The sequence below is a fragment of the Phoca vitulina genome, unplaced genomic scaffold (genome assembly GCF_004348235.1).
Source record: "Phoca vitulina isolate PV1807 unplaced genomic scaffold, GSC_HSeal_1.0 scaffold54, whole genome shotgun sequence".
NCBI lineage: Eukaryota > Metazoa > Chordata > Mammalia > Carnivora > Phocidae > Phoca > Phoca vitulina.
This window is the reverse complement of record NW_022589757.1, coordinates 5401074-5473162: the sequence shown is the minus strand read 5'-3', so window position 1 is coordinate 5473162 and position 72089 is coordinate 5401074. Positions and strand designations below refer to the sequence as shown.

The window sequence follows — 72089 nt, the reverse complement described above, 5'->3', positions numbered from 1 at the left end:
ATCCATAAGTGATCCTCAGTAAAGCTGGGTTGTAACAGGGGTGTCTGTCATGCCTAGCCTCTTCTGACAAAATGCTCATTTCTAGTGAACTAGGCTAGGAATGTGAGAAATAGCTCCTGTCCTAGAAAAGGTAAAGGAAAAACATTTTCTAAAACCTTAGGGGAAAATACACACATTGGAACACAGTAGAAATGTAATCATATGGAACAGGAGGGACCTGGGAGTCTCTTAGCAAGAAAAGCTGAGTCCTTCCTTGGTATCCTGAGTACAGGCCCTCCAGACAGCCTCTACAAGAGTGGGTTAGTGAATATGAAAGAGGAAGTTCGGGCTGTGCAGTCAGACCAGGATGCAGAGCCCTCTTCTGCCACATTGGAACCCTCAACTTCTTCATCTGAAATAGGTGGAGATGATAAATCTTACCTCATAAGATTGCTGAAGGATCAATATGGTAACACTGGCTAACTTAGCATGGCACCTGGTACATAGGAGGACCTATATAGAGGTTAATTCCTTTCTTTCCTCAATTTTTTGATAAGATAACCTTAGCCATACCTGAAGAAAATCTTATCTTCTAAAACAACTAAATTGAAAAGGCTTAGAAAACATGGTTAACTAGAAATGGCGAATGTCAGTGCTGTCTGTTAATCCTAGTGCCATGAAAAGTCTTCCAAATTTGGCACCACTTCAAAGCGATGCAAAGATAATTTGCAGCCACACTTATAAAGATCTTTGAGCTCCTTAGGAGAAAGATCAAATACAGGCAAAATTCCATTCCTATCATTCTTCAATGGAAATGCCATGCTTAACCACATTCAAACTCTATAATGCATTCTTATTTTTCTTTCTAGTCATGTCCCCATGAGAGACCTAGGTGGGTATTTAGAAAAGACGTATCTGTCACCACAAATAATGATAAGATCCAAGACAGGACAACTTAGAATAAAGAAGTGAAAGAGATTGGACAGATGGTGAACATTAGCTCCTCCCAGGAGCAGATTTGAGAAGAGACAGGAGTGGGCTCTTAGAGAAAACTTTCATAAAACGCATGGTCATGGGACACCTTGGTGACACAGTCGGTTAAGCGTCTGCCTTCGGCTCAGGTCATGATCCCAGGATCCTGGGATCGAGTCTCACATCAGCCTATTTGCTCATCAGGGAGCCTGCTTCTCCCTCTGCCTGTCACTCCCCTTGCTTGTGCACTCTCTCTCTGATAATAAATAAATAAAATGTTTTAAAAAATGCATGGTCATCTTATCTTGTTCATGAGTTAAATTTAATTATGTTATAATGCCACTGCCTTATTCATTTCTCTAATGCATTATCAAGGACAGTCAGAGCCCTTTAGTGATCTAGAATTGATTAATGCTCATTGGCATTGAGAGCCAGTTTGGAGTGAATGAAAATGCACCCTTTAAGCACTCCAGGGGGATAGAATAAGAGGTCTTTATATTTGAAACAAAAGCTCTCAAATACCTGAATTTATAATCTCATTCATAGCATAGTTGAGAGAACAGAAAAACCGCTGGGAACTGACTATGATCATTATGGGGGGTGATGCTCCCTGTCTCTCCATCATTGTGTGCCTCAGGTTGACCCTCGGTTATCTGGCCTTGACACATCTGGGAGTTATCTGTTTCTCTAACCAAGATGTAGCTATATGTCAAAGGTTTTTTTTCTTCCAAGGAGCATGACTGGACTAAGTTTAAGACCTATAAATTATAGTTAGAAAACTGGAAAATAAAAGAGAAGCATAAATAATTACAAGTGCATAGGTAAGGAAAGAAGAGAAAAATAACAGACAAAAAACTAAGGGGAAATTCCTTCAAAACAGAGAGAGGGCAAGAATTCTATAAATTACTTCCATGAAGAACAGATAAATAAAACATGTGAAGAAAAAAACTGACAGAAAAATATACAATAAAAATAAATTGGCTTGTCCTATGAGATGACTTTCTTCCAAGTATGAGATGTCTGACAATTTTGATGAGAGTTATTTTGGAACATTTTTCAATCTATGGACATTATAATAAATATACTTTGTCTTCTTAGGAAAAGGATAAGAGAACCATTTTTTTTCTTGTTAATTGAAATGTGGGTTTGGTTGTTTTAATCAGAAATATCCTGTACCATAATATCAGTACACCTAATTCCTTTAAGAGGACATAGAGAAGGGCATATATAAGTCAATATTCCAGTGTATCTTGGAAACTGCCCATCCCTCCAGTCTTGTTTTCAAACATAATTTGACTGTTATAAAAACAGATCTAGAACTGATACTCAAAAAGAAATGAGCCAAATATATGAGCTTTCAGTCCAGAAACATAAATAAAAGTAGGCTTAAGAATATGAAAAATATGTCCTAACTAATTTATAACATAAATGTAATTTCAAACTATGCCGACAATGGATTTAATGTAAACCCTATCAAAATCTTATCTACCGTCTTTGGACAAATTTATGAGCTGGTCCTAAAAATTTATATCGAAATTCAGGGGGCCAAGATTATCTAAAACAATCTTTAAAAAAGGAAAGAAAGTTGGACGATCCACACTTCGTTGTTTCAAATCTACTACAAAGCTACAGAAATCAAGATAGTGTGGCAATGGCATAAGAACAAGCACATAGGTCAAAGAAATAGAATTGAATACAAAATAAAATCCATACCTCTATGGCCAATTGATTTTTTTTAAGATTTTATTTTTAAGTAATTTCTACACCAAACATGAGGTTTGAACTCACAACCCTGAGATCAAGAGTTGCATGCTCCATCAACTGAGTCAACCATGCACCCCTGGCCGGTTGTTTTTTTTTTTTTTTTCCCCTCTTATCACAAGAAATTCCAAGGGTTTTGTTTTATTTATTTACTTATCTTAATTGATCCAATTTTTTATTGAAGTATAGTTGATGTATAATATTATATTAGTTTCAGGTGTAAAACATAGTGATTTAGCAATTGTATACATTACAAAATGTTCACTGTGATGGAGGAGTTACCATCTGTCACCATACAAGGTTATTACAGTATTACTGACTATATCCCTTATGCTACAGTTTTCATACCCATGACCTATATTTTACAGCTAGAAGTTTGTACCTCTTAATCCTGTCACCTACTTCACCCATCCCCCACCTTTCTTCCCTTTGGCAACTGTGAGTTTGTTCTCTATATTTATCAATCTGTTCCTATTTTTGTTGTTGTTAATTGTTTCTTTACTTACTTTGTTTCTTAGATTTCACATATAAGTGAAATCATACAGTATTCGTCTTTCTCTGTCTGATTTATTTCACTTAAAATAATACCCTCAAATCCACCCATATTGTTGTGAATGGCAAGATTTCATTCATTTTGTGGCTGAGTAATATTTTTATGGCTGAATATATATATATCTTCTTTATCCATTTATCTATCAATGGACACTTAAGTTGCTTCAATATCTTGACTATTATAAATAATGCTGCAATAAACACTGGGCACATGTCTTTTCGAATTATTGTTTTTGTTTTCTTTGGGTAAATACCCAAAAGGGATTACTGCATCAAATAGTACTTCTATTTTTAGTTTTTTGGGGGACTCTCCATACTGTTTTCCAGAGTACCTGCACCAGTTTACATCCCCACCAACAGTGCATGAGAGTTCTCCTTTCTCCACATCCTTGCCAATACTTGTTTCTCAGTTTTTTAATACTAGCCATTCTGACAGGTGTGAGGTGATATCTCATTGTGGTTTTGATTTGCATTTCCCTGATGATTAGTGATGTTGAGCAGCTTTTCATGTGTCTGTTGTTATGGCCAATTGATTTTTTGATAAGGATGCCAAGAACATTTAAAGAGGAAAGAATAGGGGCACCTGCATGGGTCAGTTGGTTAAGCATCTGCCTCTGGCTCAGGTCATGATCCCAGAGTCCTGGGATTGAGTTCCGCATTGGGCTCCCTGCTGAGCAGGGAATCTGCTTCTCCCTTTCTCTCTATGTTTCCTCCCCCCACCCCCGCTCAAGCTCTCACTCACTCAAATAAATAAATAAAATCTTTTTAAAAAATTATTAAAAAAATTTTTTTAAAGAGGAAAGGATAGCTTCTTCAACAAATGATGCTGGGACAACTAGAATGCACATGCAAAGAATAAGGTTGAATCTCTATATCACACCATTTACAAAAAGTAACTCAATATGGATCATAAACCTCAATGTAAGAACAATTATCCTTTAAGAAAAACCTTAAGAGTAAATCTTCATGGCCTTGGGTTAGGGAATCATTTCCTAGATATGACAGCAAAAGCAGAAGCAACAAAAGAAAAAAATTAATTCCTAAAGTTTCATGAAAATTTATAATCTTTGTGCTTCAAAGGACACCATCAAGAAAATGAAAAGACAACACATAGAATGGGAGAAAATATTTTGATATTATATATCTGATAAGAAGCTGCTATCCCTAATATATAAACAGCACTTCACTTACAATTCAACAATAAAAAAGTAAATAACTCAATTAAAAAGTGGGCAAAAGGGGGCCTGGCTGGTTCAGTTGGTAAAAACATGTGACTCTTGATCTCAGGGTCATGAATTCAAACCCCACATTGTGTGTAGAGCTTACTTAAAAAAAAAAAAAAAAAAGATTTTTGCTAAAGAAGGTATACCGAAGGCCAATAAGTACATGGAAAGATGCTCAGCATCATTAGCATTTAGGAAATGCAAATCAAAACCACAAGAAGCTATAACTCACATCGACTAGAATGCTGAAATTAAAAAGACAGCTAATAATGAGTGCTGGTATAGATGAGGAGAATGGAACCTTCATACATTGCTGAAATGTTGTCAAATTGTGCTTTCATTTGGAAAACAGTTTCGCAGTTCTTCATATTACTAACCACAGAATTAGCACATTGCCCAGCAATTGCACACATAGGTATTTACTCAAGAGAAATGAAAAAATATGTCTATATAAAAACTTGGACATAAATGTCCATATCAGCATTTTTCATAATAGCGAAAAAGTAGAAACAACCCAAATGTCTGTCATCTGATGAATATATGAACAAATGTGGTATACTTGTATAATGGAAAATTATTCAGTAACAAAAAGGAATGAAGTACTGTTACTATGACAAGGCTCAATGGACAAACCTTGAAAATAGTATGCTAAGTATAAAAACCCCACTGCCAGTGATCTGATTCCATTTCTAGGAAATGCCCAGAACAGGCAAATCCATGGAGACAAAATGTAGATTAGTGGTTGCCAATGCCTAGAAATGGGGGAATGAGAAACAACTGATATGTGTACAGGGTTTCTTTTTGAAACAATGAAAATATTCTAAAATTACATGATGCTGATATTGGCACAATTCTGTGAATATGCTAACGCCCACTGAACTGTATACTTTAAAAGGGTGAATCTTATGGTAAATGAATTATATCCCAACAGAGCTGTTGTTAAAACAAAACAAAACAACTACAAAACCACTGAGTTTCCATCAGATTGAAAAACATTCAAAAACTTGGTGACAGTGAGTTGGCAGACATGTTGAAACAGGTCCTTTCACATATTGCTGGTGGAGATGCATGTAAACACAGTGTCTACAGAAGGGAAATTTTCAGTGCTTACCAAAATTAAATATCTGTCTTTGGGCCCAACAATCCAACTCCAAGGAATTTATTTTGCATATAGAACTTGCACATACACAAAATGATGTCTGTATGAGATTACCCATTGCAGTAATGTTGGTAATAACAAAATGTTGTAAATAATCAAAATGTCCATCAATAGAGAACTGAATAATTAAATTATGGATGTCCATAAAATGGAATACTATGTAGATATAAAAAATGAAAAAAAGAAGCTGTTGATGGACTGATACCCAAATCTGTCCAAGATATATCAAGTAAAAATACAGGGTATATTTCATAAGCTTGTATTAGGTTAATAATCAGCATCATTAATCATTAAATATTCACTCCAACCACTCTGTGGGAGGAACCTGCTTCCCCACCCCATTGACTCTGGGCTGGATCATGTGACTTCCATTAACCAATGGCATATGGATGGAAACAGGAGTGACATTTGTAAGCACATTTGTAAGCAAAGGATTTAGAATCATTGTATGTTTTTGCTAGGCTCCCTGGAGCTCCTGCCATCTGCCATGAGAAGAAGTGCAAATAGCTACTGTAGCCTCAGTGTGGGGCCCAGAATGAGAGACGTGTGGAGCAGACCTGGTTCCAACCCAGCCAAGCCCAGCTAGTACCAGCAGAGCTACATTCAAGCCACAGTTGACCCATACACCAATAAGCAAAATTTCCTTGGTATAAGCCATTGACTTTTGGAGTTGTTTATTGTCACAGTAAAAGCTGCTCTCTAAAAGGGAGTAAAAAGAATGTATGAAGTGTATTTCCTTGCATATACATAAAGTATATTTGCAAGGCTACACAGAATCTAATAACACAGGTTGACCATGGGGAACTGAATCAGGTGGCTGAGTTACAAGGTGGCCTGGAAGATTTCCACAGTATAGCAGTTCAGACATTTTTAATTTTGACTAAGGAAGTGAATAATACATTCAGAACATTACATTAAAAATCAGTCATTTTCAGGAATTCTCCTGAATAAAATAGATTTTATCAAATTGAGTCACCCACAGCATAAGGCCAAATTATTCTAGAAGCTAACATTAGGTAAAGAAAAAACAAGTGGCCAGTGTAAGAGGTAGAGATTTATGGAGCTGCCAGAGGCCTGGTGGCACAGTCCATGGGAGGAGGTGGAAAGCTCCGGAGAGAGCTTTCTCTTTCATTTCCAACCTCTCCACCAAAGACAAAGCAGATGCGTATCTTTTGGTAAGCCATTTAACTGCTTTGGGCTTAGTATCTGCATTTGTTAAATGAGTAGGAGTTTTCTAAGACCTCTGACAGTAATCAGCCAGTTTCTTTTTTTAATCCTCTAGATGACTTAATGATTGAGAGGAAATCACCACAAAATTCCTGTTAAATAACATACATAGAGCTAAGTCAACCTGCAAAAACTTAAAAATAGTTATCTTGTTATTTAGTTGTAGGAGGATAATTTCACCAACTGACTTTAATGGGATGAGAATATTGAGGTAATTTCCTTAGAGTAGGAATGAGTTTGTGTCACATTTTTTTTCTTCAAATTCATGATTTCAAAAGATTTCAAAAATCTTAACAAATTACCACAAAATTATCACCAAAACCATGGGAGATTATGTATTTGATACACCATGTAACAGCTGATAATGAATTCTACAGATGCAGATTGTTTCTAAGTAACTCAGCTTTAGATATTTAGCACAATAAAAAGGTGAAAATCTACAAACAGCCCTCAGTCATGCTGAGTTTTCTTCACTCTCCCATAGCTCTCTTGTTTATTCATAGACTCCAATAACTCAAAAAATTCTTTTTTTCAAGGCAATAATATCACAATTAGACATTAACCTCAAGCCAAGAACTGTTTCAGTCCCTTAGAACTACACTTTATCCTTATAAAAGAAGCCAGGCAAGAATGTTTTTGTTGGTTAAATAGGTAGCAAGGGAATGGAAGAGAAACAAGGGACAATAAATTGACTTATTTCTCTCTAGGGGAAGTGAGATTGGTTGGCATGCAAGGCAACAAACTAGACCCATACCCCACCCCTGTGTGCAAGCACAAACACAAACCTTCAAGACCAATGAATAGAACTAACCTTACATATACTTAGAGAAATTTGAAGGACTACAGAGTACTAGAAATTCCATCATTTCAGAGTTTTTCCTTTGCATGTTTGCCATAAAATGTCTTTATAAGATAAATAGCCTTAGGAGGAGTTGCTTATGGAGAAACAGGAAGTCTTTGTGAGCTTTGTAACAGAAGCCTTCTCCAGTTTGATTCATGTCACTTCTCCAAAATAATGTTCTACTGCTACCTCCAAAATCCCAAAGAGTTCAATAAGATCAGGTCATTAGGATTTACTACCTAACCCTTTACACATTATCTTATGGTACCTGTCCTAGAACTAGTCTAAAGCAGTTCTATAAATATCAAACAACAGTTATTACTATATTTCAAAAGTATGTCATAACACTAGCAAAAATAATGGGGGTATTATAGGTTCTACAGTCTGTTATTCATTTAGTGTGATAAACTTTTAAATTATTTTAATCCCATACCATATTTTACCTAGTTCATTTTATCTTCACTCATGACAGTTTTCCCTGAACTCAGAATCTGAGATCACTTTCTTTTCTTTTTAAACCAACTATTTCAATATTCATACTCAGCTGATATATCTTCCTACATTCTTAAGATTTTATTTTATTTTATTTTATTATTTGACAAAGAGAGACACAGTGAGAGAGGGAACACAAGCAGGGGGAGTGGGAGAGGGAGAAGCAGGCTTCCCGCTGAGCAGGGAGCCTGATACAGGGCTCGATCCCAGGACCCTGGCATCATGACCTGAGCCAAAGGCAGATGCTTAATGACTGAGCCACCCAGGCGCCCCTCTTCCTACATTCTAAGTAATCTCCACCCCAAATGTGGGGCTTGAACTCATGACGAGGAGACCAAGAGTCGCATGCTCTACTGACTGAGCCATTCAGACACCTGAGATATTTCCTACATTCTAAATTCTTAGGAAAAAGTAGAGGCCTTCTTGGAGAAACCTAAATCATCAACCTTTTCCCCTTTAAGTAAAGGTAACTCAGATTTCTGTTACCAAGTAAGACAGAACAACTTGCAACAGATCTATAGTCCCTATGAGAATGACTAGAAAATAATTTAAAAATTAAATATCTGTTTAACAGCATACTATAGTTGCCAAAGGAGAAAGGATCAAAGCAGTCAAGATTTTGGAGAGCAAAAAGTGCAGAAAGGTAAGCTGGTGTTTCGTAGCCAATCTAACTGAGGGCCCCTGTCAATTCTAGTTGTAAGCCAAGAGGCTGGTAATTTAAGCTTTTCCCTGGCAGATGGCCACAGCTGGAGGACAGTAACCAGAAGACACTATGTAAGTGTCACAAACTGGAGAAATGACATTGGAATTTTGTAGAGGCAGAATTTCAGAGAGTAGGGCAGAGTGGAAACAGTCTGGTGAAGAGCCACTTTCCCTCTAGGAATTGCCTATTTTTGAAGCTGGATGTCTTGGGAGACTGTAAACCTGAGCAGAAATCCCCTGAGATTCAGAGCAATGCTTTTGCAGTCTCAATGGGATTTTGATTCAGGAATTAGAGTTCAGGATTTGCTAGTCGGGAGGCCCCCAATGAACATATCAGAAAGCACTGAAAATCTACATCATAGGATTTAGCATGACCCAGAGGTAGACAGAACATTTTCAAAAATAAAACATAGCCTTGAGTCAGCACAATCCCAAATGGAGTATAGTTGCAAGTCCCTTCTCTATATGCCCAACAGAAAAAAGGAAAAGTCTCTCTGGAAAAATAGAAACTGGGGCCTCTATAATGTTTTATGTACAATGTCTATCTTTTAATTTAAAAAATTTACTAAGCATGCCAAGACACAGGAACAAATATTGTAAGCCAAGAGGGGGAATAAAACAATAAACAGACCTAAAGGCAATCAAGATAGTAAGTTGACAATTAAGAATTTCAAGGTAACAACAATTAGCATGTTCAAGAATATAGAGGCAAAGATGGAGAAAATAGAATAAAAGATGGAAACTTTCATCATAGGGTTGTAATTTATTTAAAATGTTAATTCTATAATAGAAAAACAGAATAGCTAAAATTGAAGATCAAATGTGTATCTTAGCAACATTTTTGACACAGCAGAAGATAGAATTAGTGAACTGGAAGACATGTTAACAGAAAATAATCAAACAGAAGAACTGAGATTAAAAAATGAAGAGGAAATATAGAAAAGAGTGGTGGATATTGTGAGCTACAGTGAAGGGTTGTAATGTTCAGATAAAAGAAGGGGATTATAAAAAAATATTAGGGGGAAAAAAGGCATGAGAATTTTCCAGAATGAAAAGACATTAATCTACAGATCAACCACTAGTCTAGACTTCTCCAGCCATAGAATTAGCCTTCAAAAGTGAAAAGAAATAAGCTTTCTCAGATAAACAATAATTGAGGAAATTTCTCACCAGTAGTCCTGCCTTGCAAGAAATGTTGAAAGTTCTTCAGAGAGAAGGAAAGTGCTATAGAAAAAACACTGTAAACTACAAGCTAAATAACTCAAATAAGATGTAAGCACCTAATACACCTAATAGTAAAGCATTTCCTTACCAAAGATAATGGAAAAGCCTTCATGTCAGCAAAAGGAACACAACACATTACTTTAAAATGACCACTGAGGGGCACCTGGGTGGCTCAGTTAAGTTTCTGACTCGATTTCTGCTCAGGTCGTGATCTCAGTGTTGTGAGATCAAGCCCCACATCAGGCTCTGCACTGGGCATAGAGCCTGATTAAGATTCCCTCTCTCCTTCTCCCTTTGTCCCTTCCCTCCCTCTCTCCCTCTCTAAAAATAGAAATAATAAAATAAAATAAAACTGAATTCTCAGCAGAAACAATGGAACCCAAAAGATAGCAGAATGATAATTTTAAGGTTTTAACAGAAGATAATTGCCAACTTAGAATCCTATAACCAGTGAAAATATCCATTAAATATTTTTAAAAAGACATTTAGAAACACACACACACACATACACACACAAAATAAAACTAGAGACTTTGTTGCCAGGAAAGATGGAAATAAAAAAAGAAATGAAGAGTGCTAGAAAGGGCAAACATACTTGCAAGAAATAAATAAATATTGAATTAAAAAACAATACATATAGAATTAAAATGCATGGCAAAAGTAACAAATGTTGGCAGGGAGTTGAATGCAATTAAAATGTTCTAAAGTTCTAACATTGTTGGGTAAATAGTAAAATTAATCATTTTTATTGGACTGTAATAAGCCAAGGGTGAATATTGCAAAGTAACCACTAAAAGAATAGTGAAAGAATGGATATATGTCATGCTAATAGAGAAGTAAATGGAATAAGAAAAATATTGTATGAAGATATTAGTGTTTTAAATTAACCAATAATTAATAAAGGAGACAAGAAAGGGGAAAAAAAGATGAGGTCAAATAAGAAAAAGTAGTATAAAGGTAAAAATAAGGGTGCCTGGGTGGCGCAGTTGGTTGAGCATTGGACTCTTGGTTTCAGCTTGGGTTGTCATCTCAGGATCCTGAGATTGAGCCCCAACAGGCTCTGTGCTCAGCACAACGTCTGCTTGAGATTCTCTCCCCTCCCCATCCCCTCTCTTCCTTTCTCTCTCTCTCAAATCAATCAATCAATCAATCAATCATTTTTTTTAAAAAGGTAAAAATAAATCTATACCCATCAGTAATAGCAAAAATGTAAACGGACTGCATACTAAGACTATGGTTGTCTAACTGGATTAAAAAGAAAATAGCTTAACTATATGCTACTTACAAGAGACACCTCTTAAGTATAAAAACACAAAAGGATGAAAATAAAGGGGTGAAAAAGTATATACTAGCAACCAGATAAGAGGTGGTAGAACTGTATTAAATCCAAAAATGTACACTTTAAGCAAAAAGCATTACTCAAAGAGAAAGATGGACATTTATAATAAAAAATAAAAATAATATTAAACAAATAAATAAGAATTATTTTGCACATATCATTAGAAACCATGCAATCAAAAAGAGTGAAATGAATATTTAAAGCTTTGAAAGAAAAACCCCACCAATCTGGGATTCTCTATGCAGCAAAATTATTCTTCAAATGTGAAGACAAAATAAAGACTTCCTCATACAAACAATAATTGAGGGAATTTATTACCAATAAATATGACCTGCAAGAAATGCTAAAAGAAGTTCTTTAGAAAAAAGGAAGATTATATAGGCCAGAAACTCAGATTTACCTAAAGAAAGAAGTGTTAGAGAAGGAGTAAATAAAGGCAAAATAAAATCTTTTATTTTCTTATTCTTAACTGATCTAACAGATAACAGTGAATTCAAACAATAATAGTAATGATAATGATTATAGCTTATAAATAAGTGAAATATATGACAGTAGTGTTATAAAGCATGGGGAGGGGAGAAACAGGGAGCACTCTTTTATAAGTTACCTATACTATCCATTAAGCTACATAGTGTTATTTGAAAGTGGACTGAGAAATACAAAACTAACATAACATAATAAAATAAAATAAAAAAAAAAAGAAATACAAAACTGTATATAGCAAACTGGGTCAACCACATGAAAAGGTTTTAAGAGAATTATAATTGATATGCTAAGAGAGGAGAGAAAATGGAATCCTGTAACATGCTCAATTAAAATCAGAGAAGGCAGAAAAAGAGTGGAACACAAATAAAAGGGACAAAGACAAGGACAATGAATAGAAAACAGTTACAAAGGTGGTCATATTAAACTAACTATATAAATAATCACTTTAAATACAAATGGTCTAAATACACCAATTAAAAGACTATCACAGTCTGGATAAAAAGCAAGACTCAAATAAATGTGTCCATAAAAAACCCACTTTAAATATAAAAACACAAGACTAAAAGTAAAGGGGTAGAGAAAGATACCATGCTAACACTAAATAAAAAAAAAAAAAGTAGCTATGTTAATTTCAGACAAAGTAGATTTCAGAGCAAGGAAAATTATCAGGAACTAAGAGGACATTGCATGATGATAAAGGGGTCAATTTTCCAAGAAAATATAACAATTTTTAACATGTATGCACCTAACAAATGAGCACCAAAATACATGAGACAAAAACTGGTAGAATTGCAAGGAGAAATAGAAAAATCCACTCTTATAGTTGAAGACTTCAACACCTCCCTATCAGTAATGAACCAGTACAGCAGGCAAAAAAAATAAAGATATCAGTACCATTAATCAATTGGATCAGATTGACATTATAGAATATTCTACCCAACAATAGTAGAATACACATTCTTCTCAAGCTTACATGAAACATTCACCAAGATAGATATCCTGGACCATAATACACACCTTAAATTCAAAAGAATAGAAACCATAGAAAGTATGCTTTCAGACTACAGTGGAAAAAAATTAAAAATCAATGACTGAAAGAAAGCTAAAAAATATATTTGGAGATTAAACAACACCCCCCCTTTTTTTTTCATAAAGGGAGGGGGAGAAAGTAGGGAGGGTCAGAGAGTATCTTAAGCAAGCTCCATACCCAGTGTGGAGCTGGACTTCACAATCCTGAGATCATGACCTGAGCCAAAATCCAGAGTCAGACACCTAACTGACTGAGCCACTTGGGCACCCCTAAACAACACACTTCTAAATAACCCAGAGTCAAAGAATAAGTTTCAAGAGAAATTAAAAAGTAATCTAAATCAAAATGAATATAACTTATCAAAATTTGTGGAATGTAGCAAAAGCAGTGCTTACAGGGAATTTATAACATTGCATGCATACATTAGAATAGATCTAGTGGTGCCTGGCTGGCTCATTCGGTAGACAGAGTGACCCTTGATCTCAGGGTTGTAAGTTTGAGCCCCACATTGGGTATAGAGGTTACTTAAAAAAAATTTTTTTTAATCTAAAAAAAAAGAATAGATCTAAAATCAGTTATTTAGGGCTTCTATTATAGAAAACAAGAAAAAGAGAGGTAAATTAAACCCAAATTAAAGAGAAAAAAAGATACACTGAAAATCAGAACAGAAATCAATAAAATCAAAACAGGAAATTAATGGAAAAAATCAACAAAACCAAAAACTGGTTCTTTGACATGATCAATAAAATTGATAAACCTCTAGCTAGGATAATCAAGAAAACAAGAGAAATACATTACTAATATCAGAAATGAAAAAGGGGCCATCAGTACTACTGGTATAGATATTAAAAGGAAAAAGTATAATAAATATTATGAACAAGTCCATACCCATAAATTTAATAACTTAAAAAGAAATGGACCAATCCTGTGAAAGACACAGTCTACCCAAACTCACACAAGAACAAATAGATAATCTGAATAGGCTTCTATCTACTAATGAATTTGAATGAACAATAACCCTCCAAAACAAAGCACCAGGCCCAGATGGTTTCACTGGTGAATTCTACCAAATATTCAAAGAAGAAATTATACCAATTCTCTACAATCTCTTTCAAAAATATAGAAAGAGGGAACATTCTTTCACTCATTCTATGTGGCCAGCATTACCCTACAACCAAAAGCAGATAAAAGCATTACAAGAAAGGAAGATTAAAATAAATTTATAAATCTTTAACCAAATTGGGGGATTTTGGTTTTTTATTTTTATTTTTTTAAGATTTTATTTATTTATTTGAGAGAGAGAGAGAAAGAGTGAGCAAGCATGAGTGGGTGGCAGAGGCAGAGGGAGAGGGCGAAGCAGACTCCTTGCTGAGCAGGGGAAGCCTCATGCGGGGTTCAATCCCAGGACGTCGAGATCATGCTAAAGGCAGATGCTTAACAAACTGAGTCACCCAGGTGCCCCCAAATTGAGGGATTTTAACACATCTTCTTCAATAGAAGCTAGTACTAAGAGATAAAATAATAGAAACAATATAGAAAATGTGAACATTATATACTTCACGTACAGATATCAGTATATCCAAGAATTACAGAATGCACATGAACATTTACCAAAGCTTTTCCTATGCTGCATCAGAAAGCAAGTGTCAATACACTTCAAAGAATTGAAATAATTGAGAGTACATTCTTTACTTGTAGTGCAATTATGCTAAAAATCATCAACATAAAGACAACCAGAAAATATCCAAATATTAAGAATATTAATCAACATGCTTCTAAATAACATATAATTTAAAAAGAAATTTAAATAAATATTAGAAAAATTTCAATGAAAATATATCATGCCAAAACATGGAATAAAGCAGAAACAGTACTTAGGAAAAAAGAATGTATAGATTTAAATGCATATATCACTAAAAAGGAGAGGCAAAAAAATCATCTAAGATTTTATCACAATAAATAGAAAAATGAAAAATCAGAGAAAACAAGTAATAAATATAAAAACCAAAATCATTTAAATGAAATCAGATGTACAACAGAAAAAATTAAAAATTTAAAATCAGAGTCTATGAAATGAATAATGAAACTCAAACAATAAACTCAAGAGCCTCTAGCAAAACTGGATAAGATAAGGGGCACCTGGGTGGCTCAGTCGTTAAGCGTCTGCCTTCGGCTCAGGTCCTGATCCCAGGGTCCTGGGATCGAGCCCCGCATCGGGCTCCCTGCTCAGCGGGAAGCCTGCTTCTCCCTCTCCCACTCCCCCTGCTTGTGTTCCCTCTCTCACTGTGTCTCTCTCTGTCAAATAAATAAATAAAATCTTAAAAAAAAAAAAAACTGGATAAGATAAAAATAGAGAAAGCATAAATACCAATATCAAGAATAAAAGAGAAGACATCACTATAGAACCCATGATAACAAAAAATAAGCAATAATAGATTATTAACAACTTAAGGCTAATATATTTGACAATGAATTGGAAATGTCTCTTGGAAAAACAACTTAGCCATAGTCATAAAACTATTACCAAAATTGAACTCATTCTTAAAATTTTTGTCATAAAGGAATATCCAGATCTATGGTCTCATTGATGAATTTTCAAATATTTAAAGAGGAGATAAAGCCAATCTCACACAAACTCTTTCAGACATTAGAAAAAGAGACAATATTTCTTAATTTGTTTTGAGTCCAGCATTAACACAATACCAAAATCTGATGAAGACATTAATAAAAAGTAAAGTTAAGATCAATATTTCTCATAGGTAGATGTCAAATTTTAAACTAAAAAAAGCAAATAAAGCCCAGTGATACAAAACAAAAATATATCACAAAAATATTGAGTTTATTCAGAAATGTAAGGCTGTTTTAACATTTAAAGAACAATCGAGATAATTCACATTAGAAGAAGGAAGAAATCATTTTGATAAATTTTTTAAATGATAAAAATGCAACATCCATTAATAATAATGGCAATGATGATAATAAGGACAACTCCTAGTAAACTGGGAAGAAAAGGGAACTTTCTTAACCTAGACAAAGACATCTACAAAAAATCAACAGCAAGCATATTTAATTATGAAACATTAAAATATTTTCCCCTGAGACCAGAAATGAAAGAAAGATGTTAGGATTGTAAGAAAGGTTCAAAGCAAAGCAATATGGCAATGAAAAGAAATAAAAGATAATATGCCCTAGAAAGGAAGGAACATGACTCTCATTATGCACAGACAACATGATTATATGTGTAAAAAACACAAAAGAATTTGCAAACTGTTAAAATTAATAAATATACTTAGCAAGATGTAACTGACATATGTTTACTTAGCTTCTGAGAGTTTCATACTACACCTGGCCTTTGACTTTCCAGAACCCCATCATACCCATTAATAAAAGGGAGCCCAGTTCCATGGCAGCATCTCCCACTGTCAACCCTGACCTACGAAGAGAACGCCATCAAGCTTCTCAAAGATTTTGTTTCCTCCTTTCCTTTGCAAATGCACTGGCCTTGTTGGAATGAATGACCATCTTCTGACTACATTGCCAAGTGATGGGTTTTGGGTTTTATATATAAATCCACCCTCACACTCTATATCCCTGAGCCTTCTGACCCCTTCCTCAATTTTAGGTCAGGGAGATTTTGGCATTCCTATTTCATTTATTCTAGGTCATTGTCATACCTAAACTTCAAGGGATCATCCCAACAAATATAAGAACCAGCTTCAGGCAGCTATCCTCACCAATATACAAGCACCACGAACTTTCATGGGGTGTATATCCCATATTTGGCACACATGTCCTTCGAGGGTGGCCTATTATATATTTTTTAAAATTTTTTTATTGTTATGTTAATCACCATACATTACATCATTAGTTTTAGATGTAGTGTTCCATGATTCATTGTTTGTGCATAACACCCTGTGCGCCATGCAGAACGTGCCCTCTTTAATACCCATCACCAGGCTAACCCATCCTCCCACCCCCCCCCTCCCCTCTAGAACCCTCAGTTTGTTTTTCAGAGTCCATCGTCTCTCATGGTTTGTCTCCCCCTCCGATTTTCCCGCCTTCATTCTTCCCCTCCTGCTATCTTCTTCTTTTTTTTTTTCTTAACATGTATTGCATTATTTGTTTCAGAGGTACAGATCTGAGATTCAAAAGTCTTGCACAATTCACAGCACTTGCCACAGCACATACTCTCCCCAGGGTCTATCACCCAGTCACCACATCCCTCCCACCCCACCCCCCACTCCAGCAAACCTCAGTTTGTTTCCTGATATTAAGAATTCCTCATATCAGTGAGGTCATATGATACATGTCTTTCTCTGTTTGACTTATTTTGCTCAGCATAATACCCTCCAGTTCCATCCACGTTGTTGCAAATGGCAAGATCTCATTCCTTTTGATGTCTGCATAATATTCAATTGTATATATATACCACATCTTCTTTATCCATTCATCTGTTGATGGACATCTTGGCTCTTTCCACAGTTTGGCTATTGTGGACATTGCTGCTATAAACATCGGGGTGCACATACCCCTTCGGATCCCTACATTTGTATCTTTGGGGTAAATACCCAGTAGTGCAATTGCTGGGTCATATCATAGCTCTATTTTCAACTTTTTGAGGAACCTCCACACTGTTTTCCAGAGTGGCTGCACCAGCTTGCATTCCTACCAGAGGTGTAGGAGGGTTCCCCTTTCTCTGCATTCCCGCCAACATCTGTCGTTTCCTGACTTGTTAATTTTAGCCATTCTGACTGCTATGAGGTGATATCTCACTGAGGTTTTGATTTGGATTTCCCTGATGCCGAGCGATGTTGAGCACTTTTTCATGTGTCTGTTGGCCATTTGGATGTCTTCTTTGGGAAAATGTCTGTTCATGTCTTCTGCCCATTTCTTGATTGGATCATTTGTTCTTTGGGTGTTGAGTTTAAGAAGTTCTTTATAGATTTTGGATACTAGCCCTTTATCTGATATGTCATTTGCAAATATCTTCTCCCATTCTGTCGGTTGTCTTTTGGTTTTGTTGACTATTTCTTTTGCTGTGCAAAAGCTTTTGATCTTGATGAAGTCCCAATAGTTCATTTTTGCCCTTGCTTCCCTTGCCTTTGGCAATGTTTCTAGGAAGAAGTTGCTGTGGCTGAGGTCGAAGAGGTTGCTGCCTGTGTTCTCCTTTAGGATTTTGATGGATTCCTGTCTCACATTGAGGTCTTTCATCCATTTTGAGTCTATTTTTGTGTGTGGTGTAAGGAAATGGTCCAGTGTCATTCTTCTGCATGTGGCTGTCCAATTTTCCCAACACCATTTGTTGAAGAGACTGTCTTTTTGCCATTGGACATTCTTTCCTGCTTGTCAAATTTTTCTTGCTTGTCAAAGATTAGTTGACCATAGAGTTGAGGGTCCAATTCTGGGCTCTCTATTCTGTTCCATTGATCTATGTGTCTGTTTTTGTGCCAGTACCATACTGTCTTGATGATGACAGCTTTGTAATAGAGCTTGAAGTCCGGAATTGTGATGCCGTCAGCTTTGCTTTTCTTTTTCAACATTCCTCTGGCTATTCTGGGTCTTTTCTGGTTCCATACAAATTTTAGGATTATTTGTTCCATTTCTTTGAAAAAAGTGGATGGTATTTTGATGGGGATTGCACTGAATGTGTAGATTGCTCTAGGTAGCATTGACATCTTCACAATATTTGTTCTTCCAATCCATGAGCATGGAACATTTTTCCATTTCTTTGTGTCTTCCTCAATTTCTTTCATGAGTATTTTATAGTTTTCTGGGTACAGATCCTTTGCCTCTTTGGTTAGATTTATTCCTAGGTATCTTATGATTTTGGGTGCAATTGTAAATGGGATCGACTCCTTAATTTCTCTTTCCTCTGTCTTGTTGTTGGTGTATAGGAATGCCACTGGTTTCTGTGCATTGGTTTTATATCCTGCCACTTGACTGAATTCCTGTATGAGTTCTAGCAGTTTGGGGGTGGAGTCTTTGGGGTTTTCCACATAAAGTATCATATTATCTGCAAAGAGTGAGAGTTTGACTTCTTCTTTGCTGATTTGGATGCCTTTGATTTCTTTTTGTTGTCTGATTGCTGTGGCTAGGACTTCTAACACTATGTTAAATAGCAGTGGTGATAGTGGACATCCCTGCCGCAGTCCTGACCTTAGGGGGAAAGCTCTCAGCTTTTCCCCATTGAGAATGATATTCGATGTAGGTTTTTCATAGATGGCTTTTATGATATTGAGGTGTGTACCCTCTATCCCTATACTCTGAAGAGTTTTGATCAAGAAAGGATGCTGTACTTTGTCAAATGCTTTTTCTGCATCTATTGAGAGGATCATATGATTCTTGTTCTTTCTTTTGTTAATGTATTGTATCACGTTGATTGATTTGCGGATGTTGAACCAACCTTGCAGCCCAGGGATAAATCCCACTTGGTTGTGGTGAATAAACCTTTTAATGTACTGTTGGATCCTATTGGCTAGTATTTTGGTGAGAATTTTTGCATCCATGTCCATCAGGGATATTGGTCTGTAATTCTCCTTTTGGATGGGGTCTTTGTCTGGTTTTAGGATCAAGGTAATGGTGGCCTCATAAAATGAGTTTGGAAGTTTTCCTTCCATTTCTATGTTTTGGAACAGTTTCAGAAGAATGGGTATTAATTCTTCTTTAGATGTTTGGTAGAATTCCCCTGGGAAGCCATCTGGCCCTGGGTTTTTGTTTGTTGGGAGATTTTTGATGACTGCTTCAATTTCCTTAGTGGTTATAGGTCTGTTCAGGTTTTCTATTTCTTCCTGGTTCAGTTTTGGTAGTTGATACATCTCTAGGAATGCATCCATTTCTTCCAGATTATCTAATTTGCTGGCATAGAGTTGCTCATAATATGTTCTTATAATTGTTTGTATTTCTTTGGTGTTGGTTGTGATCTCTCCTCTTTCATTCATCATTTTGTTTATTTGGGTCATTTCTCTTTTCTTCTTGATAAGTCTGGCCAGGGGTTTATCAATCTTGTTAATTCTTTCAAAGAACCAGCTCCTAGTTTCGTTGATCTGTTCTACTGTTCTTTTAGTTTCTATTTCATTGATTTCTGCTCTGATCTTTATTATTTCTCTTCTCCTGCTGGGTTTAGGCTTTATTTGCTGTTCTTCCTCCAGCTCCTTTAGGTGTAGGGTTAGGTTGTGTACTTGAGACCTTTCTTGTTTCTTGAGAAAGGCTTGTATTGCAATATTCTTTCCTCTTAGGACTGCCTTTGCTGCATCCCAAAGATTTTGAATAGTTGTGTTTTCATTTTCATTGGTTTCCATGAATTATTTTTAATTCTTCTTTAATTTCTTGGTTGACCCATTCATTCTTTAGTAGGATGCTCTTTAGCCTCCATGTATTTGAGTTCTTTCTGACTTTCCTCTTGTGATTGAGTTCTAGTTTCAAAGCACTATGGTCTAAAAATAGGCAGGGAATGATCCCAATCTTTTGGTACTGGTGGAGACCTGATTTATGACCTAGGATGTGATCGATTCTGAAGAATGTTCCATGGGCACTAGAGAAGAATGTGTATTCCATTGTTTTGGGATGGAATGTTCTGAATATGTCTGTGAAGTCCATTTTGTCCAGTGTGTCATTTAAAGTCTTTATTTCCTTGTTGATCTTTTGCTTAGATGATCTGTCCATTTCAGTGAGGGGGGTGTTAAAGTCCCCCACTATTATTGTATTGTTGTCAATATGTTTCTTTCCTTTTGTTATTAATTGCCTTATATAATTGGCTGCTCCCATGTTAGGGGCATAGATATTTACAGTTGTTAGATCTTCTTGTTGGATAGACCCTTTAAGTAGGCTATAGTGTCCTTCCTCATCTCTTATTACATAATGTCTTTGGTTTAAAATCTAATTTGTGGGCGCCTGGGTGGCTCAGATGGTTAAGCGTCTGCCTTCGGCTCGGGTCATGATCCCAGTGTCCTGGGGTCGAGTCCCGCATCGGGTTCCCTGCTCCTTGGGAGCCTGCTTCTCCCTCTGCCCCCCTCTCTCTCTCTCTCTGTCTCTCATGAATAAATAAATAAAATCTTTAAAAAAAAAAAATCTAATTTGTCTGATAGAAGGATTGCCACCCCAGCTTTCTTTTGGTGTCCATTAGCATGGTAAATGGTTTTCCACCCCCTCACTTTCAATCTGGGGGTGTCTTTGAGTCTAAAATGAGTCTCTTGCAGGCAGCATATCGATGGGTCTTGTTTTTTAATCCAATCTGATAGCCTGTGTCTTTTGACTGGGGCATTTAGCCCATTTCCATTCAGGGTAAATATTGAAAGATAGGAATTTAGTGCCACTGTATTGCCTGTAAGGTGACTGTTACTGTATATTGTCTGTGTTCCTTTCTGGTCTATGTTGCTTTTAGGCTCTCTCTTTGCTTAGAGAACCCCTTTCAATATTTCTTGTAGGGCTGGTTTTGTGTTTGCAAATTCCTTTAGTTTTTGTTTGTCCTGGAAGCTTTTTATCTCTCCTTCTATTTTCAATGACAGCCTAGCTGGATATAGTATTCTTGGCTGCATATTTTTCTCATTTAGTGCTCTGAATATATCCTGCCAGTCCTTTCTGGCCTGCCAGGTCTCTGTGGATAGGTCTGTTGCCAATCTAATGTTTCTACCATTGTAGGTTACATATCTCTTCTCCCAAGCTGCTTTCAGGATTTTCTCTTTGTCTCTGAGACTCGTAAGTTTTACTATTAGATGTTGGGGTGTTGACCTATTTTTATTGATTTTGAGAGGGGTTCTCTGTGCTTCCTGGATTTTGATGCCTGTTTCCTTCCCCAAATTAGGGAAGTTCTCTGCTATAATTTGCTCCAATACACCTTCTGCCCCTCTCTCTCTTTCTTCTTCTTCTGGGATCCCAATTATTCTAATGTTGTTTCATCTTATGGTATCGCTTATCTCTCGAATTCTGCCCTCATGATCCAGTACTTGTTTATCTCTCTTTTTCTCAGCTTCTTTATTTTCCATCATTTGGTCTTCTATCTCACTGATTCTCTCCTCTGCCGCATTTATCCTAGCAGTTAGCGCCCCCATATTTGATTGCACCTCATTGATAGCCTTTTTGATTTCGACTTGGTTAGATTTTAGTTCTTTTATTTCTCCAGAAAGGGTTTCTCTAATTCCTTCCATGTTTTTTTCAAGCCCAGCTAGTATCTTTAAAGTGATGATTCTGAATTCTAGTTCTGACATCGTACTAATGTCCGTATTGAGTAGGTCCCTGGCAGTCGGTACTACCTCTTGTTCTTTTTGTTGAGGTGATTTTTTCCATCTTGTCATTTTGTCCAGAGGAGAATAGATGAATGAGAGGACAAAATGCTAACAGCGTAACAACGTCCCCAGAAATCAGAAAAGACCTGAAGCAGGGGGGAAAGAAAGGGAAGAGAGAAAAGAGAAAAAGAAAAAGTTAAAGATAAAGATAAAAACAAACAAAAACAGAACAAAACAAAAAAAAACAGAATATGATCAAATATGATCAGGCTGGTACATAGATCAGTGCCACACACTAGATTTTGGGTGTATTTTGGTCTGTTAGAAGAAAGTGCCTCCCAAAATTTTAAAGAAAGAAAAACTTATATATGTACAAAAATAAGGGTTGATATGATGAAGGGGTGGAATATGACTGTAAAGATGAAAATTATAAAAAATTTTATAAAAGGAATTGATAAGAAGTTGTTTGAAAAAAGAAAGAAGAGGATTTAAAAAAAAAAAAAAAGAAAAAAAACCAGAGAGAATGTGATCAGGCAGGAGAGTAGAACAAAACCATACACTAGAGATTTAGGGTATATTTTGATCTGTTAGAAGAAACTATCTCAAAATTTTAAAGAGAGAACAACTTATATATATATGCCAAATTTTGGGTGACTACTCTGAAGGGATAGAATATGACTCTAAAAATGAAAAATAAAAATGTTTATTAAAAAAGGGATTGATAAGATGTTGGTTGAAAAAGGGAAAAAGAAAAATTAAAAAAAAAATTAACTTTGAAAGACTAAAGAATCATGGTAAAAAAGCCATGGATTCTATGTGCATTATTCCCCTAGCGCTGGAGTTCTGCCATTCTCATTGATGGGTAAACTTGGTCTTGGCTGGCTGTTCTCGCTGATCTTCTGGGGGAGGGGTCTGTTGCCGTGGTTCCCAAATGTCTTTGCCGGAGGCGGAATTGCCCCCCGCCCTTGCCCGGTCCGGGCTAAGTAATCTGCTTGGGTTTGCTCTCGGGAGCTTTTGTTCCCTGCAAGCTTTCCGTACAGCTTTGGAGGCCGAGACTGGAAATGGCGGCTTCCCAATCTCTGCCCCAGAGGAGCCAAGAACTCGGGGCCTGCTCCTCAGTGAGCCCCCAGAGAAAAGCAGTCAGTCACTCCCGTCTCCCCAGTCTCCGGCCGCACTCCTTGCTCACCCGGCCTGTGACCGAGCATTTCTGTCTCTGGCACCCAACTCGGTGTGGAGTCTCCAAACCCAGCAGAGTCCTGTGGTGCGCTCCTGCGCCGCTCCTCCCGGGGGAGGAAGGGGAGTCTCCCCGGATCTGCCACTTGTTGGGTCCCTGCTGGAGGAGCAGTGGCCCGACTGTGCTGCGGATCACGGTTTATGGCAACCCCGAGCTGAGCCCACTCCTCGGCTCCATCTCTGCAGCCGGCTTCCCCACTCCGATACCTGGGAGCTCTGCCGCACTCAGGGACCCTTGGTCTTTCTGTGACCCCGAGGGTCCTGAGACCACACTGTCCCGCGAGGGTTCCACCCCCTGCTTAGCCACTGGAGCGACGTCCCTCAGCGGAGCAGACTTCTAAAAGTTCCAATTTTGTGCTCCACGGCTCTATCACTTGCCAGAAGCGGCCGACGGAGGCCCCCTCCCCCACCATCTATCCTCCCAAGTATCACCTCGGATTCAATTCTCCACACATCCTACCTTCCAGAAAGTGGTCGCTTTTCTGTTCAGAGGGTTGTTGCTATTCTTTTCTTCGATCTCCTGTTGATTTTGTAGGTGTTTAGAATGGTTTGATCCCTATCCAGCTGAATTCCTGAGACCAGACAAAATCCAGGTCTCCTACTCCTCCGCCATCTTGCTCCGCCCCCCCAGCCTATTAAATTTTAAGTCATGAGTAAGTACCCACCATATCAATAAATTCTTCCCTATTCATAAATATTCTCCAAATTCCTACTAGTACATATTAGTCATGTACTACCTTTCTTTGACATGTTTTCTGTTTTTCCTGAAACAGAGGTTGTGCTTTCCTGCTCAGGCTATGCTGAGGTCTGAACCTGTTTATTGGCCTGAAGCCAGTGAGGAGTCGAGAGAGTAGAACTTGGGACCTCACATCATATTGTAAGTCACCTCATTCAAATGAGACAGTTTCAAGGCAAGGAAAATTTACTCTTCTATGGCAAAGGAAAGAAGTCTGCTTTGCCTGCCAGAAGGGCTTGGGGAATTTACAGGTATAAGATGCTCAGGTTAATCCACCCAAGTGTCTCCATCCTGGGTCTTCAGGGTCTACTGTTCCCTTATGATGGCCCTGACTTTGACATAGGAAACTTGTTGAAGCTATGCAGTCAGCCTCCTTTGCAATTAAGCCACACTTACAATCAGATCCCAGACCTGATATTTCAGCAGAAACTGGCCTGAGGCTGGAGATGATGGTACTCCTTTTGAAAGCTGGGACAAAGGATCCCTAACATTTATAATATTTCTTTAGTTGGCAATTATCCTGGGCTTATTGTTTATGTTTTGTTTTTGTTTTTTTTTGCAAGATCTTCAGTGCTTTCAAAAATACTTACCTCTGACCACAACCCTGATAATTATTCTTGCTCTTATACCATCTGGTACAGCATCTACTGATCTCGTTTCTTCTTCCACCTGCACCTTGTCCCAATTAAATGGACATGAAAGCTTTAGTACTTGTTATGTTCTAATTGCCAGAGGGGTTTTGGCATCATACCTACTCCAACAACAGACCTCAGATAGATGGGAAAACCATCGTCAAAACCCCATGCTGAGTATCTGCTTCCCAGAGCCACTCCTTGTACCAATTGTTATAACCCAAGCTTCCTGGAGAACAGAGCCAAAGGCTAAGCTTATAGGCTAATGCTTTGTAATTGTAAAAAGTACAGTTCAGCAAATTATGAATGAAGGGAAAAGAAAATGAGGGAAAACAATTACAAAGTGGTACATGGCCAAGTTGCTCCAGCCTCCAAGAATGCATTGTTCTTTTGCTCGTTCATGTAGGATGTCTCAGGGATATTGGAACTATTTTTCTGTGAAACAGTTGATCATAGGGAAGAAGAAAGAATATGATATCTGCTGGTTCCCTTCATCTTTTGTCTCTTATTACTCAAATTTTATCATAAGGAACATTTATTCCCCTGTACTTCCAAGTTATGAGAAGCTGTTGGGGAGGCCAGTCTCCCAGGGTAGCATTTCATATTAGTCCAGAAGTGGTGGGAGAAGCCAGCACCTCTGGATCCCATCAGGCCAGGTTTGGAGACCAGATCCATAGTGGCTTCCACCATCCTCGGGACAGAGGAGGCTGCCAGAGGCTGACCACCCTCAGGGGTGACTAAGTCTCCCAGCAGTATTGACAGTCTAAATGGCAGCAGTCTGGGTTTTCTCCATTAAGCAAAGAGGCCAAGTGAATCTGGGAGATGTAAAAATTGATACTAATATATATACCATTTAGACAACTGTCTACTGAGAACAGTCCACAGGAATGGAGATATAAATGGTGTGTCCAAAACTGAACTCAAGTTATCTCTTCTCCTCCTGCGCTCCCAGCCAAGGTGAATACCACCATTTACTCACTTACCAAAACACAAAACTAGGTGTCATCTATCTCAATGCCTTCTCCTGCAAATCAACCCCCGTATCTAACTTCCACCTCCTGAAAATTGCAAGCCACTCTCTCTAAAGTATTACTCCACCTTCATTCAAGTGTGTATTGTTTCTTACCTGGAAAATTACAAGTGTCTTAACTAGTCGCATTGTCTTCATTCTTCCTTCCAGCTATGCCATTCTCCAAATCAGAATATGGGGAAGGGGTGAAAGTAGGGTACAAATTAAGAGCACACACTCTGGAGTCAAACTGAGTTACGTTTGATTCTAAGTCCTTTACTTATTGGCTGAGTGACCTTGGGCAAGTTAACTAACTCTTCTTTCCTTCAGTTCCCTGACGCTTTTGGTGTTCAGCCATGGGCATATAACAGGATGTCTAAAATGAAGGAGTATGATCCATGTCTAGGTATATTTATGGGATCACTGAGGAGCAAAGTGTTTTAAGGGTAGGAATCTACTTTTATGTTGTTTTAATTTTGCTGCCTCCTTGATGGGAAGATGTTGGTCATGGTCTTGTCTTGCAATATTTTAAGGAGACCATGCATGTGGGCATTATCTGTGCCATAAAAAGTCCTGCATTTCATACCCTTCAACCTTTTTCAGGTGACTGATGTGATTGTTTCTGAGCATTAGGCTCTTTCTAGGCCTAGACAGTGCTGACATGGCCCATTGAAGTGAAGAGTCAGTTGAATCCAAGTGCTTTACAATAACTTTTGATCCTCTCATTTGTGCTGTAAGTGCCTGGCTTAGGAGGTGAAGAGATTGCAAGAGCAAACGAAGAGTATTTTCAAAATTGAAGTAATTTTAGATTTCCTTTTATTTAAGAGATTTGTAGGAGAAAAGCCATTTACAAAGGTATATTGAAGGAGCTGGGTAACTGACCTAACAGACGTGAAGATGAAATGGATGGCACAGAGATTATGTGAGGGAAAGGCATGATTTAGGATCAAACACTGACAAACATGAAGAGGATCCTAGGGGCCATTGGAACCAAACTCCTCATTTTGTAGATCACATTAGCCCAGAGAACAAGAAGTTGGGGCCAGTAGTTCCCAGTTTAGCTCAGTTTCTATTACACCATGTTATCAGTTTCCTAGGGCTTCCATAAGACATTACACAAATTTGCTGGTTTAAGACCACAGAAATTTATTCCTGCTCAGTTCTGGAGCAGAGAAGTCTGAAATCAGTGTCAGCAGGGCCACACTTTTTCTCTGAAAACTTTAGAGGACAACCCTCCCTTGACTCTCCCAGCTTCTATTGCTTGTGGCCACGTCAATCTAATTTCTGCCTCTTTCTTCACATGGCCTTTCCTTCGTGTGTCTCCATGTCTTCAGCTCATCTTATGATACCAGTCATTGGATGTGGAGATGATTTCATCTTGAGATCCTTAACTAATTGTGTCTTCAAAGATCCTATTTCCAAGTAAGGTCACATTCTGAGGTTTTGTACTCTTCCTTGACATAAGGATTATTCATAGATCTAAAGGAGCAGGTGCTGGATCCTCCACCTCTCCCCAAACCTTAGGCCATCTCCTCAGTTACAAATGGAGACGGTAACATTCTTCTCCTCACAAGAGCTGAGGGTTGTGGTGGGGATGAAGTGGGATAATCCACAGAATGGACACATGGCGAGGGCTCAATAAATATTAGCTGCCATTAATCAAAACCATCACTGATGCTTTGGAAGGGTTCACATAATATACAAAATAAGACTCAAAGACTATGTGAGGAGTGCCATCCAATAGCTAGTTAGTTATTCCCAACTAGGTCACTCCTTCTCTGACTCTGTTTTGGAAAAAGGCCCAACCTTGGTGCAAATACTTTTAGTAGCACTTTTTTTGTTGACTCCTACCTGATCTCTCTGGCTCTTGGCACTTTTTTGTGCTGCTGACTAGTGCCAGATTGACATTTGGAGATTAAGCTCTAGTATATGGATGACAGCAGAGATGAGGATAAATATGCAAAAACTCTCAGAGTAAACAGATCCAGGATTTGGGCTTGAAAATCTGACTGCTCTTGGGAACCTCTCAAAGCCAATCTCTGAATAAAGTGACCAGGTCTTGCCAGACAAGCATGTTATAACCTCAGGAAATGGCTATCAGGATAGAAACCTGGAATGGGGACCAGGAAGACAGACGAAACCTAGAGTGGAGTCCAATGGTGGCAGCTTGATGTCCAGTTACAGCATCTTAAGAAAAAGCATGGTGAGATGCTGGGAAGGGAAGCTGAGGTGAAGAGGCATCTATTGAATCATAGGATCAGGGTTGTACCTACTCTAGTGAGACTGTGTGGCACTATCCAGATCCCCCTTCACAATGGAAGCACTCATCCCTCCAGCCCTTGAGGATAGCAGCTCTCAGGGAACCTACTTAAACTAAAGAGAGCCAACTACCCAAGGTCACACATCATCCCTGGAAACAACCCACAGCCAATGTCTGGTCCATGAGGAGGCCTTTAAAGCCCTGATGCTTTGCCTTGGGCAGGACAACTCAGAAGGATCATTCCAGCTCCAGCGACCCTACAGGATCAGCTAAGGTTTCTGTTACAACTGCACAGAAGTCCAACTTCCACTTGACCCAATTTTGCTTCTTTCCCTCTCCCATTGGTGTGATCCTGAGAGGAGCCCAATAAAACTCTTGCATGCAAATAACCCTTCACAAAATCCCAGAAAAACAGGCTTTTAACAGTCATTTTATAGATGAGAAAATTGAATCTCCCAGATCAGCAACTTCTCCAAAGACATACAGCTGGTAAGTGGCAAAGTCCTAGTGTTAAACCCAAGTATGTGCAACCCCAAAGTCTTTGGTTCATTCACTCCCATCTCTGCCTTCAGTGAGTCACCAGTAATAAAATGGAGATTAAACATTTTCAAGATGGGTAAATAGGAAGCTAAACATGCTGTTGTATGGGTAAGACTCCCTTTATGCTCTCCTGGCTTGCCCTGTTGTTGTGGCTGCAGTGTTTTTTCTTATCTCATTCAACATTGGTTGCTAAATGTTTGTTTTCTTTTATTAGCCCACTGTATGCTTAAGAACAGGCTCCAGTTTCCTAGTTGTGTTTGTCTAGCTCGATCTACGCTTGAGCCATCTGTTCCCCTTGAGGTGAATGAAATTCTCCCCACCTCCCTGAGATTTCCCTACTTTTTACTTTATAAGGGAAGCCAGACTAGTTGATTCATTGTCACCATCTTCATCTTTATCCACCTCCTCCTTTCCATCATCATCAACATGAAAACACCAAAAGGAAACCTTAAGAAGCAACATGGTGGCCATTTCCATACATGTGAAATTATGTCACATGATAGCAGCAGCAGATTCATCATATTTGGATTTAGAACTATGATCACAGTGAAGCAGGGGAACATTGCAGTTCACAAACAGAAAATTTTCCAGTTTTATTGAGAAATAATTGACATACATCACTGTGTACGTTTAAGATGTAGAGCATGATTTGTATATATTATGAAATGATTACAACAAGTTCAGCTAACATCTGTCTTCTCATACAGATACAGTAAAAAGAGAAGAAAGAAGAAAAGAACAAAGAAACAAAATTTTCTCCTGTGATGAGAACTCAGGATTTACTCTCTTAACTTTCCTACATACCACAGTTATAATCATCATGGTGTATGTTACATCCCCAGTACTTATTTATCTTTGTACTTTGTTGACCACTTTCCTCCAGTTTCCTGTCGCCCCATTACCCACCTCTTGGTAACCGTAAGTCTTATCTTATTCTATGAGTTGGTTGTGAGTTAATTTTTTTTTGATTCCACATATAAGTGAGACCATACAGTAATTGTCTTTCTCTGTTTGAGTTATTTCACTTAGTATAATGCCCTCAAGGGTCCATCCATGTTGTCACAAATAGTAGGATTTCCCCCTTTTTATGGCTGAATAATGTTCCATTGTGTATATCCCAGCTTCTTTATCCAGTCATCAATCCATGAACACTTAGGTGCTTTCCATAACATGACTATTGTAAATAATGCTGCTCGGACCATGAAAAGTACAGGTATCTTTTCAAATTAGTGTTGTAGTTACTTTTGGATATATTCCCAGAAGTAGAATTGCTATATCATATGGTAGTTTTGTTTTTAATTTCTGGAGAATTCAGTATACTGTTTTTCATAGGGGCTGCACTAATTTACAATCCCACCAACAGTCCACAAGAGTTCCCTTTATTCCACAATCATGCCAGCATTTTTTATCACTTTTCTTCTTTTTTCTTTTTTTTAGGGGGAGGGCAGAGAAAGAGGGAGAGAGAGAATGTCTCAATCTCACAACCCTGAGATCATGACCTGAGCCGAAATCAAGAGTCAGATACTTAACCGACTGAGCCACCAAGGTGCCCCTCTCTTGTGTTTTTGATGATGGCCATTCTAACAGGTGTGAAGGGATATCTCATTATGGTTTTAGTTTTCATTTCCCTGATAGTGATATTGATCATCTTTTCTTGTACCTGTTGGCCTTTCATGTATGTTCTTTGGAGAAATGTCTAGTCAGTTCCTTTGCCCATTTTTAAATTGGGTTATTTTTAAATTTTACATATTTATTTTGCTATTGAGTTCTGTATGTATTTTGGATTTTAATCCCTTACCAGATATATGGTTTGCAAATATTTTTTCCCCTTCCAGACACTGTTTTTTCCCTTTGTTGATGTTTCCTTTTGCTGTGCAGAAGCTTTTCAGTTTGATGCAGCTTCACTTGTTTATTTTTTATTTTGTTGCCTGTGCTTTGTGTGTCATATTCAAAACATCACCAGGATTCGTGTCAAGGAGTTTTATTCCTGTTTTCTTCTAGAAGTTTCATGGTTTCAGATCTTACATTTAAGTCTTTAATCCATTTTGATTTAATTTGAATGGTATAAAATAGAGTCCAGTTTCATTCTTTTGCATGTGCATATCCAATTATCCCAACACCATTAATTGAAAAGACAGTCTTTTTTTCATTGACTATTCTTGGCTCCCTTGTCAAATATCAGTTGAACATATATGCTTGTATTTATTTCTTGGCTCTCAATTCTGTTTCATTCATGTATTTGTCTGCTTTTATGTAAGTACCATACTGTTTTGATAACTATAGCTTTGTAGTATAGCTTGAAATCAGGAAGTGTGATACCTCCTTCTTTGTTCTTTCTCAGGACTGCTTTGGCTATTTGGGGTCTTTTGTGGTTCCATATAAGTTTCAGGAGCATTTATCTACTTCTGTAAAAAGTGCCACTGGAAACTTGACAGGGATTGCATTGAATCTGTAGATGGTCTTTGGTAGTATTGACATTTTGACAATATTAATTCTTTCAATCCATGAACAAGGGATACCTTTCCATTTATTTGTGTCTTCTTTGATTTCTTTCATCACTGTCTTGTAGTTCTCAGTGAAGAGAATGTATCTTTGGTTAAGTTTATCAAATGTTTTATTGTTTTTGATGCTTCTATAAATAGGATTGATTATTTTTTTTCAGAAATTTTATTGTTGGTTTATAGAAACACTACTGATTTTATATGTTAATTTTATATGTTAATTATAACTTCACTGAATTCGTTGATTAGATCTAACAGTTTTTTGGTTGAGTCTTTAGGCTTTTATGCATAACATCATGTCATCTGTATATAGAGATAATTTTACTTCTTCCTTTCCAATTCTGACTACCTTTTATTTCTTTTTCATTTCTGCTTGCTGTGGCTAGGACTTCCAGTACTATGTTGAATAAGAGTGGTAAGAGAGGGTACCTTGTCTCCTTACTAATCTTAGCAGAATGGCTTTCATCCTTTCACCACTGAGTATGATTTTAGCTGTGGTATTATCATATATGGACTTTATTACATTGAGATATGTTCCTTCTATGTCTAATTTGTTAAGAGTTTTTACCATATATGGGTGTGGAATTTTGTCAAATGCTTTTTCTGTGTCTTTTGAGATGGTCATATAATTTTTATCCTTCATTTAATTAATATGGTATATCATGTTGATTGATTCACTTCTTTCTATTAATGCAGTGTATCACTTTGATTGATTTGCATGTGTTGAATCATCCTTGCATCCTAGGGATAAATCCCACATGGTCATGGTGAATGATCTTTTTAATGTGCTGCTGAGTTCAGTTTGCTAATATTTTATTGAGAATTTTTGCATCTATATTTATCAAGAACATTGGCCTGTAGCTTTCTTTACTAATAGTGTCTTTTTCTGGTTTTGGTATCAGGATAATTCTGGCCTCATAAAATGAGTCAAACAGGATTTTTGAGCCAAAAAGTTCTAACTTGGTTTTCTGTTTCAGTACATAGTAGCTACATAATCTTGAGTAAGTTGCTAAACTCCTATGTGCAATCTTTTTATTTGTAAAATAGAGATAATAATAGTAATTATTTCATGTGTGTGTCTGAGGATTTGTTGATATACATATGAAGGGCTTAGCCCCGTGCTGTAAATATAGCAAATACACTATCAAAGTTCCCTACTGGTGTGTGAAGTTAAAGGTGAATAAATTTGGGTTGTTCGTAAAAAATATACTATATGATATTTAGAGCAGTTCAACAAAGAGATAAGCTGAGTTCCGGCAGAAGACAGCCCTTAAAATGTCTTGGAAGATTGCTTTTCATTTTGGAGATTTTTTTTTTTCATTTTGGAGTTTAAAAATAAATGATTGAGTTGGCCTCTGACACGTACAACTGGTTGCTCAAATCCATGGACTGGCTGAGTAAACATACTGCATGCTTTCAGGATGTTTGCTCAGTATGAGGTAAAAAGGGAAAACAATACTCATCCTTCAGTGGTCAAAATTTTACCCAAAAGGGGATAACTCCCTGCACTTCCAGGTTGCATATATATAGACACATTGTGGCATTGAGAGAGAAGTCCTGGGTCTAGATGTGTATAAAAAAATATGTATAAACTCCTAGAAATGAGTAAGCAAGCATCAAACAGCGCTATAGAAAATTGTCTTGGGTGAGAAGCTTGAACAGGTACTTCACAAAAGGGGATATTTAAATGACCAGTAAACATATGAGAAAATATTCATAATCAGTAGTCATCATGGAAATGGAAATCAAAAGCACAAAGAGATATGACTACACAACCAACAGAAATACCAAAATTTAAAAGACTGAGAAAAACCATATTGGTGTGGATATAGAACAACTGAAACTCTTCTACACTGCTTGTGGGAATATAATTTGGTAATATTCCTTTGGAAAACTATTTGGTTATATATTCTAAAGTTGAACATGCACCTACTCTATTAGCCAAGAATTCTATTTCTATGTATTTACCCAAGAGAAATGTAATGTAAATTCACCAAAAAACACATGCAACAGAGTTCATAGTTACACTACTACAATAAGCCTAAACCAGGGTTTCTTAACCTCAGTACTATTGACATTTGGATTGGATAATTCTTTCTTGTGGGAGGCTTTTCTGTGCTTTGTAGGATAGTTAGCAGTATCTCTGGACTCTACTCGCTAAAATCCAGTAGCAACCTCAGCCCACCCTATCATAAAAACCAAAAATGTTTCCAGACATTGCCAATGTCTCCTGGGGAGCAAGGAGTTGAAAACCATTTCCCTAAAATGTAAACAATCTAAATACCCATCAACAGTAGTATGAATAAATAATGGGAGCATACTAATTCATTACGATATTGCATATCAGTAAAAATAACAACAACATGAATGATATCATAAAGAATGTTCAACCAAAGAACCTAGACACAGTAGGGCTCATCCCATAACATTCTCTATATGTAAAGTTCAAACACAAATAAGACAAACCTATGATTATAGAAATCAGAATAGTGATGAACTTTGGAGGAAATAATAACCTGAAAGAGGCATAAGACAGGCTTTTAGGATGCTAGTGACATTCTTGATCTCACTGGTGTTACATTCAATATACCAAATGCAAAAGTTTTAGAGCTATATAGATTTATGAGTTGTGCACTTTCTGTATATATATTATGTTTCAACATAAAAATGTATCCTCAAAACGGATTTTGTATTAGTTTTTTTATCAGGAGAGTTTTCTTTAAAAACATATTTAGTCTGATATATTGCCCCCAATGGAAAACCTACAGACATCTTTTTTTTCTTATTGAAATATAAATTGCTTTTTCCACTCTCCAAAATAGCACCTTCCCTTTTTTCGCTGACTGTGGCCTCAATCTTAGGTCCCTTGGGTCTGCTCCTGATCATCAAACAACCTAAACAAACCATTACGGGGATTTGGAGCATCATGGCATTCTATTAAACTGGCCCCACTCTATAATATTCTCTTCTGCAGAGTACTGCACACTATGTATTTCTTAAGTCAAAATTTGTTTGTTTGGTTTTTTTTGAGAATTTTCCACTCTTTCAGATAAGTACTACCTTTCTAGGTTGGCAGTCAGTACACTAAAATCACCGACAAATTCTACCTCAGTTAAGTCTGACAATGGATGAATTGCATTTGATTTTCTGGTACTTCACATAAATCTGTTTACTTAGGACATAATCCTCATATTTTGTCCATCTATATGTAGTTAGGTAACAGATGCTGCATGATGTCAGACCCATTGAAAGCCTCATCTTCTCAAAAATATATTCTCCACACAGGCTCATTCTTGAAAGTCATGGTATTTTTAAGCTATTATTTTCAGTTCTGAAAGTCCTTTGTAAAATGAATACTTTTCTTTAAAGAAACAATATATTTATTTGTCAGACTTCATTAAAACAGTTAAAAATTAGCTAACTTATCAGTTAAGTGAAGAATGCAGCTCAGAGGAGGTAAATTATGGATTGTCTATGAGGTTAGTGGAGAGAGGAGGACATGTAATTGAATGGAAAGGTTATGCGGCAATTTCAAAATTGGTCCACAAATTCACTGGCATTTTTTTCCATCAAGAGGTAGGGTCTATCTCTCCTCACCTCAAATAAGAGCTGGCCTTAGGCACGAAATTATACCAATAAAATGCAGCAGCAGTGACTTCCCAGGCTGTGTGGCTTCCAGGACTAGGTCAGAAAAGGCTGTGTGGTTTCTACCTGGTTGTCTCACGCCACTCAGTCAGGGGACATCAGCCACCATGGATGAAGTACGACTACTCTAAAGCACCAGACTGGAAAAGAGGCAGTCCCAGCAGAGCTTCCATCCATCCAACATCCAGCCACCAGAAAGAGCCATCTTGGATGCCAGCCCAGCCAGACCCTTAGATGACTGAAGCCAACATCTAATACCACACTACGCAAGAGACCCCAAGGAAGCACAGTCTAACCCAACCGTCCAGAATTATTGACCCACAACATCCTCCAGAAAATAAAATGGTTGTTTTAAGTTCTTGCTTTGGGAGATAATTTGTTATGCAGTAATTGTAATAGGAACAGAAACAATTGTGAGTTCCTTCTAAAGACAGTGGCTCCATTCAGTTGAGCTCAACAAGCACGTATTGAATTTCTATTATGTGTCATGCAGAGTATCGGGACCCGGAAATTCCAAGATCGTACAGTGATAGTTCTCTGCCAAGTAGGGGTGTCGGCAACGTTGTGAACTACAGCAAAGTGCAATTATAAGCACAGTAAGAGCTATAAGTACAAGGAACCGAGATGTACAAAATAAGAATTGGTTAGCCACTTCCTGGACGTCAGGGCACAGTGGCCAAGTTCAAATTCTGTACTAATACTACATAATGCTGCAATCTTGGACACATTACTTCACCTCTCTGAGCCTATTTTCTCCTTCCTTATGAAAAGGGTTCCCTTGCTGTAATATTCATTCCTCCCCAGAAAAGAAGTAACTTAATTGGTGAGTTTGGGACATAAAGCAAGCATATGTGCCATTCCTTTCCTCTTTCTTTTTTCTTTGATTCTGGCTACCTGCAGACCCCAGGAATTTGCTCTCCTCCCTGTCATATGGTGGAGGAGGTCTGCCCTTTCAGGTTCAAGGTGGGAACTACTCAAAGACACGTGCCACAGATCTATGCCATATTCTAAGCAATAGCTTTACCTGCAACAGAACAGCTATGGGTTTCCCATAGCCTTATCTTAGCCTATTTGGGCTGCTATAACAGAATGACATAGAGTGGGTGGCTTATAAATAACAGAAAGTTATTTCTCACAGTTCTGTAAGCTGAGAAGTCCAACATCAAGGTGTCATCACAATTCAGGGCCTGGCGAGAGCTACTTCCTGGTTCGTAGACAGCCATCTTTTTGCTGCGTCCTCACTAGGTGGAGGGGGCGAGGAAGCCCCCTGGGCCTCTTTTACAAGGAAGGGCACCAATCCCACTCGGGAGAGTTCTACTCTCATGACCTAATCACCTCCCAAAGGCCCCACATCCTAATACCATCACACTGGGGATTAGGTTTCAATATACAAATTCTGAGGAGACACATTCAGCCTTCTTCATCATGCCTTATTTTTTTCTTCTTTTTTCTCAATTGGTTCAATATTTGGGCAGGGGGAAGTACACTGTGTACAACATGTATTATGTTGAGCCAGAAATCTGAGGACCCAACCAAAATAATGTGGCCAGCCTTCAGTTGAGGACAGGGCAGAGGAATTGAGGTGTGGACTTCAGTGAGCACAGCTTTGACATTGGTGACCTGGGGAGGCTATCCTGAGCCGTATAGGTGTTTCTTACAACTGCACATTCATTTAGCTTTTAGCTATCGTTACCAAGGTCTGTGGCTTTAGGCCTGAGGCACAGCCATGTAGGATTTCTCATCCTGGTGGTTCACATCAACTTTGCCCGCAGTGAGCTGCTGTTTCTATAGAGACCAAGCTGCATGCACCAGAGCTTTGGAAAACAGTGTACAAGCCTCGGCAAAGAGACAGCGGGAGGTGGGGGGCCAGCCTCCGCAGCCTGATCTTGAACTAAAGGGCATAATTTTTCTAAGTGGTTGTAGCTGAGATAAGGATTCAACTTTAGGACAAAGAGAATGTTTTCATCTACAGGTCTTTTACACATTATTGGGCTAGAAAAAAAAAATCATTGTTGCTTTCAAATTTGAAGGCACCTACACTCCCCCTTAAATTATTCATGCTAAGCCTAGATGGAAATGCTCGATCTGCTGAATGGATCACCTTGAATGTATGTAGTTCCTCCACAGGCTGAAAGGGTTGTAAAGACTTCAAGGGAACTGAACGAGCTTTCAAGGAGGGGCGGCCTGGGCAGTGCCTTCCGGTGTTACCTGGGCTAAGAGGTGCCTGCAAGTTTTAGAGGAAACAAAGAGACAATAAAAACAGCAAGTTAAAGTGTTAAAACACTGCCGAGCAGTTCTGAAAAGAAAACAATGGGCAGAGCTGTTGTCCCGGCTCTTGCGGAAAAGGTGGCCCTGGGAAATGTACTTAGAGCTTGGAATACTGAGGCAACACAGCAGAACGTTGGGTCCTCATTAGGCTCCTAAGCTTCCAAACATCCACAGAAGCTGCTGAGCCACTGTCCAACTGAGACAAGGCAGGAGGAGGAAAAACCCGTCCCACGGGAGGTGTGTTTCAGGGGATCCAACAATTCCTTAGGCAGCCCTGTGACACCCCAGAGACAGGGACTGCCACAGGGCAAAGAAGTAGGGGCTTCCAAGAGGGTGTGTGGAGTATGATGGCAAGTAAAGAAAAGTGCCTGAGATAAGACCAGGTCACTTGGTGGTCACCCGGCAAATTGCTCAACTTCGTGTCAATGTAAATGCCTCAAATGCTACTCTCTCTGAAAGAAAGGAACTGGGACGTGCCCCAGGGCTTCTGCCCCAACCCCAGGGGCGGTGTAGGCATTGTGTCAATATTAACCTCTTGCTGGGTAATTTCTCCCCAGTGAGTTTATTTATTTATTTATTTTGAAAGATTTTACTTATTTATTTATTTGAGAGAGAGAGAGAGAGAGAGCGAGCACGAGCAGTGGGGAGGAGCAAAGGGAGAGGGACAAGCAGACTCCGCCCTAATGTTGGATAAGCAGCTAGCAATTCCTGCCAGGGAGCCCTTAGCAGAAGTCACCGAGGGAGACTTCAGGAGAGCTTTTGCTTTCTTGAGGAAATAGAAAAGTTGCAGCCTGCATAGCCCTTTGCCCTTACCTCTTCTAGCCTTAAATATGCACTGAGGCCAAGAAACGGAGCACCCATCTTGCAGCATGGGGCGATTAGCGTGGGGTGCAAGGCAAAGACAAGTGAATCACAGGGCTTGTGGCCTTGTCCTTATCAAGTCATTGAACCAACACTAACAGGGGCTTCAATGGTTTATCGTGTGAATAACTCCTGATTGTTAAGTCGCTGGAGGCACATTTTCTGTTGCTCCAGACAAACATATTCATAACTGATAAAAATCCTAAATATCGGGTCTTTTGGTTTTGGGTTTAGCTGCTTAGCTGCCTTTCTCCATGTTTGTGTATGCACGTGTGCATGTGTATGCACATGTCTGTGCATATGTGTGTGTATGTGTACGTGTGTGTGTGTGTCAGGAGAATGTGGTGGAGAGTTAGAGCTCTGTCTTATTCCTTCTTTCTTCATAGAAATGACAGGAAGTTTATGAGATGCCTTCAATATAAGAGTTTTCCCAAGGATCAAAAGGATCCCTAGAATTCATCAACACCATTTTTCTGTCTATATTGCCTATGTTCTAAAAAGAAAATATCCTCTTCCAACAGTTTTCCATCATCTCAAAACCATATATATGACCAGAGGGTTTTTCTCAATATTTAATTGGCATCTTGCTTAATTATGTTTCTGCTTTGTCCTCAGTGAATAAAGTGAAGAGACATCCCACCTCCCTTGAGTGAAAACTGATCTCTCCTCAGTGACCACAGTAAGTGCCTCTTCAGCCTTCTCTTCTGGCAAAATTAATGCAATTTCTTGAAACTCACGCCCTAGAGGACAAATACTTCGCCTTTGTCATCCTCTGGCGCTCCTCTAGACCATGGCCTCCATATCTGACTTCTGTCATTTCTCTGATGCCAGGAAGAAATATGAAAAGAAAGCTTGATGAGTGTCCAGGGCTGGGAGAAGACCATCTCCAGCTCCCTTCGTGATTTTAGTCACTTTCGAAGATATTCCTCACTCTTTAACGTTTCTGACAAAGCTGGATGGGTCTTATTTGTTTTAGGGAGTGCTGAGTATATGTCGAAGTCATCTTGAAAAAAAATAATTTTAGAAAATACCCATTTAGAAAATGCCCTGGCTCCCATCTCAGAAATTCTGATTTAATTGGTCAAAACAGGGTCTCAGCATTGACATTTCGTTAGAACTCTGCATAGAACAGGTTTGTTACCCAGTGAGCCTTTCCCTCTGGCTGCTCATTACATTTCATCATCTCCTACCTCCAGTTTGTTCGTGCTCCATGAATCCTGTCACACCTCCCGAAGAGCTTACTCTCCATGGCCATACCTTGTCTGTACATAAACACACCCAATTCTTTCCACCTGGGAGGAAATAAACAGCAAAGAGTTAGTCTTCTGCCCTGAGAATTCCTCTAGCTATCACCCTGTCTTTTTTTCCTTACTAGCCTAACTTCTGGAAAAAGCAACCTACACCCACTATTTCTTCATCTCCCATTCATCCTTCAACCCTTCTGGATTTTTAAACTTACCTCCTTACTTATGCCCAAAACTATTGCAGTCATCAAGGTACCAAATCTAAAAACTAATTCTTATTTTTATTTTACTTCACTTTTCTGCAACAATTGGCATTATTGTTCCACTCTTTTTCATGAGTTCTCTTGGCCTAACTAGTACATTCAAAATGGTGGTGTACACCAGGCAGCATCCTTGTCTCCCTCTAAAATTTCTAAACACTCTCCCTGAGTAATCCTAACTTCTCCCTGTCTTCAACCCCCTTGTTAATGTGCTATAAATAGGTCTATAGATCTTAGTTTCAGTTTCCGATGGCATCCAGTTGCTTTCTGGCATGTATCACACTTGATATCTCCAAAATGGAATTAATTACTTCTCCTGCCATCCATCCATCTTCTGCTCCTGTTTTCCCCTGCATTTATTAATGGCACACTAATCATCAGGTCACCAGAAACCAAAGCCCAAGAATCAGTTCAGCCTTCACTTGTGGACTTCTCTCATATTTTCACAAAATTTCATTAATCTACTTGTACAATATCTCTTAAAATTTCCCTCCACTTCTCATGCCTTAGTCCAAACCCTCAACTTAAAAGGCAACATATATAATGTCTCCAATTGGTCTGCATCCTCCTATCTCAGCTTCCTCTAATCCATCTCCACACCAAAGCTTGAATTACCTTCATAAGATGGGAATTTGATGACATTAATCCCCTAATTAAAACACTTCAAATGTTCCTAATCTCTTATAATCTACAATTCATTCATTCAGGTCTTTTTGAGATCAGGTTTCTTTCTATCCATTTTCACCCTCTCCCAGCACACTGAACTTCTTGGCATTCTTGAAACAAGTCATATCCCCATATCCTAGCACATATTATTCCACTGCTAGGAATGTCACCAACAACCAACCATCTGATAAACTCCTCCACATCTTTTAAGGATGGTGATGTCTGTGCTGGCTTTCTTATCACCATTGTAACCCCACCCCCCACATACCATCTGGAACATGGTAGGTGCTCAGTGAGTATTTGCCATATGCCACTCACCCCCCTGAAGGTAGAAATAACAACTATAGTCTCTTAGCCCCATGCACATACAGCTATAATAGCATTCATCCCATTAGATTGTAATGATTTGCTTATTTGTCTGAATCCCCTAATGAACTATGAGCTCTTTGAAGGAAGGGAATGTGTTGTGTTTGCTTCAGCAATCCTATCACTCGGCAGTGTCTGAAATATAGTCAACATTGCTGATTTTTCATTAATAAAATTTTTTCTGGGGAGAGGAGAAGGGAGAAGGAAATGGGAAAAAAATAAAATTTGTTATTTTATTCACAGGAGATAAGTTGAACAGATAAGTTGAATTGAGAACTTTCAAAACATGAATGTGCAGCTTTCAAAAAGAAAAGAGACACTCAAATGTTAAACTTTATTTGTATAGCTTCATATATATTTGCCATTTCCATGCAGAGCTTGGAAATGAAACCAACGTAAAGGAGACCAGAAAGACATCATAAAAGACTTCATCCAAATATGGCTCTATTTATGTGCCTAGATCAAGCTGCACAGACAAATCTTCCCCTTGGCTTTCTAGTTATATAAGTCACCAAATTCTTTTTTGTTTAAGTTAGATTGGGTGAGATTATTTTGTCAGTTGTCCTCAAGTGCCCTACTGATAGACAAGTTAAAGGCATCCTATGGAGTTTAGCTAGAAAGAGGCACAGTGTGTTCCAGCTTATATCTTTTAACTTCAACATAAATCAGCTGAGCCATTTAGAGACTGACCAGTTAGTTGAAATAGGATATATGATGTTTTGAGGTTTTCTTTTTATTTTCCTAAAAGTAATACAGACCAAAATTTAATGCATAGTGATTTAAATAATGGTAAATACTTTCACTTTCACAACAGTGATGAAATTTTGAGAATTAAACATTTTCTATAATTGGAAAGACCTAGGCCATTGCAAAAACAGTAGTTAGCTAATTATCTAGACCAGAAGTGTGCTTGGTATCACATAATAATAAGTAGGTGGAGACTATGGCCAACTGAAAATCAGATAGCCAATTAGTGTCATCTGGAAATAAAAGGCCAGCATTGCCCAATATTTCCATTTTTTTTTTCAAAAGGATACAAACCTAGACTTAGGTGAAAATCTCCTGATTTTCAAATGTTGATAATGAGAAACTAAAAAATGACCCCTGTTGAGAAGCAGACCACAATGCTCCCAGATCATATTGCTGAAAACAAGACACATAAAAAAAGGTTACTCCATGATCACATCCAGAACAAGACATAGATAAGGCCACTCCATGACACAAGAATGTCTAGTCATCCTCCTTTGCTGATGAACAGAACCTGTCTCTGAGTGGATGCTGCTTCTTCAGGAATTATACCTCTAGACTCGTGTTAGTGTTCCTGCCTCCTAGGTATGAATTATTAAGATCCTCAGGGTCTGAGTTGACCTAGCTTATTGGTAGTCCAAAATCCAAAGCTGGTCTCTGCTTCCTAGTTCCCCCTCAGAATCATCCAACCTCTGAAAGAAGACCCTCTCAACAACCCCTTCCCCAGATATTCCTGAGGTTTTCCCAGAGCCAAATCACCCTTGCTGTAACTGTATATATATACATATATGTATATATGTATATACCTAATGTCTTTAACTACAGACATGTTTCTGATAGTCTCTGGCCCATTGGCTAAACAACAGGTACTTAGAAAATCTTCTAAAACACTGGGCTGAACATAGTTGGCCTGGGAGCCAAGTCTGGCCTGAAAACTGCTACAGCCTTCTGATCTCTGTTGAAGCTAATAACAAGGAAGGCAAAGAGGGATGTAGCAGGGATGAATGGACTTCCCCCTATTTAGTTGTTTTATATCATTTATTGTTTTCATTATCAGTAGATTAAAGGGGGGTGGAGAATTACAACATCTAGTGCATGCTACTTAAATATCGTGATCATTTTTATTCATGTTAGGAGGGAGGACTTGATTCTGCTTGATTTGAACAAATCCATTATCAGTGCTTTCAACCTTTGCCATTCCAAATTGAGGTCCGCTTGGAGCTTGGAAGACTGCTGTATCTTAGAGGGCTTTTTCCTTTATAATTTCTTAAAATGCAAGAATGGAAATCAGGAAAAATCAGACACCAGTAAAATGATTTAAATATTTATATAGGTAACCAAGATGTAATGGTTTTTCCTGACTAGAAGTCAGTTTTATCTTTATTAGAGGAGACTATTCCTAACATCATATCTCATGTAATTAGCAGATAAAAAAATATATATGCATGAAAGGCAAATGAACATCCTCCCAGGCTGTGAGAGTCAAACTGAATTAACTGAGGATGATTTGGGGGGGCCTGGATATTAGCACCCCCTGCCTCCCTAACCCAGCTTCCCTTGGGTTTGCCAGATGTTCAAAAGTGGCATACCCAGACAACTCCCCTAGCACAAAACCTAAAACCAGATTGTTAGTCACCTGAATGATTATTCTCATGCTTGTCCTGTAAAAAGACAGAAGAGCAGAAGACCTATGATATGACCAACTGCACATCAACCCAAACATCCCTCTACCGCAAGAAGATGAGGCAATCATCCAGCTGATTTCATCCACCTCTGAGCTCCAACCCATATTAAGTGAAGCTTGCTAGAAAGTACCTGAGCCAAGGCAGAGTATACCTTGCTGGACACAGGTCCTCATCTGCCACAAGCACCTTTTACCTAAGAGATTACTATTGCCCCCTCTTTGGCCACATCTGTCCTTTTGGCCCCTGGCACAGTAGCATTCTTCCTCCTCCTCATTTTGCTTGGGCATCATCACCTTTACCATCTGAATCTCATATTTGTCTTCTGTGCTACCACACAACCATTTCCAACAGTCCAGTTGCTGCTTCTACTAACTTCCCAAGACTAAGAATTTTTGATCTTCCTCTCTTTTCCATGACCTCTGCTTTCTCCAGGCAGCCAAGCCACTGTTTATTAAAACATGGCCATGTATGGTATTTACACAAAAACTCAACTTCAGGAGATTAAACAAGTAAGGGATTTTTTTCTACATAATAAGGAACTAAAAGCCAGCCCAGAGCTGGTGCAACTGCTCAAGGAAGTCATGGGGAACAAGGTTCCTTCTACGAGCTTTACCATGTGGCTTCTCTCTTAATGATCTCAAGATGACTCCTTCTACTCTAAACATTGAGTCTTAATCTGAGTCAAAAATAAAAGAGAAGAAGGATGTGGGGCAAATAACAAATGCAAAATGGCTCTATCTTTTTTTTTTTTTTTAATCAGAGGAAGAAAAGCTTCAGAGGCCTAGCCATTAGATTTCTGCTTGCATCTCATTGGTCAGAGTGGGTTACATGGCCATTCCTAGCTGCAAGGAAGTCTGGAGAGGTGATGGTACATGAGAGGTGATTGGCAAGTGGGACTGTTTGTTTGCCAATTCAAACAAAATTAGAGTTCCTTTAGTAAGTAAGAAGGGAGAATGGCTATTAGGGAGACAATTAGCTATGTCTGTCCAAGTCAACTCCTTTGGCTACTCAACATTCACACACATGCTTCTCTCCAAGGTAGAACATGCTTAGCACTGCTCCCCAAAGGTGACAATCCAAAAGTCTAATTTATTTGCTTCATTCAACTCTTCAGAGTTTCTGTGATTCTGTCAGATCTAAATTGGACTTTATATGGTCTAGTGACCTATAAACTGAAAGACAACCTATCTTTCCTCAGCATATTCACTATTCAATGGTTAAAAAAAACAAAGACCAGTTTAAGGTCAATATTAACCCCTATTGGGAAGAGAATAATGGAAAGCCCACAGCAGAGATCATACCAGAGTAAACATGAAACATTGCCTAGCAGGAAGGCTCAGAGCTTCTGTGTTCTCTCAGGGTACTTTCCTGGATTACCCAATCCACCATCCTCATGTTCTCCTCCCTGGGAGACCCTCTCTTGATTATTGTCATTGAAGACCTTATACGAAGAGGGCATTATAGAGAATGACTTCCCCTGAGGGGCACAGATTTCTTGGACCCACTTCTATTGGTTTGAATTTGGGGTACAAGAAGGGACTTAAAAGATTTATTTATTTTTTTATTTAAATTCAAATAGCCAACATATAGTACATCATTAGTTTCAGATGTAGAGTTCAATAATTCATCTATTCCATATAACACCCAGTGCTCATCACATCATGTGCCCTCCTGAATGCCTGTCACCCAATTACCTCATCCCTCCACCCACCTCCCCTCCAGCAACTATCAATTTGTTTCCTATAGTTGAGTCTCTCATGGTTTGTCTCCCTCTCTGATTACTTCCCATTCAGTTTTCCCTCCCTTCCCCTATGATCCTCTGTGCTGTTTTTTATATTCCACATATGAGTGAAACCATATGATAATTGTCTTTCTCTGACAGACTTATTTTGCTCAGCATAATACCCTCAAGTTCTATCCATGTTGATGTAAATGGTGAGTTATTCATCCTTTCTGATGGCTGAGTAATATTCCATTATATATATAGTCTATATTCCATATATATACTTCCATAAAAATCTATATCTATATAATATTCCATTATATATATATATATATATACACACACACACACACATATATATATATATATGTATGTATATATTACATCTTTTCTATCCATTTATCTGTTGATGGACATTTCAGCTCTTTCCATAATTTGACTATTGTGGACATTACTGCTATAAACATCAGGGTATATGTGCCTCATCAGATCATTGCATTTGTATCTTTGGGGTAAATACCTAATAGTGCAATTGCTGGGTTGTAGAGTAGCTCTGTTATTAACTTCTTGAGGAACCTCCATGCTGTTTTCCAGAGTGCCTGTACCAGCTTGCATTCCCAATAACAGTGTAAGAGGGTTCCCCTTTCTCCACATCCTCACCAAAATTTGTTGTTTCCTGACTTGTTAATTTTAGCCATTCTGACTGGTGTGAGGTGGTATCTCATTGTGGTTTTGATTTGTATTTCCCTGATGCCAAGGGATGTGGAGCACTTTTTCATGTGTCTGTTGGCCATTTGTATGTCTTCTTTGGAGAAATGTCTGTTCATGTCTTTGGCCCATTTCTTGACTAGATTATTTGTTTTTTGGGTGTTGAGTTTGATAAGTTCTTTATAGATCTTGGATACTAGCCCTTTATCTGATATGTCATTTGCAAATATCTTCTCCCATTCCATAGGTTGCCTTTTAGTTTTGTTGACTATTTCCTTTGCTGTGCAAAATCTTTTTGTCTTGATGAAGTCATAATAGTTCATTTTTTGCTTTTGTTTCCCTTGCCTTTGGAGACATGTCTAGCAAGAAGATGTTGTGGCATAGGTTGAAGAGGTTGCTGTCTGTGTTCTCCTCTAGGATTTTGATGGATTCCTGTCTCACATTGAGGTCTTTCAACCGTTTTGAGATTATCTTAGTGTATGGTGTAAGAGAATGGTCCAGTTTCATGCTTCTCCATGTGGTTGTCCAATTGTCCCAAAACCGTTTGTTGAAGAGACTGTCTTTTTTCCATTGGATATTCTTTCCTGCTTTGTCCAAGATTAGTTGACCATAGAGTTGAGGGTCCATTTCTGGGTTCTGTATTCTGTTCCATTGATCTATGTTTCTGGTTTTTTTTTTTTTGTTTTTTGTTTTTTTGTGCCAGTACCATGCTGTTTTGATGATTACAGCCTTGTAATATAGATTTAAGTCTGGCATTGGGATACCACCACCTTTGGTTTTCTTTTTCAACATTCTTCTATTTAGGGTATTTTCTGGTTCCATATAAATTTTAAGATTATTTGTTCCAGCTCTATGAAAAATATCGATGGTATTTTCATTGGGATTGCATTGAATGAGTAGACTGCTCAAGGTAATATAGACATTTTAACAATATTTATTTTTCTAATGCATGAACATGAAATATCTTTCATCTCTTTGTGTCTTCCTCAATTTCTTAAGTATTCTGTAGTTTTTAGAGTACAGATGCTTTGCCTCTTTGGTTAGGTTTTTTCCTAGCTATCCTATGGGTTTTGGTGCAATTGTAAATGGGACTGATTCCTTAATTTCTCTTTCTTCTGTCTCATTGTTAGTGTATAGAAATGCAACTGATTTCTGTGCATTGATTTTATATTCTGTCATGTTGCCGAATTCCTGTATGAGTTCTAGCAATTTTGGGGTGGAGTCTTTTTGGTTATCACCAAGGAATATCATGTCATGTGTGAATAGTGAAAGTTTGACTTCTTCTTTGCTGATTTGGATGCCTTTTTTTTTTTCTTTCTTTTTGTTGTCTGATTGCTGAGGCTAGGACTTCTAGTACTATGTTGAACAACAGTGGTGAGAGTGGACATCCCTGTTGTGTTCCTGACCTTACGGGCAGTTTTTCCCCATTGAAAGTGATATTTGCTGTGGGCTTTTCTTAGATGGCTTTATGATATTGAGGTATGTTACCTGTATCAATACACTGTGGAGAGTTTTAATCAAGAAAGGATGTGGTATTTTTTCAAATGCTTTTTCTGCATCAATTGAGAGGGTCATATGTTCTTGCCCCTTCTTTTATTACTGTGATGTATCACATTGATTTGCAAATGTTGAACCACTCTCGCAGCCCAGGAATAAATCCCACTTAGTTGTGGTGAATAATCCTTTTAATGTACTGTTGGAGATCCTATTGGCTAGTATCTTGGTGAGTATTTTGACATCCGTGTTCATCAGGGATATTGGTCTGTAATTCTCCTTTTTGGTGGGGTCTTTGGATTTGGGATCAAGGTAATGCTGGCCTCATATGACAAGTTTGGAAGTTTTCCTTCCATTTCTGTTGTTTTTTTTTTTAAACAGCTTCAGAAGAATAGGTATTAGTTTTTAATTTTTTTAAAATTTATTTGACTTAATCAAATTATTTGATTTAATCTCCCAACTTGTTTGTTGGGAGATTTTTTATTACTGCTTCAGTTTCCTTGCTTGTTATGGGTCTGTTCAGGTTTTCTATTTCTTCCTGCTTCACATTTGGTAGTTTATAGTCTCTAGGAATTCATCCATTTCTTCCAGATTGCCTAATTTGTTGGCATATAGTTGCTTATAATATGTTCTTAAAATTATATTTTTTTGGTGTTCATTGTGATCTCTCTTCTTTCATTCATGATTTTATTAATTTGGGTCCTTTCCTTTTTGATAAGTCTGGCTAGGGGTTTATTGAGCTTATTAATTCTTTCAAAGAACCAGCTTCTAGTTTTGTTGATCTGTTCTACTGTTCTTTTGGTTTCTATTTCATTGATTTCTGCTCTAATTTTTATTATTTCTTTTCTCCAGCTTGGTTTAAGCTTTATTTGCTGTTTCTTCTCCAGCATGTACAGTTAGCTTGTGTATTTGAGAATTTTCTGGTTTCTTGAGAAGCTCATATTGCTATGTACTTCCCTCTTAGGGCCGCTTTTGCTTCATCCCAAGATTTTGAACAGTTGTGTTTTCATTTTCATTTGTTTCCATGAATTTTTTTTAATTCTTCTTTAATTTCCTGATTGACCCATTCATTCTAAAAGGATGCTCTTTAACCTCCAAGTGTTTAAGTTCCTTCCAGATTTCCCCTTGAGATTGAGTTCAAGTTTCAAAACATTGAAAATATGCAGGGAATAATCCCAATCTTTTGGTACCAGTTGAGACCTAATTTGTGACCCAGTATGTAATCTATTCTGAAGAATGTTCCATGTTCACTCGAGAAGAATGTGTATTCTGTTGCTTTAGGATAGAATGTTCTGTATATATCTGTGAAGTCCATCTGGCCCAGTGTGTCATTCAAAGCCCTTGTTTCTTTGTTGATCTTCTGCTTAGATGATCTGTCCATTGCTGTGAGTGTGGTGTTGAAGTCCCCTACTATTTATTGTATTATTATCAATGTGTTTCTTTAATTTGGTTATTAATTGGTTTATATAATTGGCTGCTCCCAAGTTAGGAGCATACGTATTTATAATTGTTAGATCTTTTTTTTGGATAGACCCTTTAAGTATGATATAGTGTCTGTCTTCATCCCTTACTACAGTCTTTAGTTTAAAATCTAATTTGTCTGACATAAGGACTGCCACCCAGCTTTCTTTTGATGTCCACTAGCATGATAAATAGTTCTCCATCCCCTCACTTTCAATCTGGAGGTGACTTTGGGTCAAAAATGAGTCTCTTGTAGACAGCATATGGATGGGTCTAATATAATCTGATACCCTGTGTCTTTTGATTGTAGCATTTAGCCCATTTACATTGAGAGTAACTATTGAAAGATACGAATTTAGTGCCATTACCTGTAAAGTCAGTTTTTGTATATTGTCTCTGTTCCTTTCTGGTCTATGTTACTTTTGGGCTCTCTCTTCACTTACAAGATCCCCTTTAATATTACTTGCAGGGCTAGTTTAGTGATCACAAATTCTTTTAGTTTCTGTTTGTTCTGCAAGCTCTTTATCTCTACTTCCATTCTGAATGATACCCTAGCTGGATAAAGTATTCTTGGCTGCATGTTTTTCTCATTTAGTACCCTGAATATACCCTGCCAGCCCTTTCTGGCCTGCCAGGTCTCTGTGATTAGGTCTGCTGCCAGTCTAATGTTTCTACCCTTGTAGTTTAAGGACTGATTTTCTTGAGCTGCTTTCAGGATTTTCTCTTTATCTCTGAGATTTGCAGGCTTCACTATTATATGTCAGGGTGTTGATCTATTTTTATTGATGTTTGAGGGGGGTTTGCTCTGCCTCCTGGACTTGAATGCCTTTTCCTTCACCAGATTAGGAAAGTTCTCAGCTATGCTTTGCTCAAAAATACATTCTGTGTCTCTCTCTTCCTTCTTCCTCTGGTACCCCAGTTATTCTAATATTGTTTCACTTTATGGTATTTCAGATTTCTCAAAGCCTCCCCTCATGATCCATTAGCTGTTTTTCTCTCTTTTTCTCATCTTCCTTAGTTTCCACCATTTTGTCTTCTATGTCACTCACTCTCTTCTGCCTCATTTACCCTAGCCATTAAAGTGTCCATTTTAGACTGCATCTCAGTTAAAGCATTTTTAATTTTGGCCTGATTAGATTTTAGTTCTTGTATTTCTTCACTATGGGATTTTCTAATGTCTTTTATGCTTTTTTCAAGCCCAGCTAGTATCTTTATAATCATTTTTCTGAATTCTAGGTCTGACATTTTACTTATATCCATATTGATTAAATCTATGGCAGAGTATTACCTCTGGTTCTTTCTTTTGTTGTGAATTTCTCCTTCTAGTCATTTTATCCAGAGAAGAATAGATGAACAAGAGAACAAAATAAAAAATATCAATCACAACCCCAGCAAAATACACACTAGACAAATCCAAAGAGATCAGAAACCAAAAAAGAAAAGAATAAAAAAGGGAAAAAAGAGAGAATATAATCTCACAGGTGGACAAAACAGGGTGATACCCTCGGCCCTGGGTGTATTTTGGTCTGTTTGTTAGAAGACACTAAATCCCAAAATTGTGAAGAAAGAAAAACTTACATACATATACAAAAATAAAATTGAATACAGTGAAAGGAAGCCAAAAATTAAGAATATATCTATAAAATGTAAATGTAAAAAAAATGAACACTTAAAAAGACTTAAAAAAAGTTGATAAAATAAGAAACTAGTTGAAAAGGAAAAAAGGAAAAAAGAAAAAGAAAATTTTAAACTGAAAGATTAAAGAATCATGAGAAAAAAAAAATTCTACATACTACTTTCCCCTGGCACAGGAGCTTTTCAGTTCTGTGTGATCTGTAAACTTGGTATTAGCCTGATGTTCCTGCTGGTCTCCTGGGGGAGGGGCCTGTTGCACTGATTCTCAGATGTCTTTGCCTGGGCAAAGTTGCACAGCCCCTTGCCAGGTTGCTCAGTGTAAGCTGCTTCTGGTTGCTCTATGTGGCTTTTGTTTCCTGAAGGATTTCCTAGCTGCTTTAGAGGATGAAGAAAACAGTAAGAATGGCAGCACCCCAATCTCCAGTCCCAGAGCTGAACGATCGAGGCCCCCCAACTCTTCAGTGCACCACCAGGGAAAAGCAGTCAATCACTTTTGTGTGTGCAAAACTCTGCAGACTCCTGTGGTGCACACTCACACTCCCAGGGGGAGGAGGAAGGTCCCTGCAGTTCTGCTGTTCTCTGGGCCCCTGCTTGGAGAGTGGTTGCCTGATTGTGACTCAGTTCATGGTTTATGGCAACACTGAGCTGAGAGCCCACTCCTGGGCTCGCTGATTGTAGCCTGCTTCCCTGCTCCAATGGTTGGGAACTCAGCCACACTCACACACCCCTGTTCTTTCTGTGACCCCAGAGATCCTGAGACCATGCTGTCCCACCTAATATTCTGCCCCACTTCACCACCTGAGCACTTTTCAGACAGGGAGGTCCCTCACCACAGCAGACTTCTAAAAGGTCTGATTTTGTGCTCTGCTGCTATATCAGCTTCCAGAGGCCCCCTCCCTCCATGGTTTTTCTTCCAATATATCCCCTCAGATTCACTTCTCTGCACCTCCTACCTTGCAAAAAGTAGTTGATTTTCTATTTGTGGAATTGCAGCAATTCTTTTCTTAGATCTTAGGTTGAATTCACAGGTATTCAGAATAATCTGATAGATATCTAGCTGAATTCAAGGGACCAGATGAAACGAGGGTCTCCTATTCTTCTGCCATTTTCCAGAAACTGGGGACTTAGAAGATTTAATAATTGCAACCTCTTATTAGCCTTTGGCAATATAGTTCCCTCAAAAATGTAGACTTCCAATGCTCTTGGTCAGTTAATTCCATGTGTGAATAACCACAAGCAAATATTTCATCTAGGCATGGTATTTAGCAAGATTCCTTTCCCTTACATAGAAATCTCTAGGCTTTTCCCAGTCCTCTATTCTATAGCTTAATGGCCAATACTTTGAAGTCATTTAAAATAATAGGCATTAGTTGGGGGATATCAAGTGTGATATAATCTCAGTTGATTGACCTTTGTCTGAAGATGTCTTTGTGAAGAAGAGACTGTGTATGCAAAAATTTTAAGATACTAAGTCTGTGCCTCACTGCCACTCTTTTTGCCTGTCTGTCTTTGGTAAAAATACATTTATTTTTAAAATTCTGCATGGATCCAAAAAATAGGACTCTCAGTCAATTTTGAATCATAAAGAATACCACTCCTGTCTCTACTTACAGACTGGCTAACTCTAGTCTGAGTTCCAGAGGGGAAAAAAAGTCTATAACCACATGACAAGGTTCTGAATTTTCCTAGTACTTATTTTAACAGCAAAGCTGTCATAGTACATGATCTGTATCCCAAAGAACAGCAGGTGACAATCGACCAAATGTGTTGCCACCAACTAATAATGGTGACCAGATTTGTCGCCTGAACTGAGTCCCCACCGTTCAAAGCCCCACTCAGCCAAGTCCACATTTTAGAGACTTACTGGCAGCACCCCCTTCCAGGTAAAAAATTCTGTCAGGTAGAATGGATTCAGCTGCAGCTACTGAAAAAAGAACTGCAGGAACACAGTCACCTACTACCCAGTTCACAGAAAGGAGCTTTGGAGACTGATTTGCCAATAGTAATGACTAGGATTTCTTATACTCTGGCCATGCCAATTTCCTTGAAGAGCAGCTGAAGTACATAATCTAATCTATTTCTCACAGTAATCCTCTGCAACAGTGGTATGTTAGTATCCTCCTTTTGCAGATGAGTAAATTGAGGCTCAGCATCTAGGTGACTTGCTCGGTTACACCCAGTTGCTGTGTAGTGGAGCAGGTACTTGAATCCCGATCAGAGCGCTGTAAAAGCCAGTGCCTTTTATCACTGAATCATTTAAATCATTTAATCTGTGTTTAGGGTAAAATGGTGTCACTGAGGGCAAAAAGAACTACATTGCAAGTCAGCATGCCACATCACGGCATGAGAAATGGTTATATCATAGAGACCAGGCGAGTTGTTCATGTGCACAGAGCAGAGCCAGCACTCAAGCACTGAGCCACAGCCTCATGCAAACACCACCACCAAATGCACAGTATTTTCTATCTGACTAGACTGCTCAGGATGTAAACATCAGAAAATAATGAGTCATGCTCTCCCAAGCATATGTTTCATTCCTAAGCCAAGCAAATTGCCGCAGTAAGAGCATGGCTTTGGGGCACAGTACCCGGGCACCTGAGTGAGATGCCCATCTGAGGCAGTCAACAGGAATAAGCCGAGGGTTTTCGCACTCTTCTCACCGTTGGGGCTGCCCTGCTATGCCCCTGTGGGGCCTGGAAGTCCGGTTGCTCTCACACTGTGACACCAGCTCCCTTTGGAAATAGGCTGCACTCTCTTGGTTTGAATTGGCACAACTTCTCCCCTACAACTCCTTTTGATCAAAAGGGATAAATCACATTAATGTACTGTGGACATTTCATAGCCTCCCACAACCTCGGCATCCTGGCAGTGGGATTAGTGTTACATGGGGAAGGACACTTGGCCATGAGCCATGCTGGTCACTGGTGGCCTAGAACCCAGTGTCCTGAGGAGCTAGACCCAAGGGGCAGCAGGCCCCAAATCCCTGGGCTCACGCACAGCTCTTTCAGAGGAGACCAAGGCAGGATTGTTTTGTTCCAAACAAAGTGAAAGCATGAAAAAAGGAGAGGAATATCCACATCTGGACACTGCTGATCAAATTAGTTTGGGATGTTCTGCTCATCCTGCAGTGAAGGATGCAGGGTGGTGTCAGCAGGTACACACTGACTTGCCTGCTCTTGGTCCTCTAATACCTACAGCAGAAACTGATTTTCCCAAATCTAGCCCTGGTAAGTGATTGGATCACATCTTGTGTTTCTGTCTCTTCCGTAGACCATAAACCTAAGACAGGTCATGGTACGTGAGTGCACGTGTGTGGCTTTTCCCCATGGCCTCTAAGGTAGCCATGGCTGCTTTGCTATTTGATTTACTAGATACCCTGAAATCTGATATATTGAAAAGAGGAAAGACTCATAATAATCTTTCCCTTTGGAAGTAATTTTTATGTATTACAACTCTAGATTCCAGAGTGGGCTAGAATTAGTAATGGAGAGATTTTCATGAAAAATGTCATTCTCTTAAACAGAGTTTTTATGGATAGATAGATGATAAATGGCCATATAGATAGATGAATAGATAAATACGAGAAAAATGACAGATATGATAGACAGAATATAGATAGTATTATACATTAGACAGTAATATTTACCAAAGGTATGTTTTTTAGATGATAAGTGGCCATATAGATAGATGAATAGATAGATATGAGAAAAATGACAGATATGATAGGCAGAATATAGATAGTATTATACATTAGACAGTAATATTTACCAAAGGTATGTTTTTTATATACATACATACATGCACAACATGAACACAATCACAGGAAATAGAAAAGGTATTTAAAAAATATAATATCATCTAGAAGCTGTCCCTTTGGTAAGAGGGAAATGGAAAAGAACAGCTCTTTTTTTCTTCTCCTTGGTGTGCCCTTGAGGAAATGGCAATGAATTCCTCCCCCCGCCGCCGCCCTGTGCTATAATGAACTGCCTTCAGTTTCTGTGACACAGATTTTTATCTTTGTGAAATCCTCCATTCCAATAATGTTATCTTTTCTTTCACAGAGCTAATGGGAGTTATTACTGCAGCCCAATACAATATACCTCTTTCTATGTAATATTTGTATCCCTAAAGAGTAGCATGTCAATTGTGAATATTTAATGAATTGGATCATATTTTTAAATGTATAAGAGGACCTTGCCTCTTAAGGTAATCAATTATGAATCTTCTGGTAAAACGTATAATCAATAATTGACTTACTATTGTTTAAATCTATATATGTATATACTGGCTTAATTTATAAATCTTTCCAATGTAAAAGGTATTCCAGCAAGTCTGAATCCCAGTAGTGATTTTTCAAGATCAGAATGAGCAGAGGAAGTCACCAAGAGTATAAGGTGACTCTGGGCTATAACGTGGTTAGCAAGGATTTCTAACATCTTGTCTGACGTATTCCCTAATACCAGGGCAAGTAGGGGAATTGTTCAATGCCCCAGTCAGAATCAATTGCCATGCAGAATTAAAGTTTTAGACCACTTAACAATGGTCCTATAATAAAATTCCCACTGGAATGACAGCTGCTAGCTTTTGAACTCCTTGAGCTCAGAGGGTATGCCTGCCCATGTTCATACTTCATTTCTCAGCCTGGTGCTTTGAATTTAAAGGGTGCTTGGTATATGTATTTTTAACTTATTTTAATACACATAAATATGATTCATGTTTTAGACAAGCGGGAAAGGTCTATCAGAGCAATGCACGTGGGTCTTTGAGAGTAGAAACATCTCTCATTCCACATCCTAAATTCAAACTTGGTGAGAAAGAGCTGGTACAAACCATAGAGGAGAAGATTTTTACTTTTACTTGAAATAGTCTGTATATTTGGAATTTGAATATCTTGTCTTGACTTCAAGTGAAGCTAGAAAGCCAAAAGGGAAGGAATACAGTACACAGAAGAGAATCAACCAAAAGGCAGCAAGAGAATTTCATGTAGCTACTGGCATATGCTCAAAAAATATTTTTAAAAATCTGGAGAGCGGACATCTTGTGGCTGTGTCGTGCGCGTGAGCCCCGTAGGGCCGGGGAGGCAGCAGCTGCCGCGCGGGGAGGAGGCCGAGGCCGCAGCTTGAGGGAGGCCCCGGCCCCTCTACGCCTGTGTCTGGCAGAGCCGGTGGGAGACGAAGAGACAATCCTTCCCTGCCGCCCATCCGGATAATCAAGAGTTTTGGCCGGACCTTTGAGCACACACTGAGACAGTGAGGAGCCAGACGAAAAGCACAGACTATGGCGCTGAAACGGATTAATAAGGAATTTAGTGATTTGGCCCGTGACCCTCCAGCACAATGTTCTGCAGGTCCAGTTGGGGATGATATGTTTCACTGGCAAGCCACAATTATGGGACCTAATGATAGCCCATATCAAGGCGCTGTATTCTTTTTGACAATTCGTTTTCCTACAGACTACCCCTTCAAACCACCTAAGGTTGCATTTACAACAAGAATTTGTCATCCAAATATTAACAGTAATGGCAGCATTTGTCTCGATATTCTAAGATCACAGTGGTCTCCTGCTTTAACTATTTCTAAAGTTCTTTTATCCATTTGTTCACTGCTATGTGGTCCAAACCCAGATGACCCTCTAGTGCCAGAGATTGCACGGATCTATAAAACAGACAGAGATAAGTACAACAGAATATCTCGGGAATGGACTCAGAAGTATGCCATGTGATGCTACCTTAAAGTCAGAATAACCTGCATTATAGCTGGAATAAACTTTAAATTACTGTTCCTTTTTTGATTTTCTTATCCGGCTGCTCCCCTATCAGACCTCATCTTTTTTTATTTTATTTTTTGTTTACCTCCCTCCATTCATTCACATGCTCATCTGAGAAGACTTAAATTCTTCCAGCTTTGGACAATAACTGCTTTTAGAAACTGTAAAGTAGTTACAAGAGAAAAGTTGCCCAAGATTCAGAATTTTTTAAAAAATGGAGCATGTGTATTATGTGGCCAATGTCTTCACTCTAACTTGGTTATGAGACTAAAACCATTCCTCACTGCTCTAACATGCTGAAGAAATCATCTGAGGGGGAGGGAGATGGATGCTCAGTTGTCACATCAAAGGAAGCAGCATTATTCTAGCATCCAGTCTTTTTTTAAGTCTTCCACTGTTAGAGATTTGAGGTTACATGATATGCTTTATGCTCATAACTGATGTGCCTGGAGAATTGGTATTGAATTTATAGCATCAGCAGAACAGAAAATGTGATGTATTTTATGCATGTCAATAAAGGAATGACATGTTCTTGTTCTACAGAGAATGGAAATTGGAACTCAAACACCCTTTGTATTCCAAAATAGGGTCTCAAACATTTTGTAATTCTCATTTAAATTGTTAGGAGGCTTGGAGCTATTAGTTAATCTATCTTCCAATACACTGTTTAATATAGCACTGAATAAATGATGCAAGTTGTCAATGGATGAGTGATCAACTAATAGCTCTGCTAGTAATTGATTTATTTTTCTTCAATAAAGTTGCATAAACCAAATAAAAAAAATAAAAATGTGAATTGGGCCCAAAGTGGTTTTTCTTTTGTCATTCACACTAAAATTTAAACTTTTATGTGAAACTGAAGATGGGATCTTTCAGGGCGAATTCAATTTCTTAAACTGAACTCATTCTGCAAAATGGAGAAAAGTATGTTGCACATCAAAGTTCTTCTCAGTGGCCCATTCTGAGGCTAATGAACTTTTGCCAAGATTTTGATCTTGTTAGGCCAGATGTGACCTGATCTGCATAGCATATTGTGAATGCACAATGAAAAAATTAGATATTAAACTATCTTAATCTATTCTCAACATGGCACTCTGTTAAACTTAGTGATTCTTTTGTTCGAACACCCTCGATGGCTCCCTACTGCAGAAAAGGAAATTGGAAAGCCTTTCTGGTGGCCTTCATGTGCCTCTGTCTCTGTATTCCCACCCCTTTCCTCCCTCTCCACACTGTTTGCTCTGCTCTAGTCCCGCGAGAATCCTTAGACAGTCTTCCACCGGCCAGCTGCTCTCTTGGAATCTTTGTTCAAATATCATCTTCTCAATGACCACCCCATTTGATTTGTTTTTTTAAATTTTTTTAGGCTTAACTACCAGTTTACATAAAATACAGAGCAGCAAGATAAAAGACAGAACAAAGTAATCAGCATAATGCAGAACATGGAATTTTTTTTTAAGATTTTATTTATTTATTTGATAGAGACAGGGCGAGCACAAGCAGGGGGAGTGGCAGGCAAAGGGAGAGGGAGAAGCAGGCTCCCCTCCGAGCAGGGAGCCCAATGTGGGGCTTGAACCCAGGACCCCGGATCATGACCCGAGCCGAAGGCAGCCTCCCAACGGACTGAGCCACCCAGGTGCCCCCAACATGGAATTTTTTTTTTTTTAATTTTATTTATTTATTTGACAGAGAGAGACACAGCGAGAGAGGGAACACAAGCAGGGGGAGTGGCAGAAGGAGAAGCAGGCTTCCCACTGAGCAGGGAGCCCGATGCAGGGCTCGATCCCAGGACCCCGGGATCATGACCTGAGCCGAAGGCAGATGTGTAACGACTGAGCCACCCAGGTGCCCCATGGAATTGTTTTAAAAGACAAAAGACCTATTTTCTCTCCCAAATATTCATGGGCATGATAAAAAGGGGACTGTAGTAAGGGATTCTTAAGAATAAAATAATTTTAAGACAAAATACCAAATGCAATGTGTCATCCTTATTAGAATTCTAATGTAACCACCTGAACCACACCCTGTGCTGATCCTCCTTATCTTGCTCTATTTCTTTTCCCCAGTTTATTTACACTTTTGAATATACTTTATGATTTATTTATTTGTTATTGTGTTTATTGCTTATTTTCTATTCTTTACCCATTAGATACAAGAGCAGGGATTTTTGTCATTTTAAAAAATAATGTATCCCAAATGCTTAGGACAGCATCTGACTTATAGTTAGAAGTTATTCAATAAATATTTATGGATAAATGAAGGGAGGAATATGTTTAGCATTCATTAACATTTATTAAGTAGTGTCATAATAATATGAAACTCAAATTTAATTATATATGATTCTCTAGCCTTTGGGTCATATGTCCATAAATAGATGTTCCACTAAGATGGAGAGGAAAGCGGCTTGGGAATCACCTAGAACTATGTTCAAATCACAGTTCTGCCCCTTTCTACTTTTTTCCATAAGGAAAAGTTTTTGTTTTTGTTTGTTTTGCTGGGCATGGACCCGAACATGGGGCTCAAACTCATGACCCTGAGATCAAGACCTGAGCTGAGATCAAGAAATGGACCTTTACCTGACTGAGCCACCCTGGTGCTCCTCCATAGGGAAAAGTTAAGTAAATGCTTCAGTCATCCCTTTTGTGAAATGGCAGTGATGTAGATATTCAATGAGCAAGTAGCACAGTTCCTGGTGCAATGGGCACATGATAAATATGAGTCTCTTTATTTTCTCTTCCTCTAGTCCCTCAGCAATTCCTACATAGTAGGAGGCAAAAAGGAAAGTCAAAGGCACTTGCAGAGATCCATAGTGGGTCCCCAAACTTCTCTACACAGGAAGTTGTGCAGAAGATTGGGAATAAGGTGAAGAGGCAGGTATCAAACCTCTCCTAGCCCTTCTTTACTGGCCAATGGGGATGGAGAATGAGGACAGAAAAGAGGAGCACACCTTACCCATGACTGTGGTGGAAGAAGTTCCAGACCAAGCATGAGCAAGATGGTGGTGGAAAATGCTGGCCACTCAGAGCCATAAAAACCTGACCAAACATCATCGAAGCAAAAACAGCCTGAACCCAGAGTCAGAGACCAAAGGCTAGGTCAAAGGATTAAAGAGGAAAAGGGGTCAAGAATAAGAAGGTTGAAAGTGGCTGGAAGGAAATGGACTCAGTGAAAGTCATTGAAAGTGGTCATATCCTGCAGCTGCATTGAGAGGGACAAATGAATAAGGTGCTTCTGGAAGGGGAGTGGCCCAAGTCTGTTAGGAAGTCCTGTACATAAAGCACAGCATCTCCCACGGCCATGCCAAGCCCTTCCCTGACAGTCTGGGGATTTTTTTTTCTTTACTGAGACTCTTCTGACATTTCTAAAGAAGGCTTTCAGCCTGGAGAAATTAGAAAAATGGCGGGATAGAAGAATAGTAATTTTCTTCCTCAAATCAGAGAGAATATTACTTAATACTCTGAAGTCAGAAAGAAAATTAAAGTGAAAATATGTTTTATTTTTTATTTTTTTTAAAGATTTTACTTATTTGACAGAGAGAGAGACAGCAAGAGAGGGAACACAAGCAGGGGGAGTGGGAGAGGGAGAAGCAGGCTCCCGGACGAGCAGGGAGCCCAATGCGGGGCTCAATCCCAGGACCCTGGGATCAGGACCTGAGCTGAAGGCAGACGCTTAACGACTGAGCCCACCCAGGCGCCCCTGAAGATATGTTTTAAAAAATACAATAAATTATAATCATCCTCATGGACATAATGAACACTCAACGGCACATCAGTGAATGAGTATTTATTGAGTAAATGTCCCCAAGATGTACAGTCATGCTCCACACCTCTCATGCAAACACCACTTCCAGCTTTAACCTCTCATGTTAACTCTCACATTAGGAGTGATTTTGATTGAGAAATCCTCTCAATAGAATCAGTGCAACGTGTGGATTGTTACTGGTTTTTGTGACCTTAGATATGAATATGATATCTTTTCTACTTAATAAGTAGCTAACCTGTTAAATTCTATAGACCTCATTAACAAAATAAGGAACTCACTACAACTAGTGGTAGTAAAACCAGGTGCCAGTCAGAGGGCTGAAGTGAGCTCACAAAGCACCAACATCCTCTCCTGAGGCTACTGGGTCTAGAGTCTGGCTATGACTCAGCAGGGTCAGAAACTTGACTTTACAGAATCATCTGGTGATGATTGATTTCTACTAAAGAAATTCACCAAACAGGCAAATTAAGATTTTCAGATTTATGAAGAATCTTTTTTTTTACATTAACCATATAAATTTAATAGCAAACAATCTATAATACCTTTACATATTCCTTTTGGATTTAGGAAGAATCTTAATGATCATTGCAGTAAACAATCCCCAAAGAATGTTCTGTGAAACTTTAGTTCCTCAGGATGTTAATAATTTCCTTGGGGGAAAAATTCAGGGTCAAATAAGTTTAGGAAATTCTAGGATAAATAATGTTAAACATGTTTCTTTATCATAGGACTTCCCAGTCTTTCATATCTAAAATCCTATATGAATCACAAAGAGAATCTCAAATAGTATGAAGTTCCCATATACCCTCTTAACCTTTCCCCTGCCTTGGTTTCTCCTATTATTAACACCATGCATTGGTGTTGTACATTTGTTAAAATTGATGAACCCATATTGACACATTATTTTTAGCTGAAGTCTATAGTTTGCCTTAGGTTTCAGTCTTTGAGTTTTACATACTGAGTTTTGACAAATGTATGATGACCTGTATCCACCATTGCAGTATCATATAGAAGAGTTTCACTGCCTTAGAAATCTCCTGTGCTCTACCAATTCATCCCTCCCTCCCTCTCCCCAAGCCCCTAACAACTACTGATCTTTTTACTCCATAGCTTTACCTCCATAGTTTTGCCTTTTCCAGAATATCACACAGTTGGAATCATGCAGGATGTTCTTTTCCAGATTGGCTTCTTTTACTTAGTAATATGTGTTTAAGGTTCATTTAGGTCTCTCATGGTTTCACAGCTCATTCCCTTTTATCACTGAATAATAGTCCATTGTAGGGATGCACCACGGTTTGTTTATCCATCCTCTACTGAAGGACATCTTGGTTGCTTCCAAGTTTTGGCAACTTTGAATAAGGCTGCTATAAACATGTGCAGGTTTTTATGTGGACATAAGTTTTTAATCCATTTGCATAAATACCTAGGGGAGAAATTGTTGGATCATATTTTTGTAAGAAGCTGTCAGACTGTTTTCCGAAGCGGCTGTTCCATTTTGCATTCCCACCAGCAATGAATGGGCTATTGCTCAGCAGCCTCATCAGCATCTGGTATTGCCAGTGTTTTGGATTTTAGCCATTCTAATAGACATGCAGTGGTATATTTTTGTTGTTTGAATTTGCAAATTCCTAATGACATATGATGTGGAATAAGCATAAAGATAAAATAAGCATCATTTCATATGCTCACTTGCCATCTCTATATCTTATTTGGTGAGATGTCCAGATAGTTTGCTTATTTTTTAATTGGTTTGCTTTTTTTCTTATTGTTGAGTTTTAAGAGTTATTTGTATATTTTGGATACTCATCCTTTATCACATGTGTTCTGCAAATATTTTCTCCCAGTCTGTGGCTTATTTCATTCTCTGAACAGAGTAGTGTTTTGCAGGACAGAAGTTTTTAATTTCAATAAAATCCAACTTATAATTTTTTTTTAGTGGACTGTGCTTTCAGTGTTTTATCTAAAAAGTCATTGCCAAACCCAAGTTCACTTTGTTTTTCTCCTATGTCATCTTTTGGAGTTTTTATCATTTTATGTTTTAAATTGCAGTCTATGATCCATTTTGAGTTAATTTTTGTGAAAAGTGTAAGGTCTCTGTCCAGATTCTTCTTCTTTTCCTTTTTTCTTTTTTTTTTTTGCATGCGGATGTCTAGCTGTTCTAACAGACTGAGCACTGTTCTGTTCTAGGACTTTCATTTTGAAGGAGACAATTGGGAAAACGCTGACCAAATCTCTGCTTCAATTGCACAAGTAAAGAAATTGAAACCCAGAGAAGTGAATTATTTTTTTCAAGGTCACACAACTCACACTAGCTAAATTAAGACCAAACACTGGGGCATCTGGGCTCAGTCGGTTGGGCACCTGACTCTTGATTTCAGCTCAGGTCATGATCTCAGGGTCGTGAGATGGAGCTTTGCATTGGGCTCTGTGCTCAGTGTAGAGTCTGGTTGTCCCTCTCCCTCTGCTCCTCCCCCTGGTCATGCATGCTCTCTCTCTTTTACTCTCTTTCTCTCTCAAATAAATAAATCTTAAAGAAAAAGAAGATGAAAAGAAGACTTACAGAATAGAATTTCAATTTTAATTTCCAATGGCATATATCTTTTCACTGACCAATGTACTTGTATCTCTTGCCTTATTCCTTTCAAGTTGAAAGGTCTTTCCATGGTTGTTTGGTGAAACAGATCAAACATTTCATCTAGGTGGTGGTGTAATCTGGATATTTTTTTCTTATTTTACTTTGCATATCTCTCAGAGATGGTGTCTTCTTCCTTAGTCACTATATATATTAATCTATAATTAATTAATTTGTCACTATATTCACATAATTAATATAATATATAGAGAAAAATATATATAGAAAATTAAACATATAAGAATTGTATACATATATAATATATATATTCTTTAATTTTCTTTTTTCTTGATTATACACCATAATACTTAGGTATTGTTATTACTTGAGGTGTAACATTAATAGGTATGCAATTTATCTTACATTAGTCACTGTTAATGCTGGTAAATTCAACATTCATTTCAATGCATTTTTACTGATCTCTTTGAGTCTTGGAGCTCTTTTATGAGTCCTAAGAAGGGTGGAGATTTCAGAAACACCCAAGTGTTTTTTTATTTGTTTTGTTTTGTTGATAAAAGTTTCAGAGATTTTCCTATATCTCTGCTAAGCTTTTGAAAGGTTTTAAAATCTTATCTCTTATGTTTAGTTACTACTACAGAGATTTAATTTGTTTCATTTATGTTGACTTTTCTGACATTGTACCTAAATTCTAGAAGTTAAGACTACTGTGGCCTGGGGCATCTGGGTGGCTCAGTCATTAAGCGTCTGCCTTTGGCTCAGGTCATGATCCCGGGATCCTGGGATCCAGCCCCACATTGGGCTCCTTGCTCAATCAAGAACTGGAGGAGTAAAAAAGAATGTTTTAAGCATCAAGACAAAACCCTGCATATAGTTGATGTTGAATCAAAATTTGTCAAATTGAATTGACTTAATCTGTGGTTGAATTATCTGATGAGACACCTTGAGGACTATGCCCTATCTTTTTAAAGAGGTAGATGTACTTTAGACATCAGCCTGCTTCTCCCTCTCCTGCTCCCCCTGCTTGTGTTCCCTCTCTAGCTGCCTCTCTCTGTCAAATAAATAAATAAAATCTTTATAAAAAAATATTAAAAAAAAATACTACTCTGGCCTGATGATACCTAGGGACAGTCAAGAGAAAGAAATCAGCCTTCATTTGGCTCTAACCATTGCCCCCAAATATATGTTTTAATAAGGTCTGTGAATGCAGTATTTCCAATATCCAATTAAAGGATGAGTCTATTTTTATGGGCAGCAGGTAATGCAAAACATTCTGAAACTATTCTTCCTTTTCTCTATTCCTTTTTAGATGTTCAAATAGGTCACTCGAGAATTATGACTGCCTACTTCAATTGAGTACATTACCCTTGGATGGAAGGAATTCACCCATGTCATCTCTAGATAAAGTAAATCAGTTTTAGAGAGTAAGACCTTGTTGCCACTCAGAGCATAGCATTGAATTACTGTCTCTGCTGGACATCACCTGAGGGGGCTAATTACTTTTTCCAAAACCCAATTCTCTTACCAGATTGCAAAGTATTTTACTTTCACAATTGGATATTTTGAATTGTGGGTGTAAAAATTCCCATTATCTATAAGAAACCTCTACTATATAGAGATAAAACATGGGAAAGGAAGATGATCTAGAGAGAGATATAGAATAGAATGTGTCTTTTATATGATTGACAATAATAAAAGTTCAGTGAAAAATAATAAACACCCAATTTTAAGACAATGACATGACTATCTGCTTAAACCAATCAAGAACTGGAGGAGTAAAAAAAGAATGTTTTAAGCATCAAGACAAAACCCTGCATCATATAGTTGATGTTGAATCAAAATTTGTTAAATTGAATTGACTTAATTCGTGGTTGAATTATCTGATGAGACACTTGAGGACTATGCCCTGTCTTTTTAAAGAGGTAGATGTACTTTAGACATCAGAAGTGTAGAAAACCAAGCTTATATTTTATTAATTTTGTTTTAACATTGACTTTTAAAATATTTTTATTATAAAAATATTAAAACATACATAAAAGCAGGAGAGTTTGTATAATAAATTCTCATGTGAATCAACCAGCTTCAACAATTATAAATACATTGTTCATCTAACTCCCCCCCAGTACCCCTTGCTGCTTATTATTTTTTACAGCCTTATTGGGGTATAATTTATAAAACATAAAATGTAGCCATCTATTGCACAATATATTTTTACTAAATTTATAAGGTTGCACACCATTACACAAATCTAGCTTTAGAATATTTCTATCACCTCCCAAAAGTTCCTATGTGTTCGTTTGGAGTCAATCCCACTTCCATCCTCATACCTAGGTAACCACTGATTGGCTTTCTGTCTGTATAGATTTGCCTTTTCTGGACATTTTATATAAATGGAATCATATAATATGTAGAATAATGTTTTAGAGGTTCATCTATTTTATAACATGTATCACAGGTTCATTCTTTTCGTTATCACATGGCCTTCCATTGAAGGGATGTATTACATTTTGTTCATCCATTCACACTGTAACGTACATTTGATTTTTTTTCCTGGTTTGGGGGCTATAATGAGTAGTGGCTGCTATAAAAATTCATATGCAAGCCTTTTTGTGGGCATATGTCATTATTTCTCTTCTAGATTACTGGGTCATATGGTGAGATTACATTTAACTTTTTAAGAAATGGCCGTTTTCCAAAGTAGTTATACCATTTTAAAGCCACTCATAAAATTTCATATACAGTGTTTTTGTTTACATTCAGTTTAAGTATTTTCTAATTTGTCTTGTGAATTTTCCTTTGAGCAATGGATTATTTAAAAGTGTGTTTTTTAAATAACCAAATATTTGAGGATTTCCCAAATTTCATTCTATTGTTAATTTCTAAGTTACTCATACTTTATATCATTCCAATCCTTTTAAGTCTATGGAAACTTGTTTTAAGATCTGGCATATTATCTATTCTGAAAAATGTTCCATGTGCTCCTGAAAAGATTGTGTTTTCTGCTATTGTTGGGTGGAACATTCTATAAATATTGACTAGTACAAGTTGGCCGACAGTTTTGTTGAACTCTTGTAAATCTTTGCTATTTTTCTGTATTGTTCTATCAATTACCAAGAGTGGATTATTGAAGTCTCCAATTATTATAATTGAATGGTATACTTCCCTTTTTAATCCTGTAAATTTTTGCTTCATGGATTTTGGAACTCCATTGTTAGTTGCATATATATTTTTAGTTATTATGTATTCTTGATGAATTGGCCCTTTTTATCATTATCATATTATCATTATGAAATGTCCCTCTTTGTCTCTAGAATTCATATATATACATATATATATATATTTTTTTTTTTGGTAAGAGAGGGAGAATGAGGGTGGGAGTGGCAGAGGAGAAGGAGAGAATCTTAAGCGGGCTCCACACCTAGTGTGGAACCCAACATGAAGCTCAATCTCACAACTCTGAGGTCATGACCTGAGCTGAAATCATGAGTTGGATGCTTAATCCAAATGAGCTTCCCAGGAGCCCGTCTCTAGTAATATTTCTTCTCTTGAAGTCAGTGATGCATCTGTTATTCTAGAGTATATTAATATAGACACTTCACCTTTGCTATGATTACTATTTCCATATTATATTTTTTCCTTTCAACTTGTTTATGTCTTTGAATTTATGTAGACAACATACAGTTGGATCTTGTTTTTATTTTTTATATGCAGTCTCTTAGTGATGTGTTTAGTTCATTCACATTTAGTGCATTTTAATGTAAGGCATTTAATACCTTTTATCTGGAGTGTTTAGTCAATTCACATTTCATGTAATCATACATTGAATATAATAACATTTAATGTAATATAATAAAGCAGGATTTGTATCTGCCATTTTACTACTTGCCTTCTGTATGGCTCATGTTTTTGCTGTTGTTCCTCTGTTCCTTTTTTACTGCCTTCTTTTTTGGTTAAACAAATATTTTTATTTTTATTTATTTATTTATTTTTTAAAGATTTTATTTATTTATTTATTTGACAGAGAGACACAGCGAGAGAGGGAACACAAGCATGGGGAGTGGGAGAGGGAGAAGCAGGCCTCCCGCGGAGCAGGGAGCCCGATGCGGGGCTCAATCCCAGGACCCTGAGATCATGACCTGAGCCGAAGGCAGACGCTTAATGACTGAGCCACCCAGGCACCCCTAAACAAATATTTTTATTATATCATTTAAATCCTCTTTTAGTTATTTCACTATTACCATATGCATCTTAAATTAGTAGGCTATTTCAGATTAATACTAACAATTCTGATAAAATATAAGAAATTTTCTCCAATATAGCTCTATTCCTTCTCTCCTTTGTACTCTTATTGTCATACATATTATATCTATGTATATTACAAGTCCAACAATACAATTATAATTAGTGCTTTATGCAATCCTGTGTCTTTTAAAGAAATGAAGAGAAAAAAGAAAACATACATTCACACAGTGTTTTATATTTACCCACACTTTTACTTTTTCCAAGATGATTTCCTTTAGTATTGCTTGTAAGTATTGTCTACAAGCAACACATTTTCTCGGTCTTTACCTTCAGATCTCTCTCTTTTTTTTTTAAGATTTTATTTATTTATTTGACAGAGAGAGAGAGAGAGATAGCGAGAGAGGAAACACAAGCAGGGGGAGTGGGAGAGGGAGTAGCAGGCTTCCCGCCAAACAGGGAGCCCAATGCGGTGCTTCATCCCAGGACCCTGGGATCATGACCTGAGCCGGAGGCAGACACTTAACCTATTGAGCCACCCAAGCGCCCCTACCTTCAGATCTCTTTATTCCACCTTTCTTTCTGAAGGATAGTTTTGTTGGTTAGAGAATTCTTGACTGACATTTTTTTTTCTCTTTCAGCACATTGAATATTGTATTTTATTGCCTTCAGGCCTTCTCTTTTTAAATGACAAGGCAAGTAGCTGCTAGTCACATTGTTACTCCCCTGTGTATGATGAATCAGTTTTGTCTTGCTGTATTCAAGATTTTCTCCTTGTCTTTGGTTTTCAACAGTTTGATTATGATTTTCTAGATGTGGCTCTCTTTGTGTTTATTTTACTTGGAGGCTGTCAAACTTCTTGTATCTGTACATTTTTTTTTTTTCATCAAATTCAGGAATTTTTTTAGCTGTTATTCCTTCAAATGTTTTTTTGTCTGCCCCTTAGTCTCTCTCACTGTTTCCTGAAACTCCCATAAGCCTCTGAAGATCTATTCAGGTATTTCATTCTTTTTTTCCTGTGATTTTTCAGATTGGCAATTTCTATTCACTCATCTTCAATTTCATTGATTCTTTCTTCTAATACCTCAAATTGACTGTTAAGCCCAAGTTGGAGAGACGCATGTCTCAGATTATTCTTACCTAAAGTTTGCTCATTTTTCATGAGTAACTGCTTCTCAAAGTTTATGACTCTATCAATTTTTAGAGCTATAAAATGAGTTTTTTTTTCTGTTATTGCTTTTTGGAAAAAGATTTGCCTAATTCCTCATTCTACTATACTATAAGTCCCACCTTTATGTTCCTGGATTAGTCTCCTAGGTATGCCATAACAAATTAACACAAACTTTGTGGCTTAAAATCACAGAAATTTATTCTTGCATACTTCTGGAGGCTAGAAATTTTAAATCAAGGTGGCAGCAGGGTTTACTCTCTCTAAAAGGTTGAGAAAAATTGTTACTGGCTTCCTCCAGCTTCTGGTGGCTGCAAGTGCTCCTTAGCTTATGGCATCATGACTCTAATCTCTGCCTCTGTCTTCACATGGACTTCTTATCTATATGTCTCACTCTGTGCCTTTTCCTCTCCTTTTAAGGACAGCAGTCATTAGATTAGGGAACAACCTAAATCCAGGATGATTTCATCTCAAGCTCCTTAACTAATTATATCTCAAAGACTTTATTTCCATGTAAGGTCATATTTTGAGGCTCTGGGTAGTCATGAATTTTAAAGATACATCATTCAACCCACTACAGTTCCCAAGCTGACTTTTGAAGTCAGCATCCAGACAGGGCTAGCTTACTGCATGTATTTGGGTATCTGTGTTAACTTCCTGTCACAAACATACGATAAATGCTTTGACTGTTCTCTTGTAATTTCTGTGCCTCGATTTTCTCATATCTTAATGAATTGAGAGCTAATAAAAGTACCAATCTGATAGAATTTTTGCAAGGATTAAATGAAATATTTCCAATGTTCTAATAGAAGTTTTTGTTACTTAAAAAAAAAAGCTGTCATGTAAATGTCTGTTCCATGGCATTACACTATTGCTTATTGATGATTTCACATAGGTTAAAACCAAATACAATGCATCAACTAGTTCCCAAAATGTTTAGAGAATATTTTCTTCCAGTATCAATCAAGATCTTTCTACTATATAGAAAATGAATCATCAACTGTCATGTATACATTAATGGTTACTGATGAGATGCTTGGCTCCAGAATGAGAGAAGCCACTGGAGATGCTCACTTCCTCCCCGAAGCGTCAAAATATAACTCAATACTAACCCAAACTTAAAATATACCAAAGATTCTTCCCATTTTAGCATTTGTTTCTATAGTTTCTCACCTCTTACTTTTAGAGCAGAAGAAACGTGCAATTGTAGAATTGCATTGGGATCAAACATTTTCTTTTAAAGGGCTTCTATCTTTTCTCTTATTTTATCAAGAGCTTGATCTTTGATTGACAAAATTCATATCCTGATTGAAGCCAGATATCTGATACCCCAAAACCACTCACCTCAGTGACTAAAAGTTAGTGAAATCCATCATTTAGAATACTGTATACCAAAGTCTACTCTCCTCGCTTTTTAAAAAGTCAGTTGTTTTGGTCTCATGTAGGGAATCTAGAAATTAAGATACTCTCTTAATTTACTGAGGACACTAAGGACCTTTTTTAGTGAAAGACACTCATTTGCTCTCCTTTACCTTGAGAGATATGTAGAGCCAATGATCTGTATTCCCTGACCCTATAAGTCCATGAAAATTTTCTCAAGTTCTTAATGAGGAGGCAGGACATGTTCTCTAAATCTCTAGTCTCTGAGGATTTCTACTCCATGTGTCTTTTAAATAGCTTTATTGAGGAGTAACTGACAAATATAATTGTATATATTTAAAGTGTACAATGTGATGATTTGATATACACACACATTGTAGAATGTTTAGCAAGGTCGAGATAATTAGCACATCCATTACCTCACATAGTTAACTCTCTTTTCTTGTGGTAAGAATGCTTAAGATCTACTCTCAACACCTCTGAAGTATGCAATACCACATTATTAACTATAGTCACCATGTTGTACATTAGATCCTCAGCACTTATCCTTCTTATAACTGAGAATTTGAAATAATTCAAATTCATAATTTGTACCATTATGAGAAACAGTATAGAGATTCCTCAAAAAATTAAAAATTGAACTACCATGTAACCTGGCACCCACTTCTGGGTATATATCCAAAGGAACTGAAATCAATATCTCAAAGAGGTATCTGCACATCCATGTTCATTGGAGCATCATTCATAATAGCCAAGATATGGAAAGAACCTAAATGTCCTTCCATGGATGAGTGGGTAAAGATGATGGGATATATATAATGGAATATTATTCAGCCACAAAAAAGAAGATCTTGCCATTTGCATCAACATGTATGAATCTGGAAATCATTATGCTAAGTAAAATAAACCAGACAAAGAAACACAAATACTTGTGTGTGGAATCTAAAAAAAAATCCAGTGTCTAGTAGTATCATTAACTCAAGTTTTATCCCAAGCCTGTTTAACACAGCAAGCGTTGAAACCTAATTAGCTTTCAGGTGGCTTTCTTCCATCTTGACACACCTCTGGAGCTAAAAATAATAGGAACAAGAGGATATTTTGGTTCATTTTATCTGATCATAAGTATTTTTTTTTAATTTGGAGCACATAGGACTTATCACCACACAGATACACACGTAAACAATAATACACAAGGCCTGTTTGTTGGATTATACTTTTTATAGCTTAAGTGGCGTTCTTACATTCTTATTTCCTGTTAAGAAAATCTTTGGGGGGGCCTGGGTGGCTCAGCTGGTTTAACATTTGACTTGATCTCAGCTCAGGTCTTGATCTCAGGGTAGTGAGTTCAAGCCCTGTGTTGGGCTCCACACTGGGCATGGAGCCTACTTTAAAAAAAAGAAAAGAAAATCTTTTAAGTCAGAAGAGAAAGCATTAATTTCTTCATTTTAAAGAATGACAACTGAATGAAACGCAGTACAGCTAAGCAAAATACTCAAGGTCAAACAGCTAGAAAGTGACAGGATGGAAGTCCAGATTCAGGTCTCTGAATCATCACATAACTTTGAAAGTTGTTATTCTAATAAATGCACAGTATCATTCAAATGTTTGTCATTATTCACACTGGTTCCTAAAACATAGTTTTACTTTCTAATCCTAAAGAAATATATACATTTTTTAAAAGATTTTATTTACTTATTTGAGAGAAAGAGAGAGCGTGCGTGCGTGTGCAAGCAAGAGGGAGGGGCAGAAGGAGAAGCAGACTCCCCAGTGAGTGGGGACCCTGGATTATGACCTGAGCTTAAGGCAAATGCTTAACTGATTGAGTCACCCAGGCACCCCGAAATATATACTTTTTACACTGTTCATGAAGGACCTTTCAGTACCCCTCAGCTGAATTTTGGATTTGATTAGGACTGAAAAACAAGTTCAAAGAAGAATAATCTAAGAGTAACTGGCAGTCAGATTCAAGGAATGAATAGATCTTACTGCTTTTGCCCTAATGGTCTGTAGAAGGCAGGTTGGCTTTCTAGACAGAATGATTGCAGTTTACCCATTATCTCCAAACCAACAATTTTTGGCTATTAGGCATCAGTTTTCAGGGAACTAGATACATTTCTTTCCATCTAGAGTACTATTTTGTTTCCTTGTAAACATCAAAGAAAATAAATTCCATTTAGATGATTTCTCATGATTGACACCAATAATTGGGCTCACATGGTTAATAAGACAAAATCATAAAAAGTAGAACTCATTTGGAAAAATAGAGTGTAGAGATGGTGGGGTCATTAGTTGGAAAATAGAAAATCTCTGTTGAAGTGCTCACAGTGTAGGAGGGGAAACTACATTTTATTTCTACAAATACTTATCGAACGGTGCTGTGTGCTGGATCCTGTGCTAACAGTACAAAGATTCATTCCATCACAAATAAGTCCAAGTATTTCTTGTGCACTTAGCGTGTGTTAGAGACCGCTACTGGTGTGGGGAACACAGCAGTTAACAAAACAAAATCCTTGTCCCCATGGTCAGGGCATGGTATGACTAGTCTCACCATGGCAGCAACTGATAGAAGAGATGTATGTTGTCTTTAGCACGGGCCTAATTGGAAGCTAATGAGTATTAATCAGCTGTCATGCAAACTGCAAACACTGGTAGTCAGAGCTGGATTCAAATCCAAGTCCCAGCACTTCACACAGTGTAGCCCTTGGGCAAATTACTCACTCTTTTTTTTTTTTTTTTTTTCCAGAAGATTCTTTTATTAAAACTGGGTGACATCAGTAAAGGGACAATACAAAAAAAATTTTGGTCCATGAAAAAACATAATAATTCAGTTAATAAAAAGTTATCTTCAACAGGGACACTGTGTAGGAATGCTGAACTTCCTTCTCATGGTTCCAGCCCCAAGGAGAGAGGCTGCCCAGTGTCTGTGGGGAGAACCTTTTAAGGGAGGGATGGGATAATGGGAAGAAGGGGAAGACAGGGAGAAAATTCTGTACCTGGTGTGGAAGAGGCAGGGATATGGGGCTGGAGGATGTGCTCACAGGAGCCTGAGGAGGGGGTGGGGAAGCAGGGGCTTTGTCAGTTCTGTGGGTTTAGAGCCCAGGCTGAAAGGAATTCCCCCTCTGTGCCCAGCTGTCTCCCACCCTGCTATGTTGAATCTGCGAGCCTGGGATATGCTAACTTGGGGTGATACAACTTGGAAGAAGAATCTGAGGCTCTCCTGGAAAGATGCAAAACCATCTCAGTTCCAAGGGGCCAAGATCACAAGGTCCTGCTGCTACCTGAGGGGTCTGAAGCTTTGAGGGCAG

The 72089-nt window shown here is 37.9% G+C and overlaps 1 protein-coding gene across 1 annotated transcript; it reads left to right on the top strand.

Moving 5' to 3' along the window:
- The first annotated feature begins 54932 nt into the window (after positions 1–54932).
- LOC116622755 (ubiquitin-conjugating enzyme E2 D3-like) lies at positions 54933–55738 on the top strand. Its single transcript, XM_032389394.1, has one exon. It carries the CDS (start codon positions 55160–55162, stop codon positions 55601–55603), a length of 444 nt encoding a protein of 147 aa, XP_032245285.1. The 5' UTR covers positions 54933–55159; the 3' UTR covers positions 55604–55738.
- The last annotated feature ends 16351 nt before the right edge of the window (positions 55739–72089 follow it).

Bases quoted from the DNA above. Each gene is read 5' to 3' on its own strand.
- LOC116622755 (XM_032389394.1), top strand. From the start codon at position 55,160: ATGGCGCTGAAACGGATTAATAAGGAATTTAGTGATTTGGCCCGTGAC.